Source organism: Aphis gossypii, chromosome X (assembly GCF_020184175.1).
Source record: "Aphis gossypii isolate Hap1 chromosome X, ASM2018417v2, whole genome shotgun sequence".
Lineage (NCBI taxonomy): Eukaryota > Metazoa > Arthropoda > Insecta > Hemiptera > Aphididae > Aphis > Aphis gossypii.
Genome location: NC_065533.1, coordinates 53795980 through 53868068, shown reverse-complemented (window position 1 = coordinate 53868068; position 72089 = coordinate 53795980). Strand labels below are relative to the sequence as shown.

Here is a 72089-nt window from a genome sequence, read left to right as displayed (position 1 = left end):
CTTGTTGCTGTAGGATTATAGTAAAAATAAAAACAAATTGAAATATTATAAAAATAAAAATCATTAAACTTAAAACAATGTAAGATGTTCATCATTTAACAATTTTTTAAGTAACATTACTTTTTCAGAATAGATACCTATACGACCCAACCTATATAGACACAATAATTTTTTTTTAAATCACATTAATTTAATATTAATTAATAACCATAAATTATTACTATTTTACTTTGACAAGACATAAAAATAGTGTTGCTAAATAGTAGTAATTCCTAATATAATATTTGAATCAGTACTTACTTTTGCTTCTTTGTCATAGTAATTTCTTCCAACTAGTGTCAATTTCAAATTACCAAGGCTTTTACGCATCAATATATTAAAAATTTGGATACAAGTATGATCACCCTTTTCAACGACTGCAGTAAATTTTATAGTCATAATTACTAATTGGCCATCTGTGTTTCGTTTTGATGTCAGCTCTACAGTCTAAAATAAAAATGAAATTGCTTTAACTTTTAATTTATAGAGTAATAAAAATAATATATATTAAGAAACTTACATCACGTTGAAAATTTTTTCTACTAAACAACATTGTTCCATCAAAAATATATGCCCCCAAAAACTCTTTGTGTGCGCTCAATAGCCCTCTTTTAATGTTTATTCTTTCTTGTTCTGGGTTAAAATCAACTCTATACTGGTATAAACTCCAGTCTGTGTAAGTTGTTATTGGAAAATAATTTGCTATTAACTCAATAGGTTTACCTATGGACCCTAAAGAAAAACATAATAAAAACAAAACAAAATTTAGATTTTTATTGATTTCTTACACATTTTAATATGTTTCACTCAAAATTGTTTTTACTATTTTTAATATTAAAATTAATAGTTATATGATATAATACTGAGTGAAAAGAATTTATCAAACTATTTTAAAGCAAAAATAATTAATGATGAATTTATTACTTTATGTATTAGCATTGACTTCATAATTTTGCATCTAAATTTTTATATAATTAAAAAACAAAAATTTAAGTTTTTAAATCCTAAAATTGAAAAGTTCTTAAATATAAACTGTTTACTATACCTTGTTTTCCACTTTCGGTTGTTGAAGATGCTGGTCTTGCCAACCTAAAATACTGATTTTCTATAGGTTGACAATCTTGAACTGCAGCTTTATTATTTATCATTGGCGCATATCCTGAAATAAAAAAACAATATATTAATACATGGGTAACGAGTTACTAATTTACAGACAAAATTAAATAACATATATTCTGTCCTATGAAATAATAACCTTGGAACCTTGGAAACCTTTTAGTGTACATAGGGAAACAAATTCAAAGTTTGATCAAATTTCTAAGTTACAAACATCTCTCTTTTAATAGTGGACAATATGTATTTTTACACAGTGAGATAATACATTTTTGGATCAAGAACAATCATTAAAATTAAATTATTATTTTAATGCTAGTACAATTAGACAATTGTAACATAAGAAACTAAAGTAAATTCAGAGCAAAAAATAATAATAAGCAATAGTTAATATTGGTATAGCAGTCAGTGTAGTTTGTTGGTGACTGTGTGACATCATTTTAAAATGAATAAATACACAAACTACAGCCTGGACCAACTAAGTCTTGGTTCAGATGAATTGCTCCCTGTATTAATATATACAGTACATTGTACGTGTCAATAAATTCAATGGACATAATAGAAATATGTAATACTAAATAATAATATCTATAATGATATCCCATATTAAACCAAAGTAAAATGTTCAAGGTAGATATTGTTATAGTTTATTTCCTAGTGAAAAAATAATTAATTGTATAATTTAGCTGAAATTATAGTCAGAAGTAGTCTGAAATTCTGAACATTGTATTAGTTTTTAATAAATTTAATAAGACGCACAAATATTATTCTACTAAGTGTCTTACATATGTATTGTTATCACTTTCGCTCAACTTAAATTGTCTTGATTATAACAGGGTTGGTACTAGACTACTAGAGGTATGCATGTTAAAACTTAATTTTGTACCACTATGATACAGAAATGTCTAGGCAATTTGATGCTTCAATATATTGAGATATATCATGGCAAAAAATATCAACATCAATAAAGTAATTGAAAAATTCGAAATCATCATATTCTTTGATCTTATTAAAATATTCTCTTAATTTGTATAATAATAAAATGTATAAGTTATACATATGATTTACATGGAATGCAATAAAAATAAAACAGCACATAAGTAATATTATGTTGAATTAATGAACTATGAATTTCATCTTAAAACAGAGAAAAAATATTGAATTGTAAGTACTCATATGTATATATTATTACTTTTATTTTTAAATAAACAATTACAGTGTACTTAACTCAAATACACGAATGAGTTTAAAAAATATATACATAACAAGAATTACTTCCGTAACATAATTTATAGGCACATGTGTGAATTGATCAGAAAAAGTGGTCTAGCATAATTAAGAACTTTAGTTTTGACTATTTAAGTATAATATATTATTATTCAACATATTTTAAAAAGTTGTCATGCAATACTTAAACTTATTTAATAATTACAATACACTCCATTGTTAAAATAATCTAATAAACTCGAAAAATGATACTAAATGATACTTCAATGTTTTCAATATTTTGTATCTTTTTAAGTAGTGCTGTAGTACACCCAAAAAATTGATGTAAATAATTATTTTAATAATCTCATAGAAACTACGTATTCATCAGATGACATTTTTAAAATAGATAAAACTGGTTAATTTTTTTAATGTATACCCTTGAAAGTATCTATTTTTAAAATCAATTTAAGTTCAAGCCTAAAACATAGTAACAATTGAAGAAAAAATAGTAATACACTCTATTTAGAATATGATATGCACCGAAAAATAATAAGATTACTTTTGATTGATAAGCTTAAAAATACTATAAACAATTAATATCATTAGAATAAGGTTATCGTGGAAATAAAAAAGCCTGGATGGAGTTTGAAAATTTTATCCCCTCAACCTAGTTACCAAATATTGACTTTAATAAATATTATTTTTTATTATAATACTAAAAACACATATATTATTAAAGTAAATTATACCTCTTTCCAAATTATTGATTCTATTTGCATTTGCTACTTGTCCAATCTCTTCAACCTTAATGAAGTAACAAAATTAATAATTATTAAGTATTTAGTTATAATAGAAATTATTTTGAATTTTAAAATGTATTTCTTACTCTTGGTAGTCTAATTTCTGGTCGTCGAACAAATCGAGGTGGCATATTATCAACTTGTTGTTGATTTGGTCGAAGTCTTGGATCTTGTGGTCGTATTTGATGATAAGTAGGAGGTCTTGGCCCACGAGCCCGACCTCTACCGCGCCATGGATTCTCCATAGATAGTCTTTTAAACTATTTATAAACAAAAATAATTTTCATCAAATAAAAATCTAATAAGATTGTGTAGAAAATCATGTGAAAGATGGTGAAAGATACAATAGAAGAATTACGCCATAAATTGTTCTTATTAAAAGAATCTAGGAAACAGGTCTATTATTGCTGTGTCACACAACAAATCTTTTATACAATTTTACGAGGATGATCATCCCTAACAATATCGCTAAACAAACGTGGTCGGATAACGGGCCCAGACAACGTAGACGAACATCAAGGACGCATAGAAATTGTTTTGTCGACCAAGCACGAAGGTTCGTCGAAAATGCAACGAACCAAAACTGGTTGACGCGACGGGCGCCCGGGAATTGGGCCACATTTCACCTTTTTTTCCAAAGGTATACGGTAATTGGGCCACTAAAATTTTGTATTTATTACAGGTAGGCCCGATAATTGGGCCACTAAAATTTTATATTTATAATAGGCTGACCCGGTGATTGGGCCACTATTACATTTTAAATTGTAATAAAATAATATTTCATATAATACATCTTTTTATATAAATTGATACAATTCCTAATACTGCAACGCATACGAAACTTTACTTGAAGTGAATTATTTGAATATTTACAATCTGTATCATGTTATTTAAAAAAATTATTTCATATTATTTATTATTTGACTGTCTTTATGGATCTAAATGTTTTGTTTTATATTTTTATGTACCTATTAGAAAATGCTTTTTTCATATTATTTATTTTTTGACTAACTTTATGGTCCTTATATTATATTTGTAAAATAAGTATTGGGATTCTTTATAAAAATTATATCATATTTGACTAATTTTATGGACCTTGTTGTATATTAAATTAATTAAATCTGTATGGAAGTATTTTAAAAAAAATATTAATTATTTGACAAATTGTATTTTTATATGTTAAAAAAAAATAATAATTAGTTAATAAACATTATATTATATTCATATTAATAGTATATTTGTGTGCTATACTTTTATGGCCCAATCTCCGGGTAGAAAAATGTTAACAAATATTTTATACAAAACAGGTAGTTAAAATGTGGCCCAATTCCCGGGCGCCCGACGCAACTAGTGACTGGTGGTGCGCCAACCATGATGAGGGTGGAAAGGGGTCACGGAGTCGAAAGTAGGTAGTTGGAATGTTCGACAACAACATCATGTTAATAATATTCTTATAAGCTAAATTAGGTTAAAGTAAAATATAAAAGACTTAAGAGAGTTCTAGGCGATTGCATCAAGTTAACGCGTGTTTAATTACATATTATATTGGTTATTAAAGTATTGTCTATGAATTATAAATAATAATATAGTATCAATAAATATTTTATCTTACCGTTAATCAGTTGATGAGACGAAATTATTAATTTGAGCGAAATCAATTTATATAACGTGTATTAAACTACGTGACTACACGGCTACACCGATTGACGTGCAATAAAATACTATTGTAAAATTATAAACAATATTATTGTATCGAATACCGACACGAACGCAATTTATATTATTTACTGTATATGAACTAATGAGTAGTTTCTTCGACAAAAGTACAAGCACAAAAAATATTTCAAACCTCGTGGTTTATGCCGAAGTCAACCGTGGAATGGTAGTCGAACAGTATTTCAGCACCTCCGAATTTTGAACACCGACCGTCGACCTCTGCACAATATATACTGCGGCGTGAGAGAGTATATGCGAAGGAAATAAGAAACACGAAATTCCTCCTACCAAATGTGTGTGTAGTTTAGGGTAGGGGGTTGTAGAACTGTTATTGGTCGAAATAAAGTGTGTGTGTGGGGGGGGGTTAGGTTAGAGACGTGGCGTGCGATGAGTACGAATACATTGTATACAATACATCGTAAACGACGCGTAGGGAAGACTATACAGTAGGTAGTAACAAATTTAGGACATTCGGTCCCCGGACAATTGGTCCCCGCGAAAAAACACAGTATGCAGACAATTGGTCCCCGTCATAATTTTATACACGGACAATTGGACCCCGGCTTAAAAGTTAAATACAAAATATTATACAAAAAAAAAAAAAATTAAGTTAAATACTTAAATATGATGAGAGAGTAGTCACTTTCATTTAATTTGTTGTCAAAATATTTAAATTTTAAAAGAAAAGAATAATCACATCATATATCATACATCCTATGTATTTTAAATTAATTCCGCGCACCCAACTCAGCGAGTGGGTGCAGACATGTTACACTCGATAAATGTGATGGAAAAATCGGTGGTTGGCGTTTTAGATACGTGGTTTCAAATTCTGTAGTTGTTGCCTTATAATTTCCATTGACGTAGCATCAAAATAAGTCAAAATGTTGTCTACGTCGTCATTATAATTAATTTTGTCATACAATATAGACATTCCGAAAATAAAAAATAATAATAAATAATAAAAATAATTAAATAATAATTCATATTTTATTACCTTTTTTAATCATATTCACTGCAGGTAAGAATGCCAAAGCGCTTATTAATTTCACAGCTTGTCTGAATTGTTTATTTTCTTTGTATTTCATGACTAGTCCTAATTCTTGGACTTTTCTTTAAATTAACTGATTCGAACTGGCTCGTTCCGCTTCCCAAAACATCCGGATTAGTTTCATGATTATGTGACTTAAATTTAATTACATGTTTTAAATCATTGTCGGTAATTGTATAAATCAATAACTCATGAAGGTAAATTGGTCAGTCAACAATAAAAGATTATTATTTATCAAGGGAAATATTTTATTACAGTTTACTAAAAATAGTTAGTAATATAATGCTATTATAGAAGTATAGATGAGTTATATTTAAAAGTTTATAATCCATCAAGATTCGTACCTTATTGTGATATCTTTTTTGTCTAAAAATATTATTATAACATTATAATAACGAATAACGATTAACGAATAATACTTATATAAATTTATTACTTATAATAATAATATAAAGAACTTTGGGACATTTTTTTACATTTTTTTACATTTTTAAATTTCTTAGGACATTTTTTACCTATTTCTCGTACTACGACTAAAAAGTTTGACCTTATTGAAATATAATTATAGTACTTAAGTACTACATAATAATTATAGTACTATGTAATATAAATTATTTTAATTTTTGAACTTATCATCAGGCGTAATCCGGTTTTAAATTAGACAAGGCTAAAATTTATCTTTAGGTCACACCCGTCGATCATTTAAATTCCAAAACATTACAAATATAATTTCATTTTTTAATAATAATTGTATTTTATTTAATAAATAATACATTTTTTGGAAAGGCATTTAAATCAAACCCTAATCATTACAAAATGCTTTCTGGGATAGAATAATATTATACCTACTCGTATACCTATTCAAAAAATATTGACCGGGGATCAATAATTGTACGTGTATAAAATTATGACGGGGACCGATTGTCCGCATACGGCATTTTTAGGCGGGGACAAATTGTATTTAATGCTTTTACAATATTTAGCGATTTGTGATATACATATTATGTTTAAATACATTTGTCATTGTTCTTTGAAGTGTCGGATAAAAGTTGTTTACGGGTCGAGCACGACCTGTGAGCCATAGCTTTGATTTTGGAAGCCCCTAGTGTAGAGCAGTATGTACTATGTGGTGTTCAACACTCAAAGTTAGAAGATATATAAAATATCGAAAGTATTCATACATTTTTATCGAGTTGACAGTATATTTTGTTGTATTAGTATTTAATGAATTTTAATAATTAAGCAATAATAAAAAATATAATTTAAATAGGTTAAGATAACAATTATGAAATATAGTGTTGTTAAACTTTTATATTTTAGTTAGCATAGTAATCAAAACATAGTAGTAAGAAATGTAAATAAAATTAGTTATTAATTAGGTTAAAATAATAATTACGTAAGTTAAGGTGTAAATTAGTATAATACAATCGATAATTGCTCAATTGTAAATTTAGTATATAAGAGATATGGTTAAGGCAGAAAAGGGGTCAGTGGTGGTGATCATGTGACTCGATCACCACCGGACGTCGCGTTCAAATAAAGTATTTCACATCATTTTTGGTTATACTTTATTTTGGTATACGTCCGAGTAATCGGAGTATACCTACGACAATTTATATGTATAATATTCTTATATTATACAATATTTTTTACTTATATGGTTATATATACCTATGTGCTGCAGGGTATTAACGATTTTGACGTATAAAGATTAAATATGAAATCGTTATAGAAACGGAATTTGGAATTGCAATCTCTGCGAACTGCGAAGGCAGTATAACGCTAACCACATATTTTAGTGTTAACGTTTACATATATATTAATATTCTTACCTATATCAAATAAACTATTATCATGTATCAAGTAATAATAAAATTTTAAAACTTATGGTACCTAATAGTTATTACTTATAAATGCGTGAGATCAACATTGAGTGATTTTTAAGCAAAAATAAAAAAAAAATTGATTTATTCACTGTTATTATATTATACAATTAGGTAATATAATTTTTTAAATCTCGAATAAACTTATCATGCATTAAGTAGTATTATAGTAAAAAGGAATTACATTTTAAAACTAATGGTAAGTAATAGTTTTAAGTGTCTGTAGAGGCGTTATAGTATAGGTTAAGTACGTCCAGACTCCAGGGCCAGCGATAGGGTTTTCGCTGCCCTAGGCAATTTTAACATTTCTGTATATCTGAACTCATTGCTAAAACAACAAAACGATACATCATACATATACTACCTGAAGATAGTAAAAATATAATATAATATAATGTTTAATAATAAATAGACAAAATTGTTGCAAAGTATATTTGTCTAGGATAATAACTATTAATTATTATTATACTTTAATTATTATTCTTTGTTCCAAGTAAAAAATATAGTATTTTATATAGGTACAGTTTAAACTATAGTTCTACGTTTGTAAGTTAACGCTTATTGGATTATTTAAATAGCTTATTTAGTATTATAGCTAAACTTGGGTGTATAAACTACTCATGATAAACTCACAACATAGTATTAAAAAACTAAAATATTAAATATAATACTATTAGTAGGTATACTACGAAATCACGGCGTGTATGTGGATGGGTCAGTGGGGGCAGGGGGCTAAAATCGATTTTGATCATCCGAAATTTTCCGAACCTAAACTAGTGCTGCCCTTGGCGACTGCTTATATTGCTACCGCCTTGGGCCGGGCCTGCCAACAAGTTATCGTACACACACACACACACACACACACACACACACACCCGTACAGTATATGAAAACATATTACAAACGTATCAACGATTTAGTTTCATTTACGAATATAATTTTATTGTAATATATATTATAATATAATCATTTGTCGTTTTTTTATCGTTTAATGCTTCAGTTACAGCTATTTATTTACCTAATCTATACTACTTATATTGTATCTCTATTAGGATGTTTGAGAAATATAATAATATGTAATTTACTCGAATAGTATAAACGAATAATCGATATTATAACAAAAATAAGTTTATCTTCTGTCTGACCTTTGTAGCCGTATTTTCGGCAGATAAAAAATACAAAATATATGCGTTAATGTGTTTTTACTATACATTAATTATACATGACTAATTACTAAATTACTATTTACTGAGAATTATCAAACTCATTAAATACGTTTTCGATATTCTACATCTCTATATTATATCATGTAGATTGTAGTGTCGTAGACGCGTATGGCGTATAGCATCACATACAAATATATAATAAAAATATATCATAAATTATAATATAGTTTATAGTTCAGTTTAAAACTGCGTGTGCATGATGCGTGCTATGCATCGAATATAATATAATATTATAATGTTGAAAATTCTCCAGACGTTGTTTTTCCAGAGAATTCAATATTTCTATGGGACAAATAACGACTATAGATACACTCACATCGAGCCACACAAACACACACGTCGTGATACTGACATCCTATAATAAGTAATACTCATACACACACACACACACGCGCGCGCACACAATACTCAAAATACACACATCACCGTAAAATCAATACATTCATCATCTCCTTCAGAATCTAAAACACAACTACACGGATCTTTTATGTAATCAAAATATACAACCAATATGTTTTGGATATTTTACAAACAAAGTTTAAGCCGTAAAGAATTTTAATGCATTAAAATAATAAAATATTATATCTGACAGGGATATTTTATGTATTAAGTAGATAATAAAATCTTTACTAAACATGAAATCTTGATTCTAATATTAATAGTTTCAAATGTATCAGAAGAAAACTGATATTCTTTATTAGCAAAATAAAACTAGATACTGTGTATTTAAACTTATTATTATCAAAATAGGTTTTTTTAATATTTTTTTAATGTCATAATAACATATACATAAGTAAGTAATAATATATTTACAGAGCATTAAATCCTTATTCTAATAGTTTTAGTTTTTTATTTTATTTATTTTTTATTTATCAGAAGCAATACAACTATATAACTAATATGGCCAATTATATAAAAGAAATTCAATCATAAGTATTTAATTCTAATGAGCTCAAAATATTTAAAACCGTAGTTTTGTTTAAAACCATTAAAAATGTCGATCATGTATAGTAGGATAATATATTTTAATATGTAAGTATACTATTATAATATAATATAGGCGCATATTTAAGATTGTGGCGCTTGTATTATGAGATGCACATGACATTAATTAACCATTCGGTATGTACGTCTAATAGATGATATATCCATGTTAGAAATTTAATCGAGATCAGAGTTCCGGTCGATTTTTATTATGCGTTGATCGTATTTAACGGTTTCTTCGCACATTTTATACATTTATTTTATACCTACAGAGATTAATGTTATATTATTGTAATCGCATAAAAAAAACGTGCCTATTGGGCTGTATGCGGTATTAGTACAAATCACGAACTAAGATGTATATTTATTATAGTTCGTGGTACAAATAGTAATCAATAATTGACGACAGGGGGTTCCTGTCAGTGACCATTAAAATACCAAATCTTTTGTATAAATAAGGTAGAATACGATAATAATAAAATGTGTAAGTACACGTATGCCATATGGTTGGTCTTTTGACCGATGAATTATCTCGAACGAACGATAAATGGATGGCGCCGGTGTCGAGCGTCTCCGTCTGAGTTAGGTCGTATATAATATATAGTACCTATCTCGACGGGAGAATTTAATAATGTACCTACTGCGAATATAATATTAACGTTTACTTGCTACATATATATGTTAACTATAAATATTTTAAGTAATATAATCGTTATACTATTTTTAATAATGCATTTATTTTATTTTACACATTCATTATTACTGTTATTAGTAATAAGTGAAAAAATATTATTATATACCTAAGTGGCTAAGTACCTGATTTTAAAACTGACTCCATAAATATAGATACATCTATAACCAAAACTACGGCATCTATCATCGTTTTGAATATAATTTTTATCGGTAGTGACTTTTAACACGTCTGTGACCGTTAATATTATCGCTGTACACCCTGCAGTGGTTCATAATATGGACTAACTCGCATGAAATAACTAGAATAGGACATTAAAATTTATCAATAAAACAATTTTGAATTTTGGATATAAAGGTATAGGTATTTATATGTTATTACTAAATATTACTAAAGGGTGGATGTTCATACACCAAAAATCTTTAATATAATATGCTTTATAAAATTTTAAAATATGTTCGATAAAACGATACTATACGCCTAAAAAATGTAAAAATAATATGCGCGAAAATAATTAATCTGCAATGAAATAGTGAACAATATTTATTAAAACTGTTAAAAACTTAAAATATAAATAAAATGTACTAATAATTTAAATAAAAAAATTATGAATATTTATTGGTATTCTTTTTATGTTTATTCAATCTGAAAAATTAAATTATTATTAATCGATAACATTTATCGATAAAGATAAAACATCTAAAATAGTAATTGAAATAGATAATAATTCAATGTTAAATTTCAAGTAGTACCTACCTACTTTAATTGTAGATTGTATCATAGTTAAAACTAATAATGTTATTATTAACATACAATTAACGTCTTATCACAGATTAAATGAAAAATTAAATCATTTTAAATCTTAATCTGTGGATTTTGGTCAAATCTAAATAATATAACTTTTATTTGTAATTTTTTAAATAACAACGACAAGGTATCAAAAACTATCAATAATGGTCTTTAAACAATTATAATTTATAACTATTGATATTGTACGGTAGTTTAACTGTCGTACTAAGGAAGTATGCCGTAATTTCCCTCCATGCTATTTTGAGAAAAATGACATTTTATGTTAAATAGTTTTTGTTAGTTCTAAATAAATAAATAAAATATTTTTCAAAGTGAAATCCATAGTTAATTGTGGAAATATACCTGATAAATGGAATGGAACTATTCAATTTTTATTTCACCAAGTTATCATTGTTTTGATATTTATACTAAGCACGCTATTAATTATTCAGAATTGTTGTATACTATAGACAAAAATGCCACAATTATGATTGCGGCATTTTTACGCCATGCTATGCAACTACAACACATGATCTCGTGTAATTTAACATTTTTTTGTCATGATATATTGATATTATTACCTGTAGCGGCGGAAATAAACAGATTCAAATACGAACACTTGACCAATGTATACTTATTAATTATGTGCGCATACGATTCAATTAGGTAATTGTATACATTTCAGTCATAATTACATTTCAAAATCACCACGACGTTGACCGAATGCGTGATATTTGTTGTTGGCAATATGATAGTATTGTTCCAAACATTTTACTTGCTATATACGCTATAGCAGTATAGCATATTAACCGTTACGTTAAAATAATTTTGCAATATAGTTCTATTTACGAAAAGTCCAAAAATTATATTAACTTACTCTTTTTAGGTTTATACTGCACAACCATATTTTAACGTATATAATTGCATTTAAACTATCGTGAATTTCCAAAACAGATTTACTTTACAGTGGAGATTTCTTTTTTTCTCTTGGAAACATTCAATTCTACATTTTTTTTTCTTATATTATTCTGTGTGCGTCGGCAGGTGGTGTCAATAAGGCCACGTATCGTGTATAACATAAAAGAATAAATAAGCCGAGTATTCGATACAGTGCACACTCGGTTCGAAACTGTCCTTCAATGTAATCCCCGTGTCTAATCTTAACAAAAAATCCCTTTTAAATTTCATTTCCATTGTGTCGAGTGAGCAGCTGAAACGACAGTTGTGAACAGTTGTTTGTACAACAAAACCGGTCCTATTTCATATACTCTGTATTATGCGTTAAAATTGTGTTTGAATGTTTTTCGTATGTGATACATACTATACAGATCGTCTTTTACAATATTCGTGTAATATTATGGTACTATAATATGTTAAAAGTAGGTATTCAATAATATAAATTCTTAAATGTCTTTCTTTAACGCGCAAATATGAATTAAGTATATATAATTTTATTATATTCGTATAGTTGAATTCGTTTTGAGACGACTTATAAATCGAATATAAACGATAAATTAATTAAGGTATTTAATAACTTGTTAACAATACGCTGTAGCGTGGGAATAAAACAAACTATGGCAAATATGTATTTAACGGAGACAGTAGGTATTCACAATATTTTTACCAAAACGTTTACCATTATACTATCGAAGACATTTATGTAGGTATAATACATTTATACATACGTGGGTATAATTAATTACTAATTACTATTCACAAAGAATTATCAAACTAACTAAATAGGTTTTCGAAGTTCTACATTCCTATGTAGCGTCGTAGACACGTAACACGTATTAATATATATTTCAATTATAATAATTGAGAGTTCAGTTTTTAAAACCATTTGTACATGACGTGTGCCATGCTTCGTATGTAATATGATGTTGGAAATTGTAATATTATATTCTAAGTATAAATCACAACACTGGCATAGATTATAGTAGAATGCATTTATTTAAAATAACAACCCACACAGCAATTCTAAAATATTTATATTGTAGACATATGTTTTCCTTGTGTTCTTGATAATATTTTGTTCAGAATCATTTTGACAATATGTTTTTATTATTTATTATTTATTAATATATATACAAATAAATGTCTAAAACATATTTTAGCAGTATGTTTTCCATGTGTCGAAGAAAATATTGTAAGAAACGTAATAAAAATATATCTTAACAATGTTTTATTTAAATGATTGATAACATATGTTCCGGTATATGTCATTACAATATGTTTATTTAATGATGAACTAAATATTTTAAGAAATATTAAGTAAAAATATTGTGATAATGTATCTCTGTATATCGTTGATAAAACATGGTTTGGTAGATATCATAACAATATTTTTATTTAATGAATAGGAAAATATTTTGAGTAACATCAAGTAAAAATATTGAGACCATATACATTTATAATTATTGATAATATAGTATAATAGTATAACGGATGAGAATAGTTTACCTGCTTTGAATTTTAAAATGTATGTTATAATAATAATTAATTAATAGGTATATGTAATATAAGTTTTGAGAAGGTAAAAAGAGTTATAATTATCATTTATCACATAGATAATTACTAATTAATTAGTAGGTATAACTTTTAAGTTATAACGTATACTATATGCCTATTACAGTATTATACCTAATAACATTTAAGACAACTGAAATAGGTACTTTATATATTATATTTTAATATAATATATTTATAAGTCGTAACAGATTATATATGGCTCAGAGTACCGTCATATATTATACATATATATATTATATGTGAGTAAGAATATAACTATTTGATACGATTTCCTTAATACCATGTGGAATTTTATTATTGTGTCGACGCTCTTTTTCTGTAGAATTGTATGGGACAAAAACGACCACCCACGCCGGACCGTAATCGCACACACGCACCCATCATACCCACACACAAACACACATACACATAGGCATACATTATACATACATACATACATACATACATACATATGCGAGCGTCCGAATTGTATGTCAAAAAAAAAAAAACATAAATTGGAATGTCCTTATTGCATTCCACCAGATTATCAGGTATCGGCAATAGTTTATTTATTATACAATACATTAATATTAGTTCAGTATGATATTGCGCCGTGGAAGTAATGCGCAAGCGGTTTCCACGGCGTCGTCGATTCAAACAAACTAAAAAAAAAAAAGTTTAGTTTAATAAAGTGAATATATTTAACATTTGTACATGATATATTTTAAATAAATAATTATAGGTAATAACGATATAAAATTTGGTCGAATTTTTTAAATAAATAATTACAATAATAATATTAAATTTAGTCTATAGTTTCTTAAATAAATAATTTCATTTATACATACATAGGTACAGTGTATGAGTACACATTATAAACGCATCAACAATTTAGTTTTATGTACGAATATAATTTTATTGTAATATATATATTATATTATACATATGTTATGATACAATCATTTGTCGTATTTTTTTATCGTTTGATTCTTCAATTACTGCTGGAAATTTATTTAATCTATATTAATATTGTTATCGATATATTCTATCTCTATTAAAACGTTTGAGAAATATTTGTAATTTACTCGAATAATATATAGCAACAAGCGATTAAAATGAGTAATAAAATTATAACAAAAATGAGTTTATCCTCTGCCTGACCTTTCTAGCCGTATTTTCGGTAGATATCGAATATACAAATATACGTTATCGTGCTTTTACTATACATTAATACATAATGGGTATAATTATTATAATTACTAAGAATTTTATCAAATTGATTAAATAGGTTTTCGATATTCTAACATCTCAATGTAGTGTCGTAGACGCTATAGCATCACATACAAATATAAGATAAATATATATTATATTATAATTTATAATAATTGATAGTTCAATTTAAAACCGTGTATGCATGACGTGTGCCATATATCGAATGTAATATATGATGTTGAAAATTCTCCCGACGTTGTTATTCGGGAAAATTCAATATTTCTATAGGACAAATAACGAGTAGATACACCCACACAAACACAAACATACACGACACACATGTTACTGACATACTAATACTCATACACAAACTCACACACACAGGCAAACATACAAAATACGAGTATACGATTATATAAGTACATGTCATTACTTATGTATATTACAAACGCATCACCGATTTAGTCTTACATTAGAATATAATATTTTATTGTAATATAATATTATGACATGATCGTTTGAAATTTATTTTGATAAATTAATCCTTTAATGACTCCAACTCGATTGCGCACATATATTTTGGCTACCTAGCTGTGACGAAAATCCTTAGTATAAGAAATTTAGAACTCGTTTGCGCACACATTTTCCTTTTTACTTTAACAGGCTTAGGACTGTCTGCTTCAAACAGGCGTCAGAACTTTCTACGTCCATATAGATAGAGTTTAAGTCGTCAACACACTAGTGACACTAGACACCACTGTACTGAACCATAACTACTAAAACTTAACTAAAGGTAGCTATAAAATGTCTAGTTCAATGCATAGGGTGCTTGTACCTATTTTATAAAATCATTTCAATTCTGGTTGTACTTAGCGTATAAACGGTCGTAACAATATGAAGTTACATTTCGATTAGGAATGGAATTCCGATAACGCGGCTAATATTATGATGTTCATAAATAATTATAATACAATATCTTGACGATATAAAAATGGGCGTATCTGTATAGTGATAAATTAGCTTAAATTAGTATTAACGAAAAGTCCGAAAACTGTTAGTCTTTATATACACATATAAATGAAATAATTACTACGATCGATTACTTATTTAGTTCGTTTAAAGCTTTTTGTGTGAAATATTTACTTACATATTATGAATTTAAACAACTTAAATAATTTAAAATAAAATAATATAATAAGTGCGATAAGTATATTTAATAATGACAATATTCTATTACAAGTGTAATAAATTTTTATACAGGATTATTTATTAAATTACAAAAACAACTTATATATGAATATGAAGTAAATGAACGTTTTTTTTTTTTACTTTTAGATAGACGTCACAAAAAAAATAAGTACTAAAATCAATTACAACTAATGTTGTATCATGCATAATATTTAAACATAAAAATTATTGATATTAAAACTATAAACTAGGTTAAGTAAATATGTACAAAATATTAAGGCTTATAGTCAGTAAGTTTTTGTAGCTATAGCATAATTTAAACTTGGTTAAAATATAATAATAGTATATAAGTTATAGAAATAAACAAATATTGTGGTCCTTCAGTATATAGTGATAGCTTGATGAGGTCACCTGTTGGACAAAACAATATTTTAAGTGTTAACCTTTAATTATTATTGTGTGTTTTAAATAGTATAAGTCTGAAGCGATCGGTGTATACGACCCAAAATATAATAATAATAAAGATATAATTTCAATAAAATTTCACTTAATTAATTTTTCTTAAGTTCTAACTAAAAAACATTTACTATTAAGTTTGGAAAGTACCGTTTTGGATATTTGATTTTATATCGACCACATTTAAATTATTCACAGCCACTTCAGCTATCAGCTATACTTGGCAGTTAAGTGTTGTTTAATATTTATCACGATTCGTGATTAGTAGGGTTCGGATTTGAAGGCAATAAAATTAATAAAAAAAAAGCATTTAAAATATTAAAACCCGATATGTAAACTATGACTATTGACAATAGTCATTTATCTATTTCTCATTAGGCACCAATAATTTATTAAGTTAAGCTACTTGGGTACTTCCATCTGATTAAAATAAAATAATAATTGTTATGATAGTTAAGTTATTTAAAGTAATCGCATTTATGTTTAATATACTATTGTAACTCAAATTGATTGTATAATTATAAAACAATAAATTGCATTTATTTTGTTAAGTATAATGATAATTAAAATTTGAATTGATGTGCTGTTGAAATGTAAAAATTATTTTATTATTAATTATGACGGGTTTCTTTGTCGTTATAAACAATGTATTATATTCATCACAGAATAAATTTCAACATTAATTTGGTTCTAATTCAATGTTATGGTAAAAACAAAAATATTATTAAAACTCAGTTCATTTTAACTAACCCAACCTTTCCTCTCAGGGTCATACGCTGTGCGATCCATAAAATTTAAAATTTAAAATAAATCATATTCGTTTTCTTTAAATACAATACTTTACTGAAATTTTAGTGAACTACAGATGGCGCCGGGATAATCGTCCTTTCCGAAAATTGCATCTTTCGTATATGTTCTTAATACCGAATTTCACGTTTTAAGTCACCCTCACGAATAATACACTCTATATAGATATATTTACAGTATAATATGAGAGACTGTTCACTACACTCGATTCGAAAACGATTTTTTGAATGTTTTGTATTTAAAAGAAATCGAATTCGTTCTATTCAAGTACAACATTGTGAACTACATCTGACGTAGGTATAATTGTCCTGCTAACAAGGCGCAGTTTAAATAAATAAATAAGGCGAAATGATAATTGTAGGTGTATTTGACTGTGTAAAAAGAAATAATAAACCACATTTGACCGATTTAGAGAAGAATTATTTGCAAGTTTTCTAACGACAGTGTGCGACCGGTCAAATTATGCTGCAGATAAAGCTATATATATAGATGGTTTTATTTAAGAGGGTGACAAAAATCGAAAAATTCAGTATTAGGAACATATGCGAAAGATGCGCCTTGTTGGCAGGACAATCATCCTTACGCCGGATGTAGTTCACAATGTTGTACGTGAGTAGAACGAATGCGATTTATTTTAAATACAAAACATTCAAAAAATCGTTTTCGAATCGAGTGTAGTGGATAGTCCGTTAGATTATACTATAGATATACCTATATAGAGTGTATTATTCATGAGGGTGACTTAAAACGTAAAATTCGGTATTAGGAACATATGCGAAAGAAGCGCCTTGTTGGCAGGACAATCATCCCTGTGCCAGATGTAGTTCACAATGTTGTACGTGAATAGAACAAATACGATTTCTTTTAAACACAAAACATTCAAAAAATCGTTTTCGAACCGAGTGTAGTGGACAATCGGTCAGATTATACTGTAGATATACTTATATAGAGTGTATTATTCACGAGGGCGACTTAAAATGTAAAATTCAGTATTAGGAACATATACGAAAGATGCATTTTTCTGCAGGACGAACTCTCGGCATCATAATAATATGTAGGCCATATATAGAATTTAACGCACAAAACAGCGCTCTACACTAGAGTTTAGAATAGAACGAATGTGATTTTTATTTTGAATATATTGTTTTTCCGTGATTACGCCATGCCAACAAATACAAATTGTTTTGTTTCTCAACAAACTCGTTACATTTGCATTTAAATAAGATATACATTTTAAGGGGGAAGGACCACTAACAATTAACACATTTGCATGACGGTGTTGCATCAATCGGACAATGCCATCTATCTACCATCGACTTACTTAAAAGTATCAGCTCCGCTTCAATAATGATGCATTATGTCTATTGAACTACTTAAAATATATATATTTATTACGTAACTATATACGATATATATTGAAAAAATTAATAAATTATTAATAAACTTCTAAGTACCTATTAAGTTTTATATTTACTAATTCGTTGTGACTTATTAAATGTGAAAAAATTTAGTTTACGCAGTATTTGTACAATAGTTAAAATGTAATAACTAATAACATATAATATAGTGTAATAATACATATTAAATTATGAATTAACGATTACATAATTATTCATAAAATTGGTGTATACAAATATCATCACTTAGGTATTTATCAATTTTAAATGTATACTAGTTAACAATAACACTTGTCTGTTGTGTCTTATTTACAGATCATACTTTTGGTAGCAATTTACGATATCATATACAATAAAATCATAGAAGTGACGATTAACGAAAAAAATTATAAATATCATCTATAATTTGCCAGTATGGACGAAAGATATTTCATAAGTTTGTAACCACCATCATCGTACCGGCAGATTTTTTGTAACAGATATTTCGTAACCATCAACGTCGACTTTTGCACGCATGGTTCACTTGCAAGTTGCATGTGATTCACTTGAGCAATTCACTCCAACTTGACTGCAGTCAGCTTTTTCGCCGGTGACAGAGAGAGGAGCCATTACGTCTTGGTCTAATAAATAGCGTTAAAATAAACATTCTTTATGCTACCTGCGTGTTTTTCGAGTCGTTATCGCTTTTACTGAATGTAATCGATAGTGGAGATTTTGATATTATCACCAGGAATGATTCGTTGTCCCGACCAAATCCAATCTACACGCTACAATAATGCCTGGTCATATCTATCATATAAATAATTAAATACTAGTCATTTTTTAATTAGTAACTATACATTTCACGTGATATCGTTTTATTATTATTACTATTATTATTATACTTAAATCTGTCCATGTTATATATCTTCATAATTCATCTTATTTAATTTGCTGTAATGTTGATTTGTTTTTAAGCCATATGAATAAATAATTATCTATCCTATAAACGAACGTTATAAAGGAGACCAGGAGTTGTAGCTACTGGATTTGGTTTGATCGAAATAACGAATTTTCTTGGCGACATAATAAAACTTCCACCATCGATTACGTTCAATAAAAACGTTCGTTAATTGAACCAGGTTCGTTGGAGCCGAAAATGGTGACTGTGAACAATTTTCATCATATATATATACCTAGTTGAAACGGGATTGTGTAATCAATCGAACGCCAAGTACTAACAGCACTGTGACGATCTATTTTCATGTACAATATAGATATTGACGCCGGTGTGGAATCCACTGTGCTCCAAAGTTTACACTCGATAGTATATTCGTATCTGCAGTGCTGATAGTATTAGAGGTTCGAGACTGTACACGCGTACAAGTCCTGCAGGTTCATCCGATGTGAAAGCTATTCGCTATATCACCGTTACCTATATATTGCTTCTACCGTTGGTTATAAATAATATTTATACACTCGTTTTAGTACAAAACATACCTAATAATGATATCATATTATATCATTTTACTGGCACAATAAACAATTAAGTATAAATTATAAATATCTTTGTAAAATGTAACACAATATTAATGCATAAATTTAAAAAAAAAAATAGCAAAATATAAGTAGTATAAAGAATTATTATACCTAATATTAAATAATATGTTTGAATTTTATAAATAATTTTGCTTATACAATATTTTTTGTTTAATAAAATTATTGTTAATAAATCTTAATGGCAATGTATATTATTATAATATACATTTATAATCAATGAAATTACGATTGGTGAAGACCGTCCATTGCAGGTCATTATAAGAAGTAGAAACTTTTTATTGTAGGACACTAGAACCTACATCATAATAGTTTATAGTGTTTGTACAATTTACAATGATGGACTATAAAGTACATTTGTGTTATTATAATGAAATTACAATTACAATTACTATTTGTTTATAGACACAAACAAGTATGCTTATATTTAAAAAATACAATTTTTTGGTTTTAAGCCATTTGAGAGGAATAACAATCCAGAATGGATTTTTTAAGGAAAATTAATAGACTTCCGGTAAATTCATTTTTTTTTTATAGTTAATCATACAATTTATGTAATTTGAAATAACATTTTTATATTGTATTCTTTTGTGAATGCATAAATTAGGCTTATAAAAATATAAATATTTTACTTTGCTTATAAACACATTTTAAATAATAATTACCTACAGTAACAATTTTCATAAATTAGTAATATTACATTAAAAACTAGGGTAGATTAGGATTTTGTAGGCAAGGTATTTATTACTGTTATAACATTTAATTGATATAAGTAAGTTGTTGAGTGTTTTTATTAGCTATCTAAATGTAAATTATTAATATGATTTTTAAATAATATATTGTAAATATTGTAATAGTTGGTACGATTCTAATTGTACTTAAATTATAATTATACATTTATACATTCAAACATATAAATAAATGTTGCAAATATTTCTCTAAACATTTACAAATAATGCTCATTTATATACAATGAACTGTATCTTACTTATATTATAAGATGAGATGTGTCACATTTTTAGTATGGTTATTTATTACAGTACTTACATTACTTAATTTATTCTAGTTTATTTTGTTTTACATTGGCCACATTTTATTTAAATTTGTTTTACAGTTTAAATCTAACATTGATGGATTTCAGATGATCTCCAAGAATTGAATTTAAATCTACAAGCTTTGAAACCACCACTTCAATTAATAGGTCGTCAAATGATTCTAGAAGAAGGCGGGGACAAGGTAAAACTCGTATTCTTGAAAGTAAATATGAGTTACATAACCATTAAAAGCTACCAAGTTAAATCATTACTTATTTTTAAGATGAATAAGACCCACAATGAATGGAAGGGGTGTGATACGTCTAAGAAAAAAGCAAAGAGCCAACAGACACAGGGGGCGAGTTCTTAGAGCTCTTGTTTTTAAAATTATATTTACATATACTGTATTTGATTTTTTTTTTTTTAATTGTAAGTTATCTGAAAGATTTTGTTTTTATTTTTTATAGTATATTGTTAAAGTTATATGACTATAACTATTAAATTCTATTTGACATTAATGAAAGTTTTCGCTTTATTTAAATATTAGAAAAATAATTAATTTAAACTAGTTTCTAAGTAGATGTTATGTATTTATATAATGTACTTAAAACACATAAATTGAAAATTAAAAATCATACTGTAATTATCTGTGAGGCAAGATGAATACTAAATCATTAATGTAATGTTAATATTTTTATAAATAAAATAAATAAATAATATTTAAATTGTAATATAACAAATGGTTAAATTGGTGGTAGATACTAAAACTAGGTATTTAAATGTGGGTTAGGATTTTCACTATAATTATAATAATAAAAAATTGCTTCTATGTGGCTCATTATTTAAATTTAAGGTACTTATTACCATAACAGTCCACGTTCTTAATTAATAGCTTAACAATTGCAATATATATGCCTATTAATTTCTATAGGTAGTAATAAATAATAACTTAAATGTATATGAGTTTAAAAAAAAGTAGTGACTTAGTATAGTCTGTAATAATAGGTATCGATGTATCATATTGTATAGAATATATAGCTAATAATGAGTACCTTGCTAATAATTTATGTAATATGTGCATCTTTTGGTAGTATCACAGGTGATATTAAGTATTTAAGATAAAAACGTATAGTAAATATGACAAAAAGCCATTCGACAAAACGCCAGGTTATTTGTTGTATGATTTTATGTCATTTTCTAAATGTAAATTCGACACAAAGCCATCATGATGTATACCAATATAAATAGTGTGTACGGTAATTAACAATATTATAACGGCAAAAAGACACCTAATGGTAATTTAATTTAATATTTTTTTTTTATTAGCGTTTATAGATCAAATTTTTACAAAATCTGTTGAAAACGCGAAAATTTGAAAGTAATTTTGAAGTTGAAAAATCATAACATTTTTTGTGTTGATAACTAAGGATTAAAAATACAACACTAAGTTTTCTATAAGTTTTTCTTCAAGTATCTATAGAGAAAACTCGAAGCATCATTATAGGAAAAATTTTAAGTGCGTTTGAATTTTAAATTTTTACAAAATATTGTAACAATAACGATTTATCCTTAAACGATTTTAAATATTTGTTATTATTCAAAAAATATAAGTCGTAGATACTTGAAAATTTCACCAGTTATTTAAATTGTCATTTTATTTTACATGATTAAATTTTCAAAATATTTTGACTTTTTTTGAGCTATTTATAGACAACTGAAATTTTCAATTTTTCTGAAAATTGTTTTTTTATGTGTCGATAAATTTTTTTTGGCCCTATCAAAATACTTGAAAATTTAATACAAAGTTCCTCATAAGTTATTCTTATAGTGATTAAAAAATTATAAGAATACATAGGCGCAATTTTTTCTATTAACATTTGAAGTTCAAATATTGACAAAAATTCGTCAAAATCATGAATATTTGCAAATTATTTTGTAGGTATAATTCATAAAAAATTTTGCATAAGTAGCTAAGAGTTGAAAATTTCATACAAGATTTTTCATAAGTTTAGTTTACAATAATTATAAAAGAACTTAAATTTTGGTGTATTCAGGTCATTAAAACATAAACCACAAATTTCACTAACAACTGGAAATTATATCCTAGGCTGACAAATCATCTTCGTTCAGAATCGTTTTTCGTATACAATGATAACTATCATTGGATTCAAATTTAACACTCATATAATAATATATGTATAATAGTCCACACGATACCTAATGTACAGCAGAGCGGTACCCACTTACCCGCTTTTTTATTATTGTTTTAACTTATAATTATTACAAAATATTTTTTAATGATTAGATATACTAGTATTATTCATATTATATTATTTAAATATTATTAAAAAAAAACACGGTATCTAATTTTTTACTATATTTTATTGATATATACCTATATATATATATATATGTTTTATTTATAATATTTTTACAATAATAATATAGATTTTTTTTACAAGCTGGTGGTATATAAATACACATTTATAGATAAATTTCAACATTTTTATCATTTCTGTCTGAGCTAAAACTTTTTTTTAATAGCAACACCTGTTTTGAACACCATATTTGGATAGACCTATTTTTAAAGTAATTTTGATGAAACAACTATGGTTTTAAATTCAGAATTGACTGAATAAGATAAGAACCATGTACATTTTAATAAATAAAACATTTTTAAAATTATTTTTAAAAATTTATAAAATAATTTATAATGAATTTTTTATTGATTACTTTTTGAATATTTGTAGTATAACATAATGGCTTGTATTAAGTAAACAATTAAATACAAAAAGATTCCTTATTCCTTCCAATAAGCAAAATATAGACATATTACATAACATTTGCAACTATTTGTTTTAAAATCTAAGTGCAGACATTAATATAATATTGGTTTTACAATGATGTGCGTCCTTAAAACTTTTAAAGTTTCGTATACAATATACACTGTACACGCGTTTTATAGTGGATGTGGTTGGTGCTTTTGATAATATTATACATATATAATGTATATATATATATATATAAATATGTGTTTATTATAATAATGTGTATATAATATCATTACAAAATGCTGTCGTGTCACATCAGATCGTACTGTAAAATATAATATAATAACGATGATAATAATAATAATAATATATAATGTTTATCGCGCGTGCCGTTTGCCCCGACCGGGCAAAGACTATATGTACACGATTCGGTGGTTTTTGTCGTCGTCGTCGTCGTAGTAGTCATACTCGGTGCAACTGTCCAGGAGCGATCTCAACTCGTGCACGGCGATCGGCCTGGGTGTACGGACGAGTCGTCGTCGAACCGAGCCGAGACCGCACCGTCGCCTTCCAACAGCGAGTTGTGACTGTGGCGTGTTCATCTCCTTGTCGGCCGACGGGTATCGGTGTCGGTCCGGGTCGCGTCCCGCCGCTGGACGCCGTCCATCAGAGTCTGGTTCTCGTGGCGCCACGCCGACGACTCGCGGTACTCGAGTTCGTTGTCGATGGTCATGTACAGCGACGTGATCACGGTTAGGGTGACGAACGCCACGCCGACGACCAGCAGCAAGTACTTGAGCACGACGAAAAAGATCGGCCCGAAATTAAGGTACACGAAGAATCTGATCAGCAAGTGCCTCGGCAGCGTATCGAATGCCTGTAACACATATCATTGTGTAATAGTCTTATAATAATAATAATAATAATATCGTTTTTTTTTTCATTTCGTTTAATAAGTGTTTTAAATTGTTTACAGTATAACCTATATTGTGTATATTTCGTGCGTACATTATTGGATAGATTTTATTTTTTTTATTTTTCGCGAACACGTTTCATTACGATTGCACATCGGGTACACGATATAATTTCCATAATCACTATTATATAATATATATCTTTTATTATATCTTCTATATCCACTTTTTTAAATGACACGGTGCTTATGTCTTAGCCGTTTTTTGATAACACTACGTTAATCACTTATCGTTTTAGACAATGATTACTCTATTCTTTTACACTGTTTTGGTACTGCAGCGTGTATTTTTAAGATGATTAATTTAGATTTTTGACGAGTGACAGGTTTTTTTTTTTATTTTTACGGATCTGCATTCATATTTTTTAATCGAAATCTCTTACAGTATTGTATTTCACCGTAGATTTTATATCGCAACTGTTTGGTTGAAAAAATACATTTTTAATTTTATAGTGTTTCGGAAAACCAGAGTGATTAGAGCGAATTAAAAATTTGACCTTATACGCACAATACTTTTTAGTTGACTTTGGTTAGTTCAGCATACTTACACTCACTATATTTTTAAGAGTAAACGTATGTTTTAGCAGTTTGTTGGATTAAAGCACTAGAACAAAACTATTCATAATAGTATATGTCCCTTCTTTTATAAAAAACGGCGAGATTAAAAATGATGGTTATCCCACATAACTGCTTACGAATTGTTTTCATTTATTAATTTAGAGTTTTTTGAAGGCCGAATATTATGATTTTTAAATGTTTTGTGATACATTTATGTTTAATGTGAATTATATATTGATCAAATATATGAATTCAGACGGTACCGTGTGAAATTTAATTTAAGTTATGTATAAATATTGAAGGTTGCTTTGTATATTTTTTTCAAGTATTTTTTTACGATCATAGAACAAATCTTTTGAACACAATTTGTTAATAGATCAGATTGTAATTTGTACTGTTTCACTAATTTAAAAAGTTTTATTTTTTATTTCAAACACAAAAAGTTATACTAATAAATGGCTGTGTACTAATTATTTTAATAAATTAATTGAGATTTTTGAGAAAGAGTTGTATCATTTGTCTAAAAATAATTTCCATATACTTTGTTTAACGAATTTAACCTCGTGTCTTATCCTTAAATTGATAATATATACCTACGTAATGTATCTGTATAATATGAGTAATATTAATAATTCAAAAATTGCTTAATCGTAGTTCAATTTAGGTTCGAAACTGTAAAAAAAATCCTTCACTTGATAATTATAGTATAAAAAGTTAAATTTTATTAAAAAAAAAAAAATGAAATAAATATCATATAAAATATAAATATTTCAAAATATAGTAGTTAAATAAGTTAAAGAATTTCAAAAATAAGAATTAATATAAATGTATATAATCAATAGAAAAGTTAGTTTATCTATAAATAAATTACTTATTAGTTATTTGTTCACATGTTTTAAATAAAAGAAATTTATATTTTATGAAAAGAGCTTCAATTAAAGTTAAAGCTTATAAAAACTGACTTTCCAATTAGATTCCAAACTGTTAACTGTAAATAAGATAGATAGATAGATAGATAGATAGTTAATAAGATGACAAAATTCGTATTATATTGACCAATTTTTAGTTATATAATTTTATTATGAATTCTTTATTTATAAGAAACGCGGGAAAGTTATGTCAGTTAACCTCATAAGGGTCATAAATATTACAAACTTAACCAACTATCTGCTTATCTGTGTTTATTATTTTTAATTAAATTTGAATTAAGCATTATGTATGAGAAATTATTCAAATTATCATTCATTTTAATTTGTATCAAATTAAATTATTAAAACGTAATATTGCATATCGTTTGCCTTAACTTGCAATTATTTTTAATTTTTAATGTGAAACATCAGTTTAATCAGTTTATTATGATTTTTTTTCCGCTTATTAAGTTTTGCTTACTATGTTGTATTATTATTATTATTATGTTTTATATTATCTTATAATGCATAGTCATAATAAATAGTGACAGTATTATAATATCATAAAATAAATAAATGGGTAAGAACTTACAATCTCTGACCAAACCAATGGTACGACCAAGTTGCTGAAACGTTCCGAGTTTGCCATGGTCGATACCTCACCTACAGGAATGTTAATTTGCATTCTGAGGTACATTTGTGTGGGCGTACCCGATTCCTATTTAAACATAAACAATGGGTAGTATATAAATATGATATAAAAATAACATGAGTTAGGTTTTTGTTGCATAACAAGAAACAGCGAACAACAATTATGTGGAATGTAATCATCATAATATTATATGTTATTACACCTATACGTTGATAATTATTTTTATTGTCTTACCTGGTTGATAAGAAAATGGGATTCGTGTAGTTTTTCAACAGGATTCAATCCTTCGACGGCGTTTAATAACGATGGATCGGACTTGTAAAAATGAGGAGCAGATAATGCGATAGGAAAACCTTAAAACCAAACGAAAATAAATATTTTGAATTAAAAAAAAAGGTTTTTATAATCATGAAATAGTAATTCATATGTATTTATGTGTATACAACACAACAACATGATAATAATAATATTATACAATCAACGCGTTTTCCATCGGAAATTGTATTGCATTACATTAATTACCATAACTACAGTCGGTGACATCCATCAGTCCTGATTTCAAACATTTGTTATAACGACAAAAACACTTATTTTCCGGGTTGTCGGCACCGTTGTCAAATGATCCGTTTTTGAAAATATATTTGTGCACTGGTATACCGTCATGTATTATCAGCTCACTCGATCTCACCTAAAAAAGTTTGTATAAAATACACATGAATGTTATCGCGTTTTGTACCGATACCGAATTATAATAACTCGTTGAAATCAAATGAAATCATCACAAAGTTAATTTCACAAAGTATCAATGCAAATTAAAAGGGGGGAAAAACAAACAAATTTTTCTCAAACAATCAGACATGGTAAATTATATTGAAATTGAAACATTTATACAAAAAAACTGATAAATTGTTCCATATCAGTACTACTATTTGTTAGCAAAACATCTATAATGCACAGTTATCAATAAGAAACAAAGTTATCTCCACTAAACAAAGTTCGTTGTAAAAAAAGTATTTAAAGTGTCGAAAAAATAAAATAGCTTATTTCAAAACAATATTTACTTTTATATTCTGAACAAAGTGATGAATTATTGATTTTAGAGTGATGTGTGTGTGTGTGTGTGTGTGTTTTTGTGCTGTGTACAGCATAACTTGTCGAAATAATTTTTCAATTTCAAACTTCGGGGTGGTTTCCAATGGCAAAGTGAATATCCTTATTGAGTTATAAAAGTCAAAAATAAAAATTTTCTTGTAGTTTTCAAAAAAATCGGGACAAACAAAAAAAAAGTGACGAAAAAAGGGAATTTTTATGCAAAAAAAAGTTTTTGACAAAATCGATTTTTTTTATATGGTTATAACTCAAAAACTAATCACTGTAAATACTTGAAATTTTCACCAAATGTTTATATTAGTGTTATTCATATACAGATAAATTTTCAAAATATTTTGGAATTTTTTGAGTTCTTTAGTTCTCTATAGACAACTTAAATTTTTGATTATTATACGTATTTTTTTTTTTTAAGTGTCGATAAAAAATGTTTACATGCCCAAAAAAAAAACTTGAAAAATTAATTCAAGGTTTCTTACTAAGTGTTCATATTGCAGTAGTTAAAAAAAGTGAATAACCATGAATCACAATTTTTTTTATAAGCGTTTGAATTTCAAATATTGTAAAAAATTCGTCAAAATCATGAATATTTGCAAATTATTTTGTTGTTAAAATGTATAAAAAAATTTGTATAAGTAGCTAAGAGCTGAAAATTCAATAATAGGTTTTCCATTAGTTTGGCTAACAATAATTATAATAGAACTTTAAAGTTAGTCAATTAAAAAAAAATTATCCTTAGGTAGTTTATATTTTTACGGAATCCAAAATTCACTTATAAAATAAAGTTTTACTATCAAATAATTTTAGATTTTTGTTATAATTAAAAGTTATTATATTATATTATAGAAACTTATACACCAGCTGTTTAAATTTACATTTTTTGTACGTGATTTAATTTTGGGGTATTCAGGTCATTAAAACATAAAACACCTTTTTACCATCCAATTTAAAATATATATTCTAGGCTGACAAATCATCTCCGTTCAGAATCGTTTTTCGTATATAACGATATCTATCATTGGATTTAAATTTAACACTCCTATAATATATGATAATGATCCACAAGGCATATTAATATATTATATATACAGCAGAGCGGTACCCACTTGGACCACGCTTTTTTATACTATATTCGATAAAAAAAATTTATTTTGTCGAAGTATTCTCATTTTTTACGGTGAAAATGTCTCGACTATTTGATTATAATTTTTAGTCCAAGTGGTTGTCGTCCACGTCAAACGAGTATCAAAAAACATTTTATGCTCATGTGGACGTTTCCATAAAAAAAAAAATATATAACTTTTGGATCTTCACTCTCCAGCAGTAGATAAGTACGTACCATCGGAATTGCTCTGCAGATAGTCTTACTGAAAAACAATACTTCTGTGTCATTGCTTGACATTGATGGAAACTTGGTACCATCCGAAGAACCCGACACTTGATTGCAAGGCGGCGATGGCCAATGAGGCAGATATGGTCTCCCGTTGTAATTGTCTATGGTTCCGGATTTGGATACGTCATCTGAGCCAGTAAATATCGTTGTGCTGTCACCGGTGAGATCGTACATCTATGACACAAAATATGAACAATGATCGTTATAAATTTCCGAGAGAAGAATCGTAAAACATAAATGTATAAATGTAAAGTAATATGTCATATGCGCATTAAACAACATCGTTGATGACAATATTTTAATCGTATTAATAGAATTAAGTCGGTAAAACATGCTTTAAGCTCTTAAGTAGCTTATAGAGTTCCAGATTGTTATATTTTTGAAAGAAAATATATTCTGATTAGTTGTACTCGTATAGTCCATAGATAATAAATAAACATAACTGGTAAAAAAAAAAAAAAACAATATTGTTTTAAATGCAATTTTTCAATACAACTTATTCACGTATTAAGTGATGTTATTTTCGGTTATTATCAATGAATATTGAAGTATTCGTAAAAAAGCTACAGTTATAATATGATCATCGATTAATTATAATTACTTATCTACTACAAAAACGCATTTTAAGTAGATAATACCTACCTACATATCGTAATAAACCAAAAAATATATATTTAATATATATGTATACCCTACGTATTATGTTAACCATAAGTATGAATCGTAAGTGCATATACAGACGTTAATTTGGGGATAGAATAATTAAATGGAGCTACATCTAATTGTCACTGTAAAAACATTTTGGTAGCATCGTAAATTCGTACAACCATTTACAATCGATATAAATAAAATATATAAAAAATAAAAATAAACCTAAAAAATCGAATCGAGTATGTAACTTGTTAATATAAAATATTTCGTAAAATATTTCAAGTTAAGAACCAGTTGTCTGAATTTCCTATTAAGCTATGCAGTTGACAAAATAAACAACAGTGATTTATGATCAAGTAAGATATTATCAAATACATTTAAGTATTTAACAGTTATATGCTTTTTTATTTGTTGTTTCAAATGACAGCGAAAAAAACAATTTAATATAATATATTTAGTTACCCATATTAAAGTAACGACGTTTTATAATTGTATTGTTCGACCATAACGCATAATATACTAATCTCAAATAAAATATAATAAAAACAAAATATGATAACATCAATGATTTTCTCACTCGAGAACTTGTTAAATACTTAACAAGTTTATTGCATGTATTTATAATAATTATAGTTTAGCGCATCGCGATGGTCACTCCCGACATCAATACACACGTCATATTATTTTATCTTTATTTACTATGGTTAAATTACGTATAAAATGTGCAGCTGGGAAGGAAAATAAGGTGTTTTTAATTGTCTTTTACTATTCATTACAGGTTTAATTGTCATGACGCGCCCCGGCCTGTTGCCCACTTAAGTATGTAGTCATTATTGTTTTTATTTATTCTTGCAACTCGGAAGTATTAAAATGCATAAACGGTATATCTATATATAGTAACTAGTATTAGATACCTATATAGTTAGTTTGAATTTTCATAAAAAATTATTATTTTTCTGCATAATATTAAGTTTTATAATATTGGAATGTCGTTTATAATGTAGCCATGTTTTGTTTAACTATTCTCACTAAGCTATATTAATTATACGAGCACGGAGCAAGTGTTGTACAAGTCCTTGGATATCTTTTTCAAATTTTTCTAATCTATTTAATTTAAACAATATCGAATAAAAAATATACTGGAATTCAACATTTATGTCCATATACGAGTAGTATTAATCACATGATTTTAAAATTAGATGATTATTTTTTACTTTGATGTAGCTATGTATAATATTGTTCTATAAACTTCCCTAATAAGAGTTAAATTAATGTAATTTATACTTATAGGAAATATCATGATTACGTCAAATGATTATCGAGTTTCATTCGTGTAGGTACAAAAACGCATTAATACACATTTACCTGTTTTATTTACTATTTGTCTAACACCGCATTTTTATTCACAAAAAATATCTTTTATTTGAATAATAATTCTTCATGAATGAAGTATTATATAAGAATATAATATTATGTTTATGGTTAATAATTTTATATATTTAAGAGCAATTCGGTGTTTAAGTACATATTAATATATTATTTTTATATCAACACTTCACACATGAGCGCGTATGTTAATTTCTTTTACAAGCAATCAAATTAAAAATAATCTTTGGGTAAAATTCAAATACTTATTATATGATAATTTATTATGGTTAATAATTTTATTTTAACAAGCCGAGGCCAACTGTGCACCAAACAATAATCAGGATTCTTTGTACGAGATAATTACCGTTCATTAATTTTTGGATGTATAAACTCAAGTATTATAATATTATTTTAATATTTTATAATTAGCACAGTTTGGTTAATCCTAAAACTTTCAATAAAATTACCTGTATGGTAATTATAAGGTCGTTAGGTAACCGTTAGGTATAGGTATTAGTTAACATATAGATTATAATGCATGTGAGTTATAAAATATAATATAATATATATTAAATATATGTTATATAATATAATATATATTATATGAGGTACGATTCATATTCGAAAAAGTCGAAGAAACGCCGGACCACTCTTCACACTTGAACATCAATTATACGAAGTTATCCGTTTAAGCATATTCAATCAATAATTCGAAAACAATTTAATATTATATATGGTATTTGATATTATACTATTTTTATTGTTAATTAATAGTTAGTCATTGGTGTTTGTTGGCTTATTAATTCAATTATAGGTACCTATAGACTTTAAATATTTATAAGTTACGAAAAAAACTAATAGTTCGAATTTCAAATGTTGTATTGTATAGAAATTCTCAAAAAAAATGTATGCTTTAGAATATGAAATGAAAATTTATTTTTTCTTTCAAAAATTAAGAAAATAGTAAACATTTATTTTTCAAAAAAACATTGTTTTGAAATAAATTAAAGTTATGTAAAAATTTGCATACAATTTTAAAAAATGTAAAGATTTCTAAATAATAAACTTTTTTGTTATAAAAAATATATTGTTTAATAACTATGTTATTTGATCAAAATCTTAATACTAAAATGTAACCTTGAATTTTAAATGATACAATTTATAGTAAAGTCCTTTTATGTCAAAAAAAAAAAAAATGGAAAACCACTTTAGCTTAATGTATTCAGCGTAATAAATACATTTTTGACGACTTATATTTGTCATTTATAGTTATAAATTATGCTAGAATTCTAGAAATAGTTTTACATTCGATATTTTACAATCAACTTAATAAGATAAATATTGCAAGTTAATGTAAGTTAATCAATTCAAATGTTTAATTTAGTTACAATTATTTTATTTTTTATTTTAATATGTTTTTATAATCTAAAAAAAAACATATTATAAATATTAATAATTATCCCGTTAATTGTAGATAATAAGTTGATAGGAAATACCCTAATAAAATGATTATTTTGCACATATTTCGGAAAAGTTCTTTGCATGGCTATATAAGCATTATTAACGATAATAATTCTTAATTTTTATTAACGAAAGTCATATACGAAATATGATTTGATAGTTTATAGTTAATGTATTACAATACTATATAATATGTCTATATATACACCTATCTATGGATAAACATACTAAATATCTACTGAATACATAACTTAAAGAAAAGAGTATTTTTACCTGGTAATCGTTATACAAATTATTTTTAAAACTTGCTATTTTTTCAATATTTGATCTCAATCGCGTCAATATATGTATATATTGTATAATATAATATATATTATAATAATGTTATAATTATAATTATAATAATTAATATTAAATAATATATAATATATTATATTAGGTATATACCGTATATAATATATATATACTTTTAGTGTATTCAGTCAGTTTTTGTTTTCAATCTTCGTTTTTTTTTCATGCAGAACATTATACTAAAACTTACTCTGTCTAGAATTCCCAACTTGTCAAACGATATCCAGGATGGCAAGAACTTGTGGCCTATAGACACTAATGGACTATCATAATTGAACAGGAATTCCTTAACCGTTTGCCTGAGGAATGCTGTGGATTTCGTTTGATGAATAAGTAGATTGACGCTCATCCTGGTAATCAAAGAAGTATCTGCGAAAAAATTGGCAAAACCCTACAAACACACAGCGAGAAAATTAATTTAGAAATATTATTCTAGAATTGGAAATATGATTATATACAGAATAATAATTATTATAAAAATATTCACAGGGGCGAGTTTCAATAATCATATTATAGCAATCTTTGTATGATTTAATTTAATCATAGACTAAATTACCGTTTTTGTTGAAGTTTTGCATTAATAAATTAATTTATTTATTAATAAATAGTTGATTTCACACAATTTTGAATTCATTAACACAGCAGGAGATATTAAAAGATATTAAATATTATAATTATTGATAATTTTTATTTTGCAGGCAACAATCAACATAAAGTTAATACTATTACTGAAAATATTATTTAGAATAATAGTTGATGTTTGAGTATACATGAATGACTTTGTCTCATTGCTTTATCAGTGCTTGAATAATATGTTTGACTGCATCATTAACTGAATGTAAACTGTGATATGGAAACACAATTGTGAATATTGTATCCAATTTCGTTAAAACCATTTTGATATATTAATTCTTCTCCGTCTGTTTAATAATATTACGATAGTATGACAGAGATAAGTCACCGAAAACTTTTGAAGATAAAGTTTGTGCCAATACTTGTGCAAACAGTACCATTATGACCTACGTTTGATATGGACACTTTACCTCACTTTAAAATAATATTACCTACTCTCTGCATATTATTGCAATCGATCACAGCCAACATATTTAAACTGTAATCTGTGTCCGTATTTGAATTTGATTTATTATGCCCGTATCAGTATTAGGTATAGGTGATGGATCAGTGTCGTTAAAAAATTTAAATATAAATTTTTTTACATTGGAAAACTTACTAAAAGGGCGATATTTGGTAGTATCAACACGTCGTCTTCTGTAACAGTATTCAGTTCAGGCACCCATCTCAACGAAAATCCAGGTGTTATTGTGAACGTACCGTTATCATTAAACGTTATGTTATTATGTTCCATTTTTTCCCTGAAAATATTCCAAAATCATTATTAAAATAATAATAATAATAAAAGTAGGTATTATGAAATTATCCATCGCAAATACCATCAAATAAGACACACACAGTAGAGCTATGGGATTAGGAACAGGTACTTAAATACTTAGACTAGGAAACCTCGGAAAATAATTTCGTTTTTAATTTATGTATTTTATTTTATGTTTCAAATAATTCATATACTGATATACAGTATATTGAGTCATTGATGATCATTATATAAAAAATTATTTTATAAAATAAGTAAAATATTATATTTATATATTGTAATTCTATGACCTTCTATTATTTTGTAAAGTGGTGTTCCGAGACATTAAAATGTCTGAAATGTATTTCCTGCAGCGTCTGAAATATAATATCATTACAGTGTACACCAATTATATAAGTGGTGTCTCACTGAAAAAAATATTAATCTATAAATCTAAAACCTGCAATTATATAGGTTTTATTTAAAAAAATTGATGTGTCACAAGATTATAAACTTAAAATGGGTACCAGAGGCATAGCCAGGATTTTTTTATGGTGTGGGCTAAACACTTTTAACTTGAGTTATTGAAAATAAAAAACAACAAAAAAATTAATAAACACTTTTATTAATACTTTTTTAACTCAAATATTCTATTATACAAGTATACAATTAATAACAAGAAATATATTACTAAAACTTTTAAGGAAATTTAAATATTTCAAAACAATATAAAAAATACAGCCAATGGGGAAGGCTATAGCCCCTTTAGGCTTTAGCCCCCCCTTGGCTACACCACTGATGGGTACCTAATTTGATAATATCTATATTGTGTAGGTATATTAATAATCGTTTTACGTTAACTGATACTTAAATGCATTCTAGATCTAGAGAACAGGATGAGACTGTGTGTCAACTGGGAGTCTTTGATAAAATATGAAGTACCTAATCTCATTTAGTTCATGTCATCACAAGCTTTGTGTAATAGTAGTATTAAATTTGTATACAATGATGAATTACCAAACTTGAAAAATTATAATAAACAGAACCTATGTTTAGGATTTTTTTTTTGAATTTAGTGTGCATATTTTGGAGGGAAATACGATATATAGAAAACTGATTAGAAAATACTGTTCTATTATAGGCACCTACCGTCACAAATAGTGTTTTTAAAAATATCGACGCATAAACGACAATCATTTTTGCAATGTATAGAAAATTAAAATCTATTACAAACACATTATAATTTTTAGTAACATTTATTTATTATTTAGTTCTTTGATGGAGGGAGAAATTAATATATCCATGTTATTATATAATAATATTGTGTTCACGATGAATACAATATGAAAATTATTTTTTACGTCTGTTCTCATGAGTAAATTTTACTTGCACAAGGTTAAACAACCTAAATATTTTTCGGTATAATTTAGACAAAATAGAGGGTTTATTACACATGTAGCCGGATAGTACATAATATATGTATCTGACTGTGCCTAAAACGTATTAAATTTCATGCAATGCTAAATATTATTCGAATATTAATACAAAACGAAATTATTCACAATCTGTTGAAATAAAAATATAATAAGATCCACTGGTTTTTAATTTTTTTTCTGTTACTGTTATCAAATTACTGATTTATTAAAAAAAAACTGCAAATAACATTGAGATGGATAGAAACACGCCAATCACAAATGTATTATATCTTACAATTTCAGTTATTACAAGGCGATTGAATATTAAAGTACTTGTATCGAAAAAACAAATTATTTGTAAAGTATATTAACGTCGTAGTAATCTTTAAGAATGATAAGAAAAATTTTAAGTGCAAAATATGTATCAAACGATTCAAACACCTAAAATAATATATAATATGTATAGGGCGATTATTTTATCATTTAACACTCGTTTCATCGAAAACTATATAATATTTTTATTTTTTTTCACTCTTATATTTAATAGTAAAACCACTATCAACTTTTTGATTTTCAAACGGCAATCAATACTTAAAATATCATAAAATAATAGTCCTATTTTTTTTTATATTATATAAATTTTAACGTTAAAAATATATTATTTATTTAACCGTTAGCAAGTTATAGCTGCTCAAAGTTGGGTGGTTTTTGGTTTTTATAATTCTTCTTATTTCCGAAGACCAGTAGTCTCATGGGTAATAAATAATAATCGTAATAGGTACACATTTATTATTTTTACATAAACTCGTTATCGACCATCGTTCAACGCAGTGATGACGTTTGTATCTGTAGGCTATAGTTACTACGTCTGTGTTATAAATTATAATTAACACCTTGCAGACGTAATAACCTCTGTTACCAACACCTAAAAACATCAAACCACCCTACTTTAAGCAGCTAAAAATTACCTGCCTAAAATTCATAAAAATAGCCCTATTATTTTATTTTTTTTAATATAGGTTGCCATTTGAAAGCAAAAGTTTATAGTGGTTTCACGGTGAAATATAAGAGTGAAAAAAATAAGAATGTTGTATAGTTTTAGAAAAGTTTAAAACTAAAAATTTTGAAAAAAGTCAACACTTTTCGAAATAACAAGTGTTTAATGATAAAAGAATCACTTTGACCTCTGTATAATATATCAATATTAAATAATAGTAACCAACAAGTTCAAAATTCAAAGGTAAAATTAGTTATATTTGCTGGAGTTATTTTATTATACTTTAAGCATCTCTTTTCTAATAACGTATCATCACATTGAATAATAATAAAAACATTTTTGTATCAGAAATGTATTTATTTTTATTTATTTATATATTATGATGTTGATATTTACCTAAGGATAAATGTTTTATAAATTATATTATAATATTCCAAGTGTAAGATAAAAATTAAAAAATATACCCTCCTTTTATTTTTAATACAAAATTAATACTTTAATAGTGTATTGTAAATTATTAAAAGAAAAACATTATTGTATTACTTTAGGTCTTCTAAGCGCCCGCGCTTTTGCTCCCTACTGTAGTTACTAGCTATAAACCACCATCTTTAAAAGTGTTGACTGTTTTTTATGAACACTTATTTTGTGGAACTGTTAACAATCATTTCAAAATATTAAAATAGACAAGAGATAGTAAAAATTACCTTTTAATTTTCAACTCTAATCGAATCTGATGCTGATATGTTTATAGTGAATACTATTTTATTTTATAAAATAAACATATTTAATATTTATACATAATTACATATATTTAAAATAATTAGTTTTAATATTTGCATTTAATTAATGTTACAGGAAAAAATATTTAATAAATAGAAACTAAGATATTAATATTATTAATAATAAATCATAAATATAATAGGTACCTTAGTGTAAATATAATAAAATAAACTAGGAACCTAAGAATAATTTCATTAAAAAAAACCCCTGTATTTAATGTAATATGTTATTTATTATTTATATTAATAATTTGAAATACACATTTGAATACTTGATTATATTATAATTATGTAGTTAACTATAGTAACATTGATTTTAAAGTATAGTAGTATGTTTTAAAATCAATGCTATAGTAACCTAACCTTTGTTTTTTTTTCTAAAGTGGAATTTTCCTATATTATATTATTGCCAATATGGCAATATACCTAAGTAAACGAAGAGAGCACGTATTTATTTGTTTACTCGAGTATATATTATATAGATTTTTTTTTTACATATTTTAATACTTCCACGTTATTGTCCATGACTTCGATTACCGCCCAAGGTATTATCTGAGTTTCTGACGTTTCACGATCTCTGGCCCGATCAACCGACGCAGCGTCTGCACTATGTTTCATGCGTAGATGTGATTAGGTATAACAAGTTAACCGACTCGTTTTTGAAATACGGGTCGGAATCTATACCTGCATATGAATATCGTTTTGTAAAAAAAAAAAAATTACTACCGTTCGTTTTTGCGTTCCACCCATTGTGGTTTGCCTTCGTGTAAAACCCCTAAAACCATATATATATATACCCTATATATGCATAAGTATACTTATATATATTTTATATATTATAGGTTATATGACTAATCCTAATTAGCTATTACTAAACTACAAGAAATTTCGTTGTTAACTGCGTATAAAATATAATGGGTATATTATAATTTTACATCATTTCATGTTATTTTAATGGTTTTTTTTTTTATTTTAAATTATTCATTTTTAATCTTTCCCGGCCAGATGTTGTACATTTTCATTAATTTTATTATACGATTGTTTTATAATATACATCGCTACGCGATCTGGCGCACACGATTTTATTCGTACGAGACGAATTTATAAATCTTTTTTTGTATGATAAGCGTATAATACACACATTAATATTGTAGTACTTGATAATATTATTATAATGTATTGTTTGCGGAGAAGCAAATCACGGTGCTAGGTACTTGTATTGAATTGTAAAATTGTGAAATATGATATAATATTTATACCCACGTGAATACGATAAATACGCTCTATAATTATTATTATATTACTTACACACGTGTATCTTTAACATATAGTTTTAGATAATTATACACTATTTGCTCGGTTTGTATTTTTTCAAGACCAGCGGTGTCTACCTATTATTAAGAAGGAGCGTCACAGACAACAGACGTATACAATTAAGGGTCTAGTGTAGAGTGTCTATTAATTAGATTTGTTATTGAAATTCAACATTATGTATTTATTTAAGTGCTTTTTTTACAGTCTAGCAATTTTTATCACCCACAGTAGGTATTAATGTGCGTTATACGACTCGTATACGTTTTTTTCAAATATTATTATGATCGATTTCGGTAGGAATAATTCCACACCCCTCGGTAATTGTAGGTATAGATTACAATTAATAAAGAAATCACATCTCGAAAAAGCTTGCAGATTCGTATACATTTTTTTTAAATATTTCAGTGATATATTACATAACATGTTATTGTAATTCTATTTTTCATCATTATTTTTTTCATTACTATAATTATTAAATTTTTCTTTTAAAGTAGGCATCATACATATTGATTGTAAAGACATTATATACCTAACTAAATTAGTGACGTACCCATTTGTTAGGTAAAATTACTTAATTGTTATTTTCTTCAAACAATAAACGATTAAATATTGTAAGCTTCTACAAAAATCTAATTATATTTTAATAACATATATATATAATATATCTATAATACATTTTAATTTTTTAAATATTTTGCAAACAAAATCTTTAAAAGTAAAAAAATAATAATAGTATAATGTAATCTATCTTTGAGCAATGTATAAATAGATAAATATCGTATGATGTCGGTCTTGCGTAAAGTATGCATATCAATAGTCTCGATCTTAATCAATTTTTCCGGTTTTAAGTATAAATTGTTTCATGTTAGCAATGAAAATTATTATACATATACAAATGTGTATTGAATAACATTCCCGTTTTGACGCCAATTATCGCCAAGTTATAAACGATTTAGATTAAATATACAAATATAAAGTAAATAAAGTGTAATTATATTTTTTTTTCATAATCAATTAAATTCATAAATAAAATATACGTACCGGAAAACATCATATAATAAATATTAAAACATTTTATAACCATTTTAATAGAGTTAATAATAATAATATTATAAGAAGAAAATATTATCATAATGAGTATCGTTATCTGCTTTAACCCAAAATTTCGAATAAAAAACTCAAGTGAATTAAAAAAGATTTTAGTTAATTAATAAATTTGTTTAAGATTAGTTTTTAGAAAGAATTTGAAGAACTTACAAATTTGACGTATATCTAAAATAATTAATAATACATAATTGTGTCACATGTTTATACTTATAGGTCTGTAGATTAATATTTAAGTTTTAATATTGATCTTTAAAATTAATGTAATTTTTATTCACAAATAAAATATAATAAATCAAACACATCATTGCATTGGATTAGTTCATTTAGGTTTTCAGTAATATACTATAATATATTTTGTATAATGTTATGTTAAGGGTAGTGAGACATTGTTTGATAATTATTTAATTTTTGAATCATTAGCTGGGTCTGATACGTCATTGTTAATGATTACTTTAGAATTAGCTAGTTCTCCCTATTTTATACGTTAGATATTCAAGTATATTAACTTTCATTTCGTTTTTAAATTCAAAATAATTTTCAGTTTTTATTTTTTAGTGAAATCCTCCACAAATAAAATGTATAGAAGTAGAGTACATTAACATAATTAGTCCGAAACTTCAACTTAAATGTGAATAACAAATAACTCAAATAACAATAAATTAAAAACAAAATTTACTCTGACATTAATTAATAGTAGAACACTTCACTATATAGTAGATTTCAATTCTTTTCTTCATCAATAGTTATAAAAACTGATGACATTGATGCGTTAACTTAACTTTGAATTCAGTGACTAATCATTGCATTCCAAAAATACTTCTGAGCTGAAACGATGTGTCAGCGATCAGCCTGTGATTCGAAGGATATTTTATGTATTATTTATAATGGGTACTATAAGTAATTTATTTTTCCACGAGTAAGTTTTAAAATCGTATAATATAAGTTTATAGTACCTATGTAATTATTTTAATTTATTACTTGTATTTTTATAAGATTCGTTAAAATAATATAAGTAGTATTTTTTATGCTGCGCTCACTATACCTACTCCTAAAATTATTTTTTATATTTAATATAAATTTATTCTCAATACATACCTGTAGATGTATGGGCCAACTTCTTGAAACCGCAATTTTTTGTCTATCCCGGCCAAGAATTCTTCATGGTTTGTTACGTTGAATATGTATACTTTTACGTAAACTGCTGCTTGTGGTGTTTTCCACAACTCGAACGCTTCGCCACCTTCGACCATTACGAGTTTCTGAAAAAAAAATTCAATGAAATTATATTAATATTTACCCAGTTAGTTATTTATTAATCAATATATTTACACAATAAGTGTATGGACAAATTATTGGATTACATCAAATTATTAATCAATTTGTTAAATTTCAAATTTATTGTCGATTCCTGGAGTAAAAATGGTAGATATGTAGGTATTAAGAGGTATTCGCATATTCTTATTGCCGAAATGAAAATGATATTCAGATTTCGGGGTTAATATTATCGAAGATTGAACAATATTATACTTGTAACGAAGAATTTGATTATTCAGGCAATCGGGGAAAAACTTATTTCTTTTTTTTTTGTATTTTCAGTAAAATATTTTTCTTTTTTTTTTTTTTATCGAAAATGAAGTTCATTATTTAAAGGCACAGTTATAAAACGTTATTTTTTTTCCATAAGTTAAAATAAAATATTATAAATATGAATTATATGTTAAAAAATTCATTTGATTACTATAAATCATAAACTATTTTTCATTGCATTAAATTTCAAACTAAACATACATTATTTAAATATATGTTAATTTAATTCAACCATTATTCCATATAATATAACTTTTATTAATATATATTTTAATTATACTATCTAATGCATTAGTAGTATAATAAACATAAATACTAATAGAATAACAGAAATATATGTTCATATTATTGAAGAAATGTTTCTGTTATAATAGTTAAAAAGTAGTAACTTTTGGTAATTAAATATCAATAGGAAGCAATAATTTTTTTTTTGGGCTGTCATAGTAGGTACACGTCATAATACGCTCTAACAAGGAAGAATAATATTATACCTAGCAACCACGAAAAATCGAAAACATTGTTTTAGTTATTTAAATAAAAATGTATCAACACGATAATTTAATATTTATGACTTTAAAGGTTAGGAATATTATAAAAAAGTAACAACTCATTCATAATAAACGATAGTTATTAAAATTTTAGTATTATAATATTTGATAACATTTTCGAATATAAATACTACATCGTAAATTATACGTATAATGTACCTACTATATAAAGACGTGTATCGTAAATAATACATAAATCTACTGTGTGATTAACTAAGTATGTTCTACACTTTATCGCAATTTTTTTTTTTTTAATAATTAATTTAATTGAATTTTTTATCCAAAATAATTGAAATTATTAAGTAGTTTATTTAACTTAAGTACATACCATGTTTTCAGTTATGTAAATTTTTATGCTATTAAGAAGTATCATGGGTGGTGTTACAAATTTCTATTTGTCAAATGAGAACCAACCTTTTTTATAAATTGTTAGGTAGATAGGTCTTAACGAGTTGTTTCTGAATTATTAAAATGTATAGGGGTTAAGGTTTTCATAGTCCTTAAATATAGGTTGAAAGAATTGTCAATTTATACATGGAATATTGAATCGTTTAGTATTTATTTATTAAGAAATTTTTTTACAAATCATAAGTTATCAATAGGTAATTGTTATAATAATAACTAAAATCCTTAAATTATCACATCCCCGCATATAAGCTTTCAAACTACCGTTTCAACTACCTTAGTACACAAAGTTAAATACCTAACTTAAATACTATAGGTACTTATTCCTACTTCGATGTATACATATTAAGATTTTCAAAAAAGTAATTTGATTAACAGTCTACAAGAAAAAGGGCTACCAAGAATAACAATTTTTATTTTTATTTCATGACACAGAGACGGACAATTTAGTACGTTTGATAAATGGTAATTTGTCCTATTAAAACGTGCGGTAGTATATTATTCTGTATTGTTTTACTTAAAATTATTCAATCTTTAAAACAACATAATGCGTATCTTATGACCGGTACCTGCGGACTATCTTCACTTACCCAGTTGAGTAGTAATCTATATGGATCGAACACGGCGATTAGTGTACTCAGAACGAGTGCGAAAACTCCTATCAGCATCGACCATATCAAACCTAGAAACAAATTAAACAAATTTATTATCCATATTAGTAGTATTATACTCGTATATATTGTATAAATAATATATATTTAATATACAACGCGTAATACATGTAAATCTTAAATGGCTGATAGTTATAAAACTATGACAAAACCATGATACTGAAATCATCGTTCAATGCAATATTACCTATAGGCGGTATATGATCTATTATGGTTTTTCAAAATAAAAATTTAATATCGGAAGTACGGTTCAGGTAATAGGTGTTATTTGTCACTAAAAATGATGTGTATACTGTTTGGCTGATATGCAATTTGACATTAGTTAACGGGTTCTACAGGTATATTGTATATTTACTAAAAAACAACTTATGTTGTGGTCACATTATAATTTTTTACAACTCATGAGAGCACAATTTATAAAAATACATTTTTTTTTATTAAAACGTCTATGGAAATTTTCGGTTTTTTTTAGTTGTTCATCATTTAGTTTTTTTGTTTTTATGAACATGAATGGTAGGTACTTGTTATACAGTTACTTACGTAAATGATTCCGGACAATAAAATAACATATGCGTAAAGGCGAATACGAGTTGTTACTTATAAAATAATTTGTGAGCAAACAAAATTCGTGTTTTAAATTGGACGTCTAAAAAAATGTGCCAACTAGTTTAGCCTACTATTATAGTGTGTTATAATTATTTTTATTACAACCCTTTTTTAACATTGATTTAATCGATATTTACTATATTATATACGTACACTATATCTACCTTTTATTATATTATTATTATAATCTAAGCATCTATGTACAATATTCAAATTATAGGTAGATACATATATTGTGTAAGCAAAATCCACTGTTCTAGTATATGAGATTAACTGTTTAAAAAAAGTAATTACTATAAAAATTGATGGGATTTAATAAAACAACTATATAGAACTGTTATAATAGTTATAAAAATACGGCATGTAGGTATAATATTATACTGTAAGTACTACAAGAAAAAGCCAGTTTTTTCAATAGTATTATTTTTTAATAACAACGAATGATTGTATAAGACGTTAATACTTCTAGGTATATCTTGGTACCTAGAGTGAATGGTAGCAAAACAAAAATGTATTAGATACATCAAGATTTTAGAATATTATTACTTTTAAATTTATTTAAGACCGTAGAGTTTATGACGTTTATGTAATATCTTCAGCTAGTATACTTACTTCGTATCTTAATCGTTGTATTCTATATCAACGCTGATAGCGGTCATTCTTGTTCATAATTTAATACTTGCCTGTATCCTATTTACAACAATACTCGACAATTAATTTTTTTCCTCGTATGATTTATTGCTGCTCAAACATGGGAAAATTTTACGGGCATAGAAAAAATTTCCTACTTACATCACAATTCTAATGATTTCCGGACTGGTAGGTAGTAAACTCGCCTACGTCATCGTCAGTGCGTATCATATAGAATACGTTGACGTATGACGTATTATTATATACAAAACGATCGTAAAGTTAGGATTTTTGGCCGATCGAAGCTGAGAAATGTTCCCCGTGATAATATATTAATTATTTAAAACTTTAAACCTCGAAAGGATTTCGTTAATAATTATTAACAGAGAAACTTAAAATGGTAAAATGTGGGTAAATTTGATCTATACTGGATGAGAAGCATTGCTATCTCGCATAGTCGTATTATATTTGTTAAAGGAGCATATTTAATATTTTAAAGACTAGAACAATTTGTAGGAGGACTCAGGATGGTAGTATTTTTATTAATAAATCTGTTCATAAAGTTCATACGTAGTTGATGATGTTATGTTTTATAGTTGTATACTGTCGTCTGTATTCGTTTATAAGTAAAAAAAATATTCCTATTCGGTTATTCAGAAAAATATTAGAACTAAAAAATCAATAAATTTTAAATTTGGCAAGTTTTTAAAAATAAACCGACGGCGATGAACCTCATATAACTTAACTTGAGCTAAAATTTATGTATATTTGCGTTTTTTACTTATGTAATATACGCACATATTTTATATATTAAAAATTTATATATTCTATTTCATTCCTAGAACTGACCTTGTAGTCATTAGGTAAGTACTTTTAATTGTTTATACTTCCAAACTTATGACATACTTATATTGTACTATTCACAAATCACAACCTACACACATCGAATTTTAGATAGATTTATCGACTTACCGAATTTGTACAATGGTATCAACCAACGCTCAAATATATGTAAAACACCTTTTAGCGATAATATTATTATGGTCTGTCTCGGAGAAAATTGAGTTATGTGACTATATAATATAAATTCGCAAATAGGTATTGTGTTTTTATGCGCCTTATGAATTTTTAGTTAACATTATTTTAGGTATAGCAGACCCGTTAACATGATTTTTATTACTTCGTCTGGTTACCTACAGCGCTAACCGCTTTACTATCAGATAGCTATTTAATATAATAATTAGGAATACTCGTACCATAATATTATACTCGTAATAATACACGTTTAAATGGATAAACCTGAAAATATATTATTTAAATACGATTATGATTTCATTAATTCAAAACGACTAGGTGCCATTAATTTGGATATACGAGTAGGTATTAGATAGTTGAAAATAATAGTATTTAATACTTAATTAAATATTAAAGTATTATATTTAAATATTATATATTATATATTTAAATTATTTAATGTTAATTTTAATCACTTTTATTTAAACGAAATTTTATTTCATTAATAGCATGTTTTAAAATTGTTAAATCGTTAGCGTGCATCACCGGTCAAGATCGAATAGTAATTGGTAGACCCTAGAAAGTAGGTTCCAAATGTCTACATTTTCTGGTTTTCAGAGATAATTATGTATATTATTATATTATAAATACGTATAATATTACAAATGTTACGATATATATATATATTATAATAATATATAATATAGAATAATTCAATAGTATATTTGTTTCGTTAGCATAAAAAAATACTGATATTTTTTATGAATTTTTTTGTATTCAAACGAGATCGTGTCTACGAATGTGTGCGTGAGAAGAATGTATCATTGAAAAAAAACATTGAAAAACTAACTGTTACTTTTAATTTCTATACCTAGTTGTATAATATTAAAATATATTTTAATTAATCTACAGGAAATATTTAAGTAAAATTGAATCAGACTTGCTGCTTATTATATTAGTAAAATAATTAAATATTACATAGTAATATACTCGTAATAATACATAATATTATGTTTAAATGTATAAACTTGTAATTATAATTAAACATGATTATGATTTCATTAATTTAAAACGAACACTACTAATTTAGTTGAAAATAATACAGTATTTAATATTTAAGTATAAGTCGAATAATTTTTACATTTGTGTTTTCTTTCATTCGTGCAGTCACGGTGAACGATTATTAATTATTATACATTAGCGTATTACCTAACATTTTTGTATTTGATATGTGTTATATTGACACTGTATACTGAATAAAATACAGAAAAATGGCTGTTTTAAAATGCAGATGATTACATTTTTTTCATAACTATAATAATTATCGTTGGTTGTCTTTTTAATTATAAAAATAAACAATACTATGTTTTTAATTATTTTATTAATTAATAGAAAGTATACCTACTCTTTTAACTTGAAAAAGAATTCAAGCTCAATAGTATTTTTATGCGATGGTCAATAATAATTAATAAGACATATTCGTAACCACTCTAACTGCAAGGTTGAATAACTTACTACCTATATATGTTTACATAAATATATAATATTTTAATAATATGTTATTACAAAATTATCACAGGGAGTGTCAAACTGTCAAACTTGTGTTTATTTTATAGTGTCATATATACGTAGACCAAGTTCTATTATGAAGTATTTTTTCTATACTTAAAAATATATAAGACCACTATAATATAACTTTCCTAAAAAAGATTTTATGTGTAGAGGTTGGCGGTTCGTAAGACATTGTACAAGCAAAGATCATATGAATCGAACGTTTTGGGTAATCTATAATAATTTGTTTTAGTATATCATTAAATGATAGTATAAATTTTATACTATAGCTAAATGAATAATTTAAATATAATATTATGTTTAATAATAATTTATCTGTCGATCATACTATAAATGATCTAGCTATAATTCCGATGCATTATTATTATTATATTTAACCCTGACATTTGATTTTAAAAACAATAGAAAAAGCTCCCGTTCAATGTCTATTGTATAAAACCTAGAATTGTTATGAACACAGTGATCGAAAGTTACATTTTTCATCATCAATTTAATAGTATTTTAAGATTCTATTTATAAGCGTAAATTAAACTGTTGATAAAAATGCTATAATCATAGAGAAAACAACCTAGTGGTTTTTTTTTTAAGGAGTTTGGGGTATACTTTAGCCATATTTAATATAGAAAGTTGGTAACTAAATATTTTATAATAAATTCATTTGTAAATATATTTATTATATTTATAACTATTGGATTTAGATGTTATTATACAACTAAATTAGGTATATAAATATAAAAGAAAATGGCTACAATAAATCACAATATGGTTTAAATAAAAATATTTTTACTGTTCGTACAGAAATTGATACAGTTATTCATTTTTTTCTTAAAATACAATGTGAATTATAAACAACTTCATTCATCAAAATCAAAATATTTATAATAATTCGTATAACCGATAAATAATTTAGGTACTTATATTTTATTATTTTGTTTTAGATTCTGAACGGAGTGATGAATATATTGATTGTATAATGATGTGTGTTTTTTGTGTCTGTGTACACCATAACTTGTATAGAAATAATGCTTCAATTTAAAATTTCAGGGGTGGTTTCCAGTGGCAAATTTAATACCCTTGGTATAGAGGTCAAAAGTAAGAAATTTTAGTAGTTGTCAAAAAAATCGGGGAAAACCACAAAAAAGGTGACGAAAAAACAGGAATTTTATTCAAAACCACTCTTTGAAAAATCAATTTTTTTATATTGTTGGAACTCAAAAACAAATCACTGTAGGTAAAATAGGTAAATACTTGAAATTTTCACCAAATTTTTATAATGCCATTTTCTATACACGGTTAAGTTAGGTTCAAATAAGGTAAGGTCAAAATATTCTGAGTTTTTAAAGCTATTTATAGAAAGCTGAAATTTTTGATTTATCTAAGTATACCTATTTTTTTTTTAAATGTCGATAAAAATATTTTGAAGAAACTTGAAAGTTTAATAAAATGTTTCTTATAAGTTTTTCTTATTATAGTAAAAAAATAATCGAAAATCGTGAGGCACAATTTTTTTTTATTAGCTTAATCTTAAGCTTTAATTTAAGGCTATTTATAGCCTTTTAGGCATTTGTAACATTTGTTTTTTTTTTATAAATGCTGATAAATTTTTTTTGATTGTCAAATTACTAAGAGATTTGATACAAAGTTCCTCATGAGTTAGTCTTCTAGTGATTAAAAAATTATAAGAATACAAAGAGGCATCATATTATAATATAATTTTAGATTTTTGTTATAGTTAAAAATTACTAGCTGCAGAAACTTAAAACACACATCAGTTGTTTAAATTGGCATTTTCTGTACAAGATTTAGTTTGAGGTATTCAGGTCATTAAAATATAAACCATCTTTTTCACTGTCTATTGAAAAATATTTATTATAAAATTATACATTTTATTAACATTGTAGACATAGTAATTACTGTAGGGTCCAGATTTATGTTCTAAAAACCTTAGAAATATGCACTATAAATTATGCATTTATGCATTTATTTTACAAGAATATAAATACCCTATAAAATAAAAAATAAGCAAAAAAAACGATTAAAAAAATTATTTTATTTTCATTATTTTTATATGTTAATAAAAAAAATTATATTTTATTTATGTGTTTCATTTTTTGTAGTATTTTCAGAATTTTAAATATGAATAAATTAAATCAAATGAAAATTACGCGCACTCGAATTACTACAAATACGACTAATATATGATTCACGAAAACTTATTCAATATAACAGATCACTACTTGTCCCTATGATCTAAGATAAGATAAAAAAACGACTTCATCAAATTACATGGGCAATAAATATAAAATAAAATATTATATATTATTATGCATTTAAAAACTGTATATATGTTATAAAAAATCATAAAATACAGAAATATTTAATACATGTCAAAAAGACACAAAATATGCAAAAATATGCAAAATAAAATTTTTTATTTCGGATCTATTGACTATAATTCAAACTTGTAACTTATTATCAAGCTATTTCTTGGACTGTTTAGAAAAAACATGTAATTGCATATAAATCCGGGCCACATTTATTAGGAATATATACCCATTTAATTATTATCATGTTATTAAATATACTTAATTAAAAAATACGATACTAAAATTAATTGATATAACCGATCGATGTAAATTAATTTTTTTTTCAAACACCAAAGAATTGTATAAAGTAAAAGTATAAAAAGTATGGGTTTAATTCAAGTTAACAATGATTAACTTATAGCATTTTAGACGCATTTGCGTATTTCCAAAAGGAAAAACAATCAGTTCGTCTTTTATAAAATATATTCTATATTCTATTTTTTTTTCAGACTCATAATAACGTCTTAGTAATAAAAACATATTAATAATAATTACTTGGTATATTTGTGATTTAAACGAGGAAAACGGTACACACGTGTATAGCATGTCGCGTAATTATACGGCGCAGCATACATACTTATTTTGATTGTTATATTGTTGTAAAGCTATTAAATATATCGTATCGTCGAGAACTTACCATGTCGGAAACGTTTCAGAAAAATCTTTAGGCTTTTCATGATGACCATCGTGGGTTTTTCAATACGATCGGTGTTACGTCGATCGTCTTTAAAGTGCATGTGATGCCGCCGAGATGTATGTCCGCGAACGCGGGCGACCTGCGCAATTTTTTGTTGTCGGCGGTGGCGTCGTCGTCTTTGTATAATAGAATTTTGCGTACGTTAATAATTTTTGCGAACGTATCCGCTGTCGACGAGAAAAATGTCTATTCCGATCGGGGGAAAAAAAGTCTTTGCTGTCGTCTTAGCAGAGTGCGTTATACGCGGCCCGTGCCACGCTCCGATATGATGTAAGTACGCGTTATAAATATAATACGGTGGTATCTACACCTATAGAGATATGGAATGTGTGGTTTTAGAATATTTTGTTTACAATAAAACAATCTTATGAAAAAAAATAGATTCGAATAAATAAAAGATAAAACGAGACAACTTTTTCTGGGGGGAGGGGATCGGTGGTCGGAGGGTGAATAAACGCTAAGAAAATATTTCTGAGACGAAAAAAATTGTCAGACCCGTTGTAGACCGGCAAGTTAACTGGTTCCAGGATCATCTAAACGTCGACTGACGCTTGCGCGTGTAAACACTGTCTGATGCCGTATGAATCGCGTGTGTGTACAACGTGGTTTTGCGGTGCGCGACGACGAGACGTCGGTCCTTCGGTGCGTCTCGTACAAAATGGCCTTCAGCCGAAACGGTGCGCGGCCGATGCGAACCGGACCGAGTACCGGCAATTATTATCGTATAATTGCGCCGTAAAGGCTTTGACCGGGTCGTCTAGATTATTCCCAGCGAATACGATGAAGACGACGATGATTTACGTATATTTTCCACAGCAACCGCCTCCAACCGACAGCCCGTCCGTCGGGATTCCATCGGATCGGATCGTGGTCCAGTGAACTTAGGCACCACCACCACCACCACAATTACAACCGGGATCGCTCGGACAATATACAGTGATATAATGAGTAGTATACCACCACCACCACCACCACCACCACCACCACCCGGTCACCACAACCTCGGTATACGCACATTCCTGCTAATTTCTTGTTCGGTCCCACCTGTTTTGCGAATCGTGGTCGAACGACTATACACATACCTATATATATATATATATATATATATATATATATATATATATATACCTACAAGACTGTCCAAGCGCCAGTGTATATAATGAATATATTAGGGAAAAATACGATTCTGCATCTTTTTTTCGGAACATGATGGAATTTGGTAATCTATTTCCACCTGAATATAGACAGGTGAACTATCAATAATTAGTCCTAGGTAACTTACATTTTTAATTTTTATAATACGTTTTATACTGAAAAGAATTGTTTTGTTAGAACCACAAACGGAACAGAAAGTTACCATAAAATGTACAACGGCCAATTACATACAGTGTTTATCCAATAATAACGCATAAAATACATTATATTTTGTAATATTTTTATGTATTATAAAATACATAAAAATGTTATTAACATCTAACTTCTATTGACTTTATGTACCAAGGGAAAAAGTATATTAAATTAAACATTATTTTATTAATATTACATTTTATTAAATAAATTTGGTGCACGATGTTGCACCAATTCCTGTTGTATTTCAATACCTACACAACAAAGCGAGCGGAATCGTATTCTTCCCTATTATTATTACTATTATTATTAATAGGTACATCCGAGAAAAACAAAGAAAATTTATGCAACGTTTACACTGAGCAATACACTTATATACGTATATCTATTTCGTGTAAGTAATTGTATCTATACGCTTGATCTATATTATGCCACCCACGTATTTATTTCCCACTGTTATTCATTTTCTGTATAATATTTTAAGATATTTTTTAGATAAATTGATATATATATATATATATATATATAACCTATATTATATATACTTTATAGTATATATTATACGTCTATAGTATAAGGGGTGTCCAATCGATCAAACCTAAGCGGCTCTGTTTTTGTCTGCCGAGCATTTTGAACCAGACCTAGAACTGACTGATGTTTGAATCCAGTGAATCTTAAAATCCACTAGGACTTGACTACAAGCGATATAATATACCAGAGTTGTTATTGTGGGAAAATCAGCGAATATGACTATTTTTTTCTTTATACAATTATGGTTGAAATATAATAGTTAAATAATAAAATGATTTTTCATTCGTTCCAATATAGGTACCAGCTCTTAAAAAATCGTAGATAGCAAATTATTTATTTTTACATTGACCACGTTTAACTATAGCTGCCAAATAAATCACTGTACGTAGACTATACTAGAGTAGGTAGTTATCTATAAACATAACGTTTTTCTGAAACATTAATGGGTTTTTTAGAATACTTTAAAACCTTCCACAAACGAGAACATAGGGAGTAAATCCGATTGGAATGTGGTGTTGTTTAAGCAACTTAACCAGTACCTACCTTGAGCTTTTATGGTTAATTACTTGAAGTTAAATAATAATCGATTTTTAAATACTAAAATACGTCTTAACTGGAAATAAATAAGAATGTAATTAATTCTTTTCAAACCGCGATAAGCACAATACAAAATAATAAGTTTAGACATGTTTTGTCTAAGTTGTAGTATTTTAATAGGTTTTTCGAATTTGTCTATAAATAATTAAAATTTAAATCTTGAAAAACTATAGTCACTTAAATTACAGATAATAATTTAACATCGATGTTAAAAAAAAATATATTCAAATAGATAAATGTAATAAATTAATGTTCAGTAAAATAATCAATGTTGAATTATTTTGACCGATTATGATCAATTGATTACTTATATGTAAAGCTAAGAAAATAAATTTTGTATCATAATAATAGCGAAAACATACAATTTTAATTTAGTTTCATTAATAAAACACTCGATACCTACTAATCGCACCGCACATTTGGAACTATTACCGTTAGATTAAGAATTTAATTTATCAAATTAATATTATTATTTTGAGTGAAACATTTCCATTTTGGAATATTATATGACCATTTAGGGCAGAGTAATGCTCTTTCAATGACATTTTAATGGAAGTTCAATTTCACACCATGGTGGTGGTAGGAACAGTTAACAGTCACTGCTCGTTTTTTGTAATATAACGAAAGTTGGAAAGTCCGTGCTTAAGTATATTCTTATTTATCTCTATAATATTATCACAGCATAAAGTATTTATTCTGTGATAGTATCAACAATATCAACAGAAGAAATTTAAGAGGCACAATGACAATATAGTACATTTCGTATTTTTAAAAGTTGATTAGACACAACAAACTCCAGTTGGTCGTTGTTTACAATAGTCTCTTACACTTATTTTTTTCATAATATATTGTTTTTAGGAGGACGTAAAAATACTAAAGACAAAAAAAAAAATTCACCGAGTGATGAAGAAACAGCACCCAATTTCTAAAAGAAACAACTGAAAAAAATTTTGGTTGCAATATAATTTTAGTCTTATTTAAGTTGTTTTTTTTTTTTCATTTTTTGTATAATAATCAGTGATGGTTTTGAGAGCAAGGCAAGTGAGGCGGTACCTCACCTAAAATTTTGTAGTAAAAAATACTCTAAAAGTATAATTTTTAGCTCACCGATAGCACACATTTAGCCAACAATTACAACGTATTTATGGTTTTATTTGAAAAAAATTCTTCTTTACGAAGTTTAATAGTATGACTTATCATTTTTTTTTTTTTTATTATTGTATAATATTATTCCGAGTTTATTACCAAAAATAGTGATAAACCGATAAGAAATGTACGAAATAATTAATTCATAAAAAAACCCTCATATTTCAGCCGGCGGCAATATTTCGATGACGTCAAAGAGGCCCAGTTCTACGTCACCTCTAAATTGTTACTTGTGTACATTAATTACACACACACACACACACGTATATACGCGATGCACGTGACTATTAAATAGGCAAAATAGCGAGTGCGCAATGATCATCGTGAGGCTCGTTTTCATCGCCTCTGAGTAGGTACTAAAAATAGTTGAGTAGGTAATATGGTCGGCCCGCAGTTGTGATTTGGGCACGTTCAACAAGAACATATAGATATAGATAATCAAAAATCGTTACTTTGTCACAGAGCCTAATGAAACCGATTTCAATATTAGTTTAATTTTTGTAATGAAGGGAGGGGAAGTAATACAAAAGTTGTCTCACAAAAAAAATACAACCAAAACCGCCATTGATAATAATTAGATACCTACCAAAAATGTTCAGTCGTTGCAAAAACGATAAGTTCACCACCTAGTAAAATAACTTTAATCAATGTTGTCACTAATCCAACAAACCCTACTAATAGTGTAACCAGAGTTACAGTTGAAAGTTTCCTTACTGGTGCATTAGTTGGTGCTGGAGTTGCACAGTCAGCTTAAGTATTATACATGACCGTTAATCAAAATGAACCAACATTTTGTTTATGCGACCAAGTTTCTCATGGTGAAATGATTAGCTGCGATAACCCAGACGTAAAAATATTAATTCGAATTTATTATACTTAAACCGTTAAAATATTAATAACATCCTTATTTTTTATTTTAAATATTGTTTCATTGTTTTCTATCGTACATTTTTTTTAAATTTATTATGTGCTTTTATTACTTTAATGTCCTATATTTAATGGTTTCACTTTGCGTGAGTAAAATTATCTACCAAACCCAAAAAAAAAATAAATAAATAGTTCTGTCCTAAATGTATAAAAGACAGATAGAAGAAATAACACATCTTAAAAATGAAATAAGTTTTTTTTTATTTAATAATATATACATATTATTATGATTAAAATTAATGTAATTTTTTTATATTGTCATGAATTGCACGTAAAATAATAATAAAAACGTAATTTCTATAATAAATTTGTATTGTTAATTTATAAGTACCTATTTTATTTTGTACAAAATTCATTTTTAAAATGTATTAAATTTATAATTACACGTCAGTCTTTTTATGTTAAATTGTTTTAAGTTTGGTTTCGTTAATCGAACACTGAATGTTGATCTCACACATGTGAAACTATGTATTACCATAAGATATTCAGAATTTAGTTTCGTTAGTAAAACATTCAATATTGAACTCACACATTTGAAACTATTACTGTACCTACGTCACTACGGGCTGGGAACATAATATTATAACAGTAACAAGTTTACGTGCACCCGGTCAAGTGCTACTTCGTAGCACACACCGACCGACTCGTGTAAAAATGTGTGTGTGTGTGTGTGTGTGTGTGTATAGCGACTCAAAAGAAGTGGATGGGGTCGTCGAGCAGGTTATGCCAGTGTGAGGTGGTGTGTGTATGTGTATATATATATACGTGTGTGTGTAATCATAAATGCTAAAATGGATAGGTACCTAACTGTAAATGAATATAACTCAATGAAATCATAATGGATTATAATATAATATAATAAATTATAAAATAATAGATTAATCGGTCCTTTTGGCCCAACAGAGTAAAATATAACATTTAAAATGCCGGTTTGGCACAGACGATAATAATAATATGAAAACAACTCACAATTTTGAGGAAAGCAGACTGGTCAGCTGGACGCCTCTGAAGCCTATACGGCTTTACAAATAATCGCATATGCACAGAACACGAAACGATTTAAACAATACACGAAAATAATATAAAATAAATAAATACGCCGATTTGCAGTGACGAGTGTACAAAACATGTATAAAAGAATAAAACTGGCGATCGGCGACTGTACCCAGTGCCGGCGGAAGCCATGTGCGACCTGTGCGACTACACAGGGCTTCAAATTTTTTTGGAATTTTAGGGGTGGCATTGTTTACAAATAAAAATATAGGTATAAATTATATAAGGGTGGCATATTCTCATATCATATAGGTAATTGGCACAGGGCAGCGAAAAACCTAGCGCCGGCACTGCCTGTACCTATATGAAACGTACCTGATATATTATGATAAAGTGACGATTCGCGAGCTGCAACGTGCTCTGATGTCTCATAAATTAAAATATATAACATAACAAAACGCAGATAATATAATGACCAAATCCAAATAATGTTCATAATGGATAGTATATTTTCTTAGAACTCGTGGACGGGTTCGTTAGAGTAGATAATGATCAGTAATTTTAGACCTAAAAGTGAAGGGTAAAAACTAATCAAAAAAACATAATTACATTTAATAGCAGTCGTTGTAAACGTAAGACTTTATAGGCCTACGGTCGTCGATACCAGCGGAGCAGCTTTTCTCGGAAATACTGACCGCATCGATAATGTTGTATAATATTAAATTATACTATATAATATATTATAATATGTAGTGGTATCGGTTCATGGTCACATACAGCATCGTCGCACGTACGCTTATGATTCAACAGGAAATCATCGATACATGATAGACGAAAATGCGTGGGAAGAGCGGATGCACGTATACGCTGACCAGCAGGGACCTGCCGGTACCGCGGGATTCTCTGGACGATATAATATAAGGGGGTTCCGAACAGGCACATTTTAGACGTGATTTACCGGAGTTAGAGCGAGCACCTTCACGTCATCCAGTTTAATATTAATTATGTCTCCTGGACTTTGAATATTTTTCATAGTTTAATTAAATTAATTTTTTGAAACACATAGAATATTTTTCACAATAAAAAACACTTAGAAATAATTCGTCGGCGTTTAAATTATTTCAACATCTACATCTTTACGGTTGCTCATACGTGGCACGCTACAGCGTCCACAGTGCGATATACGTATGAAAACAGTGGCGATTAGCGCACACAAAATACAATTTAAAACAATAAAAATTGTCCGACGGCGATCAGCGCACGTAAGAGGCGTTGTTGAGTTAACGCTGGAGATGAGACTGAATAATTATAATACTACTACGGATACCGAGTCGTCGTGTAATTTACATATTACATAACAGCTTACAATCTAAAAATAATTAAAACAATAAATATAAAAATAACGGCTGGCGCGCGCGAGTGTGTGTGTGTGTGTGTGTATCGGCTGGTGACTATATTATAAGGCAGTACCTGGTTAATGTAATCGTGGCGCGCGGATTGTCTAATAATACTATACAGACGTCAACAATTATTATGAGATTAAAAATTAAATTTGTACATAAAGATAACATTACTTTTTACGTAATGTGTGCATTTGAGATATAAAAAAAATTAAAAACCTTATTTCATGTACTTATTATGTGTGAAATCTATAGCATATCTGAAGCTCAAAAACTGAAGAAATTGGTTTTTTAAGCGAAAAATAATGATTTTTAAATTTTTAAAAATCAAATGTATTATTCATAGGGACTAGAAACTTATCGCCGTATATTATTCTTTATTATGCATGTTTTAACTATAAAAATATTTTGATTTATTTTAAGCTAAAATTACAAATACCATCATAAATATATCGTGTAATAAAACATCTAGACTGACCGGCTATCTCCGCTCAGAATCGTTTTTAATCGTATCCAATATTATTATTGGATAATAATATTAAAATATTATAATATTATTATAATAATTAATAATAATTAGTCATAAGCAACTAAAAAAATGAACATTAACGCAAAATTATAAATCATACATCTAATTGACGTGAGTGCCTGCAATATTAAAATATTGACTGTAGCAATTTGCATACTACCTAATAAGATTAAAATGAATTTTTATTTGCATTTAAATTAAATATTGAATAGGTTATTGAGCTTTAAAAATATGTGGCATGTTGTTAACAAATACTATGATATGTTAAAAAATAAAAAAACTTATACACTTATTTTACCTTTGATGGCTATACAGTACACATCTATACTCTGCTTTTAATTATTAATGAAATGTACTGGTTAAAAAATAGAAGTTCAAAACAATTGTTTTTTTAACGTAAAAATAAGATTCTACCTATTTTAATATACTAGTAGGTATGTGATGTCTTGTATCAAAAATGTTTAATACATATGATATATATCATACCATTTAATACATTTAATACATACCCTGGTCCAATATATTTTTTTTTAAATTAAATTTGAATATATTTTATTGAATGTTAAAGCCCGATTAAACTTATTAAAACGTAGTTGGCTTAGTATAGATAAATATCAGTAGCATATATATATATATATATATATTAGATTCTGAGCGGAGTGAGAAATGTATTGGTTTTACAATGATGTTTATTTCTTTTTTATTCTGTAAACACTTTTTCTCCCCCTAAACTTGCTCAAAAGTACAAGTGTAGTATATTTTCTGAACGGTAATGTTCTTGAGCTGGTACTTTAGAGAGGTCATTTTTCAATTTTCGAAATAATACTCGAAATAAAAGCGGTTAAAGGAGAAAAAATGTAAAACTTCACGATTATGTGGTGTAAAATAATTACGGCTTTGTTTATCACCATAGAAACTAATAAAATTAAATAAAAAAGATCCCCTCGTCCCCTCAGAATCGTTTTTTATCGAATGCAATCATATTGCATTCAAATCGAATACTTACAGTAAAATTACACTATCCTGTCCGAGGACCGAAGGGACAACGGACAAACATCCACCACCGAAATGCGTTGACCTACTTTTTTAATTGGCATATTATTACACGGGCCATATATTTTATCTGTAGTTTATCTATGTGTTAAATCACAATAATATTGACTTATTAAATACGTATATATACCTTATATTATAATAGTATATTATGTTTACCTTGTGTGGTAAAATTCACGTCATTGATTATACAACGATTTTATTAATGAATGAATGTTCGTTCAATCTAATTAAGAATTTTGAAATTTCTTCTACCTCTTAATATTTATACTTACATAAACTTGTATTTTGTGAGTTTGGCAAGAAACAAAGTAGGTTGTATTTAGAGTGCCTTGATACAGAGAGTGTGACCATACGGACTCTATTAAGGCACTCTAGTTGTATCTACCGCGCCTTAATCGCGGCGAAACAGTGTGCATAAAATATAATTTGCAGTCCTATCCAAGTAGGAATTACTGCGCAACATCTTCGTAAACAATGTAGACAACGTCGAGATGATCGTCTTGCTGGCAAGATGCATTTTACGAATGTGGCCCTGGTACCAAATTTTGCGTTTTGGGTCACCCTCTTTAAAACACCATCTCTATAGGGATAATATATATGTGTATATACATACATATATATATATATTATAGGTATGTATGTATATATAATATATATGCAACATAATCTAACCAGCTGTGCACAAAACTCTTTCTATTAATGTTTTTCGGGAGATGTTAGTTTTTTAAAAAAATCGCACTCGTTCTATTCACGTATAATACTACGTTGAAGTTTTTGTGAACCACAGTGTACAAGTATCTTATTTATAATATCTAGTATTATTCATAGTTCATACTTACATATTAAAACACATTTAACAAAAATGTTTAAGTAAATCGTGAGAAAAAATAATAATATTTTATTAAATTGCAGCTCTGCATGTACCCACCGTGCAAGAAACTATTACAAACATTCTAGAAATATGCATTTTAAGTACCAATGTTAACACAAGAATTTAGTGTTACCTGAAAGTTTCTGTAATGTTCCACAAAAATATAAGTTATGCACATTTAATGTTCCAATGTAAACATTACAATTAAACGTTCTTTATAAACCTACATTAATGTTTGTATAAATACATATTGGTTTATAAAAATGTAAAAATGTAATGTTCCCTAATACGTTTCGGGAATATTTCAGAAAAACACAAATAAATTTAATAATAATATACATAGGTTATTAACGGTTAGATTTTTAAAAATATACATAAATGTAAACAATAATAATATAATAATTAGATCGCAGATTCGTATGCAATTGCATATTTTTTTCCTTTTCACATTTTTGGATTTTTGTCAGTAATCTTTACGATTTAAAATAGCTTGAAGATACAGGTGAAATTGTTTTTTGCATATTTAATAGTTATTACATATTTTTACAAAATTTAAAATGAATCGCATATTAAAATCAAAAATTAAAAAAAATTTACGTTAAGTATTTCTTATAATATTTTTATATAATACCTATTCATATACAGTATATATGTAAACCTATGATTTCATATTTATTACAAAATCATAGAGTAAAATTTTAAGGTCTTTTTAGTTTTTTTTTGCTCCTGAACATTTTTAAAAATTGGTTATGGCTGGTTTTGAAACTACACACCTCAATTAACATATTATATAATAGTTCACAATCGAGTAATCGACAAAATATAATGAAAATTAAATCATTTTTAATTATCGATAATATATTTATTAGAAACGTTTAAAATTACATTTTCAGATTCAAATTTTCAGAACTATTAGAAGAAAATGAGAAAAAATAGTATTCCGCAAGTTTAAAATCTGTTTAACTAGTCAAATTTTGTTTTTAAATTTATTATGTTTTTTTATAGAATACTTACATACAAGTTTTATTAAAGATCGTCAGTCATCAAAATGTGCAATTATAAAATGCTGAATAGAAATACATTTTGCAAATGATATTCTAATTGAGTTTTATTTAGAGTAAGTGATTTCAAAAGTTGTTTAGAAGATGAGAATAATAAAAATGTTTTAGTGATAACCTTAATTTATACAAAATGTCATCTCAGACATCCAGAATAAAAGTTTATGTTAGACAAAGCGAGAAAGTGATATTAGATATTTAAGTGAAATAAGTATTACTAATAATAATAATAAATAATGTTTATAAAATTTAAGTCTTGAATTTAATATACTGGTAGGTACTATAGTGTGTATAACACTTATAATATTGTATGTACGATATGGCTTCCGTACTAAGAATACTGCAAGTGGTGGTTGCACCATCTGGGAGTTAGCAACGTGCCTATACTGTCCAAACACTTATTAGGATGTATATTTCAAACTTATTTGTATTAATACAATATAATAATATTGTAGTTTACACATTCATGTTATTCATCTAAAACTATACACCACTTTATATTACACAAATATAGATGTATGTATATTGTATATATACTAAATATTGTTAACGACACTGTGGATACTTGCATTCTTTTTTTTTTTTTTATTGATCTTTTTTTAAGCTGGACATTTATGGCCATTAGATGTTTGTAGGATTTTAACTGTGGTAAAAACCTTGTGTGTAGTTTTAACCTAACTCTAACCAACCGTACGTTGGTTAAGACACATATTGTATGCGTAGCAAAGTTTTTACTACTACAATTCCCGGGTGGTCACCCATTCGGAAACTAGTGACAGTACTTGCTCTCAATCAAGTTGCTTAATTAATCGCAGCACCGCGCTACGCTAAGCCACATATTTACATTCGTTGGCTGTAACATGGTAATAATATTTTATATTGATAATATTCAAATTTATATACGTCATACAAGCTTGCAGGACGCTATTCTTTCCAGTGGCCTTACACATACAAACTAAACAATATTGGACTTACTAGTAGTTTTTCAATCCAGTTTTCCAGTATATGTCTAACACATCTCTACTTGACAATCTAAACTTAGAGAACATTGTATCATTGTATCATTGTTCATATCAGAAGTTTAAAACATTTTCAATCGAATAATAAATCATATATATTATATAGCCATACTAATAATATTGTTATTTATTAAAACTGACCAGTGTACAAACGAATCTTCAATACATAATTGTAAACCATTAACCATCCGTATGTGAAAATTTTAATATAAAAACATCGTTCACAAGATAAATGTACTTAAATAACATTTTATCATTGTGTTAGTAAATATATTGATTGTTTTTTTTTACCATTATAAAAACAATCGTGTTTAATAGTAATACTTTTTTATTTTTAAACTATTATTTGAATAACAATTATATTCTATTAAGTTCATTAATGCTGTATTGACTACTACTGATAATAAGTACGAAGGGATTTTTACATACATTCAAACTTGTGTATCAGAAACCTTGTAGTATTAACTTAAGACTTAAGTTTTATAAACATTAATAATATTATAAATAAATATAAGAAACTTTCAACAATAAAATAAAATCTGGCTTTTATATATTTAAAATAACAATACAAATAAACATTAAATTTAAAATTCAGAAGCTCATAACATTTTTTTCTATAATGACGCTAAACTTTTATCTGTAGGTATTTGAAGGAAAACTTTGTGTTGAATTTTTTAACCTTTATATATTTATACCTTTAGTATTTATACAACACTAAAAATTTTATGAATTATTAACTACAAAATTACTTGCACATTATCGAGTTTTTGACATATTTGCGTAAAAATTTGAACTTAAAAATTAAAATTCTTTTAAAAAAATTTGTGACTAACGATTTTTGATATTTTTTTAACTTTATTAGGAACAACTCAGTAGGAACCCTGTATTGTTATTATACATTATTTATTATTCAAAAATAGTGATGAAGTAAATATAACACAGCTAGTTAAATAATTAGAATATTTGATTATTATATTAATTTTAAATATTAATAATATTAGATATCATATAAAGTACAGGTAGGTAGGTAAATTAAACATTTTAAAATTATTTGTAATAAATTTGGCTGTCATAACTATGTAAAATACAATATAAAACAAATATTAATTTAGAACAAAAAATATGATATTGTATAATAGCATAATATTTTTTAACTACTTTTGTATTTTAGATGTACCTATTTATTTATTTTACTATATAACAAATTATAGATTGTTGATACTATAATGTTATCCACCGAGCTTTACTCAGAATCGTTTTTATTAGCAATGGTATACTATTGCTCATAGATAAAAATTAAATAACCTTATGTATCCCACCTTCCCGACTTCTCACTTAAACTAATTACTGCACTCATACCCGGTTACTGCATTCAGGCTTTTTTTTTATTATTATTCGCATTCGTGGATTAGTTTAGACTAGCGCATTGTCTATAAATGTTACTATTAAAATGCATTTGTATAGTAAATACGTTGATTGTATAACAATGACTAATATTTTTCGTTGATTAAATAACAAAAAAAAATGATAACGATTTAAAAATACCTAAAAGCCAATTAATTCAAATACAAAATTCTTCTTTCCCGTGTAAATCAAAAAATGATAAACCGTAAGTTAACAGTCTTACTGATAATATTTATTTTTGTTTATCGTGGTTGAATGTAGTCATTTATTTAAACTGTTTATAAGCCGTACACAACAGAAAAAAATCTACCTTAAAAACATGCTTTCGTACAATCATACTTCCAATACTATTATTATAGCACACAAGACCTAAGTTTCAATTTATGTTGAATATTATTCGAACATTCAATAATTATGGCCTTAAATTGCCTACCTAACACGCCGTACTCATTTATATAATAAAATTATACACTCTTATATTAGTACTACGATTGTTATTAACTTTGATTAGTATAAAAAAAACGTCGTTTTCAAAATTTGAATTTGTTTTTTACTTTAGTAACAAACATTGAAACATGGATGACTTCAGTTGTATAATTAAAGAGGAATATTCTATTAATTTTGTTAGGTACATGAATAGTTATTAAATACTTGTGCATTCACAAGTTCACAACTCATTTTTTTAGTATACTGTTAAAAATGAACAAACTTAGAAATAAACATAGATACTCTAAATGTTCACAGAAAAATGAAAAATGAAATGAATGATGAATTCATATTAAGATATTATCTATTTATACTATGAACCCGAACCTGTTCACACTATTTTATAGTATGGCCAAAAGTTAATAACAAAAATATCTAGAAATAAATTAACCTACCGTAATATTATAATTTAATACTACAATAAATGGCTTTAATAGCTATACCAAAAAAGATATCCTGAAATACACCAACAGACGGTTTCCGCTCCGAAACGTTTTTCGTTTACAATAATTTTGATCGTTTAATTAAAAATAAACACATACATAACAGTGATTCACTTCACACCAAGAATACAGCAGAGCGGTACCGACTTACTCAACTTTTTATTTTAGATTCTGAACGGAGTGAAGAACTGAAGAATGTATTGATTTTACAATGATGAATGTTTTTTTTTTTTGTGTGTCTGTGTACAGCATAACTAGTCGAAATAATGCTCCAATTTCAAACTATGGGAGTGGTTTCCGATGTAAAAGTGTAAAAGTAAATATCCTTGGTGCATTATAGAGGTAAAAAGTTAACATTTTTCAACAGTTTTCAAAAAAATCGAGAAAAACAAAAAAAAAATGACGGAAAAAACTGGAATTTATACGCAAAACCAGTTTTCGACCGAATCGATTTTTTTATATGGTTGTAATTTAAAAACTAATTACTGTAAATATTTGAAATATTCACCAAATTTTTATGTTAGTGTTATCTATATACAGTTAAATTTTCAAAAATGTTTGAATTTATTTGAATTATAAATAGACAATTTTTTTCAATTTTTCTAAGCATTTTTTTTTTTAAATAACGATAAAATTTTTTTGGCTGACCAGAAAATCTTGAAAATTTAATACAAGGTTCTTATAAGTTGTTCTTAAAGTGATAAAAAAAAATCCGAAATCATTAGTCAGAATTTTTTTTTATAAGTGCTTAAAGTTCGAATTTATACGAAATATGTCAAAATTGCGAAAACTTGCATGTAATTTTGTGGTTGGAAAATCGTAAAAATTTTTTCTTTTATAACTAAGTTTTGAAAATTTGGTACAAGATTCTCCATAAATTTTTAACGGATTTTTAACAAAACATTTTTATGAGTGTTTGAAATTTAAAATTTTACAAAACCGCGTTAAATAACGGTTTGCCTCAAACAATTTTTGATATTTGTTGTTATTCAAATAGTGTAACCTAACCTATTCGTAAATACTTAAAAATTTTACCAGTTAGTAAGATTGTCATTTTCTTTACGGGATTTGATTTTCAAAATATTTTGACTTTTTTTGAGCTATTTAAAGACAAATGAAATTTTCAATTTTCCTAAAAATTTTTTTTTGAAGTGTCGATAAAATTTTTTTGGCAGAGTCAAAATATTTGAAAAATTAATACAAAGTTCCTCATAAGCTATTCATATAGCGATAAAAATATTATAAGAATACATAGGCACAATTTTTTTTATTAGCATTTGAAGTTCAAATTTTGACAAAAACTCGTCAAAATCATGAATATTTGCAAATTATTTTGTAGTTCAAAATTCATAAAATTGTTTATATAGGTAGCTAAGAGTTGAACATTTAATACAAGATTTTTCATAAGTAAATAAAATTAAAAACAGAACATTAACCCATAATTTCTAATAAAAAAAAAATAATCTGAATTTTTAAAAATATTATATAATTACTTAACTTATAATGTTATATTATATTTTTTATAAATTAATATCTTATTCTGATGGAATATTTTTCTAATGTGTGAGATGAATATTATGTTTTTTATTTTCAAAATAAAATTAAAAGCAGTAAATTTACCCATAATGTCTAAAAAAAAAAAAATAATCTGAATTTTTAAAAATATTATATAATTACTTAACTTATAAGGTCATATTATATATTTTATAAATTAATATCTTATTCTGATGGAATATTTTTCTTATGTGTGAGATGAATATTATGCTTTTTATTTTCAAAATAAAATTAAAATCAGTACATTTACCCATAATGTCTATTAAAAAAAAATAATCTGAATTTTTAAAAATATTATATAATTACTTAACTTATAAGGTCATATAATATTTTTTATAAATTAATATTTTATTCTGATGGAATATTTTTCTAATGTGTGAGATGAATTTTATGTTTTTTATTTTCAAAATAAAATAAAATCAGTACATTTACCCATAATGTCTATTAAAAAAAATAATCTGAATTTTTAAAAAATTATATTATTAGTTAATTTATTAAGTAATATAATTTTTTCTAAATTTATATCTTATTGTGATGGAATATTTTTCAAATGTTTTTGATGAATATTATCTTTTTAATTTTCAAAATAAAATTAAAAACGGTAAGTTTACACATAATTTAAAAAAAAAAAATTAATCTGAATTTTTAAAAAATTATAGTATTACTTAACCTATAAGGTCATATTATATATTTTATAAATAATATCTTATTCTGATGGAATATTTTTCTAATGTGTGAGATGAATGTTATGTTTTTTATTTTCAAAATAAAATTAAAAACAGTACATTTACCCATAATGTCTATTAAAAAAAATAATCTGAATGTTTAAAAATATATATTATTAGTTAATTTATTAAGTAATATAATATTTTGTCTAAATTATATCTTATTGTGATGGAATATTTTTCAAATGTTTTTGATGAATATTATCTTTTTAATTTTCAAAATAAAATTAAAAACGGTAAGTTTACCCATAATGTCTATTAAAAAAAATAATCTGAATTTTTAAAAATATTATATAATTACTTAACTTATAAGGTCATATTATATTTTTTATAAATTAATATCTTATTCTGATTGAATATTTTTCTTATGTGTGAGATGAATATTATGTTTTTTATTTTCAAAATAAAATTAAAATCAGTACATTTACCCATAATGTCTATTAAAAAAAATAATCTGAATTTTTAAAAATATTATATAATTACTTAACTTATAAGGTCATATTATATATTTTATAATTTAATATCTTATTCTGATGGAATATTTTTCTAATGTGTGAGATGAATGTTATGTTTTTTATTTTCAAAATAAAATTAAAAACAGTACATTTACCCATAATGTCTATTAAAAAAAAATAATCTGAATTTTTAAAAATATTATATTATTAGTTAATTTATTAAGTAATATAATATTTTGTCTAAATTTATATCTTATTGTGATGGAATATTTTTCAAATGTTTTTGATGAATATTATCTTTTTAATTTTCAAAATAAAATTAAAAACGGTAAGTTTACCCATAATGTCTATTAAAAAAAAATAATCTGAATTTTTAAAAATATTATATAATTACTTAACTTATAAGGTCATATAATATTTTTTATAAATTAATATCTTATTCTGATGGAATATTTTTCTAATGTGTGAGATGAATATTATGTTTTTTATTTTCAAAATAAAATTAAAATCAGTACATTTACCCATAATGTCTATTAAAAAAAAATAATCTGAATTTTTAAAAATATTATATTATTAGTTAATTTATTAAGTAATATAATATTTTGTCTAAATTTATATCTTATTGTGATGGAATATTTTTCAAATGTTTTTGATGAATATTATCTTTTTAATTTTCAAAATAAAATTAAAAACGGTAAGTTTACACATAATTTAAAAAAAAAAAATTAATCTGAATTTTTAAAAACATTATAGTATTACTTAACCTATAAGGTTATATTATATTTTTTATAAATTAATATCGTATTCTGATGGAATATTTTTCTAATGTGTGAGATGAATATTATGTTTTTTATTTTCAAAATAAAATTAAAAACGGTAAGTTTACACATAATTTAAAAAAAAAAATTAATCTGAATTTTTAAAAACATTATATAATTACTTAACTTATAAGGTCATATTAATTTTTTTATAAATTAATATCTTATTCTGATGGAATATTTTTCTAATGTGTGAGATGAATATTATGTTTTTTTTATTTTCAAAATAAAATTAAAATCAGTACATTTACCCATAATGTCTATTAAAAAAAATAATCTGAATTTTTAAAAATATTATATATTACTTAACTTATAAGGTCATATTATATATTTTATAAATTAATATCTTATTCTGATGGAATATTTTTCTAATGTGTGAGATGAATGTTATGTTTTTTATTTTCAAAATAAAATTAAAAACAGTACATTTACCCATAATGTCTATTAAAAAAAAATAATCTGAATTTTTAAAAATAGTATATAATTACTTAACTTATAAGGTCATATTATATTTTTTATAAATTAATATCTTATTCTGATGGAATATTTTTCTAATGTGTGAGATGAATATTATGTTTTTTATTTTCAAAATAAAATTAAAATCAGTACATTTACCCATAATGTCTATTAAAAAAAATAATCTGAATTTTTAAAAATATTATATTATTAGTTAATTTATTAAGTCATATAATATTTTGTCTAAATTTATATCTTATTGTGATGGAATATTTTTCAAATGTTTTTGATGAATATTATCTTTTTTATTTTCAAAATAAAATTAAAAACAGTACATTTACCCATAATGTCTATTAAAAAAAAATAATCTGAATTTTTAAAAATATTATATTATTAGTTAATTTATTAAGTATATAATATTTTGTCTAAATTTATATCTTATTGTGATGGAATATTTTTCAAATGTTTTTGATGAATATTATCTTTTTAATTTTCAAAATAAAATTAAAAACGGTAAGTTTACCCATAATGTCTATTAAAAAAAAATAATCTGAATTTTTAAAAATATTATATAATTACTTAACTTATAATGTTATATTATATTTTTTATAAATTAATATCTTATTCTGATGGAATATTTTTCTAATGTGTGAGATGAATATTATGTTTTTTATTTTCAAAATAAAATTAAAAGCAGTAAATTTACCCATAATGTCTAAAAAAAAAAAAATAATCTGAGTTTTTAAAAATATTATATAATTACTTAACTTATAAGGTCATATTATATATTTTATAAATTAATATCTTATTCTGATGGAATATTTTTCTAATGTTTTTGATGAATATTATCTTTTTAATTTTCAAAATAAAATTAAAAACGGTAAGTTTACCCATAATGTCTATTAAAAAAAAATAATCTGAATTTTTAAAAATATTATATAATTACTTAACTTATAAGGTCATATTATATTTTTTATAAATTAATATCTTATTCTGATGGAATATTTTTCTAATGTGTGAGATGAATGTTATGTTTTTTATTTTCAAAATAAAATTAAAAACAGTACATTTACCCATAATGTCTATTAAAAAAAAATAATCTGAATTTTTAAAAATATTATATTATTAGTTAATTTATTAAGTAATATAATATTTTGTCTAAATTTATATCTTATTGTGATGGAATATTTTTCAAATGTTTTTGATGAATATTATCTTTTTAATTTTCAAAATAAAATTAAAAACGGTAAGTTTACCCATAATGTCTATTAAAAAAAAATAATCTGAATTTTTAAAAATATTATATAATTACTTAACTTATAAGGTCATATTATATATTTTATAAATTAATATCTTATTCTGATGGAATATTTTTCTTATGTGTGAGATGAATATTATGTTTTTTATTTTCAAAATAAAATTAAAAACAGTACATTTACCCATAATGTCTATTAAAAAAAAATAATCTGAATTTTTAAAAATATTATATTATTAGTTAATTTATTAAGTAATATAATATTTTGTCTAAATTTATATCTTATTCTGATGGAATATTTTTCTTATGTGTGAGATGAATGTTATGTTTTTTATTTTCAAAATAAAATTAAAAACAGTACATTTACCCATAATGTCTATTAAAAAAAAATAATCTGAATTTTTAAAAATATTATATTATTAGTTAATTTATTAAGTAATATAATATTTTGTCTAAATTTATATCTTATTGTGATGGAATATTTTTCAAATGTTTTTGATGAATATTATCTTTTTAATTTTCAAAATAAAATTAAAAACAGTACATTTACCCATAATGTCTATTAAAAAAAAATAATCTGAATTTTTAAAAATATATATTATTAGTTAATTTATTAAGTAATATAATATTTTGTCTAAATTATATCTTATTGTGATGGAATATTTTTCAAATGTTTTTGATGATGAATTTATCTTTTTAATTTTCAAAATAAAATTAAAAACGGTAAGTTTACCCATAATGTCTATAAAAAAAAATAATCTGAATTTTTAAAAATATTATATAATTACTTAACTTATAAGGTCATATTATATTTTTATAAATTAATATCTTATTCTGATGGAATTTTTTCTAATGTGTGAGATGAATATTATGTTTTTTATTTTCAAAATAAAATTAAAATCAGTACATTTACCCATAATGTCTATTAAAAAAAAATAATCTGAATTTTTAAAAATATTATATTATTAGTTAATTTATTAAGTAATATAATATTTTGTCTAAATTTATATCTTATTGTGATGGAATATTTTTCAAATGTTTTTGATGAATATTATCTTTTTAATTTTCAAAATAAAATTAAAAACGGTAAGTTTACCCATAATGTCTATTAAAAAAAAATAATCTGATTTTTAAAAATATTATATAATTACTTAACTTATAAGGTCATATAATATTTTTTATAAATTAATATCTTATTCTGATGGAATATTTTTCTAATGTGTGAGATGAATATTATGTTTTTATTTTCAAAATAAAATTAAAATCAGTACATTACCCATAATGTCTATTAAAAAAAATAATCTGAATTTTTAAAAATATTATATTATTAGTTAATTTATTAAGTAATATAATATTTTGTCTAAATTTATATCTTATTGTGATGGAATATTTTTCAAATGTTTTTGATGAATATTATCTTTTTAATTTTCAAAATAAAATTAAAAACGGTAAGTTTACACATAATTTAAAAAAAAAAAATTAATCTGAATTTTTAAAAACATTATAGTATTACTTAACCTATAAGGTCATATTATATATTTTATAAATTAATATCTTATTCTGATGGAATATTTTTCTAATGTGTGAGATGAATGTTATGTTTTTTATTTTCAAAATAAAATTAAAAACAGTACATTTACCCATAATGTCTATTAAAAAAAAATAATCTGAATGTTTAAAAATATTATATTATTAGTTAATTTATTAAGTAATATAATATTTTGTCTAAATTTATATCTTATTGTGATGGAATATTTTTCAAATGTTTTTGATGAATATTATCTTTTTAATTTTCAAAATAAAATTAAAAACGGTAAGTTTACCCATAATGTCTATTAAAAAAAAATAATCTGAATTTTTAAAAATATTATATAATTACTTAACTTATAAGGTCATATTATATTTTTTATAAATTAATATCTTATTCTGATTGAATATTTTTCTTATGTGTGAGATGAATATTATGTTTTTTATTTTCAAAATAAAATTAAAATCAGTACATTTACCCATAATGTCTATTAAAAAAAAATAATCTGAATTTTTAAAAATATTATATAATTACTTAACTTATAAGGTCATATTATATATTTTATAATTTAATATCTTA

At 25.7% G+C, this 72089-nt stretch overlaps 2 protein-coding genes across 2 annotated transcripts in view; both read right to left on the bottom strand.

Annotated features, from left to right (window-relative positions):
* The window catches only part of LOC114129493 (piwi-like protein Siwi), a 15448-nt gene extending 8582 nt beyond the window's left edge, over window positions 1–6866 (bottom strand). Inside the window, exons 1-7 of the mRNA XM_050207239.1 lie at window positions 6862–6866; window positions 5011–5161; window positions 3248–3421; window positions 3111–3165; window positions 1085–1198; window positions 560–771; window positions 301–486 (exon numbers count right to left, since the gene is read on the bottom strand). Of these exons, the coding sequence (XP_050063196.1) occupies window positions 301–486; window positions 560–771; window positions 1085–1198; window positions 3111–3165; window positions 3248–3421; window positions 5011–5161; window positions 6862–6866 (897 nt within the window). The remainder of the gene's footprint in view (window positions 1–300; window positions 487–559; window positions 772–1084; window positions 1199–3110; window positions 3166–3247; window positions 3422–5010; window positions 5162–6861) is intronic.
* A 17790-nt stretch (window positions 6867–24656) lies between these two features.
* Window positions 24657–51764, bottom strand: LOC114129494 (scavenger receptor class B member 1-like). The gene is made up of 10 exons (XM_027994246.2): window positions 50853–51764; window positions 43947–44038; window positions 41912–42075; window positions 35067–35208; window positions 34026–34226; window positions 29951–30178; window positions 28027–28192; window positions 27739–27857; window positions 27445–27570; window positions 24657–25290 (listed from the first exon to the last, which is right to left on the bottom strand). Exons 1-10 carry the CDS (start codon window positions 50950–50952, stop codon window positions 25012–25014), a joined length of 1617 nt encoding a protein of 538 aa, XP_027850047.2. The 5' UTR covers window positions 50953–51764; the 3' UTR covers window positions 24657–25011.
* Window positions 51765–72089: the final 20325 nt, after the last annotated feature.

What these genes read in the sequence shown, in the direction of transcription:
- LOC114129494 (XM_027994246.2), bottom strand. Translation starts at nt 50,952, where the DNA reads ATGCACTTTAAAGACGATCGACGTAACACCGATCGTATTGAAAAACCC. An exon ending in ATAGATTACTACTCAACTGG is followed by an intron (nt 42,076 to 43,946) that starts GTAAGTGAAGAT and finishes TTTTTTTTTCAG; the next exon opens with AAACTCGTAATGGTCGAAGG. An exon ending in GTTGGCCCATACATCTACAG is followed by an intron (nt 35,209 to 41,911) that starts GTATGTATTGAG and finishes GAATATTTTCAG; the next exon opens with GGAAAAAATGGAACATAATA.